Source organism: Anomalospiza imberbis, chromosome 4 (genome assembly GCF_031753505.1).
Source record: "Anomalospiza imberbis isolate Cuckoo-Finch-1a 21T00152 chromosome 4, ASM3175350v1, whole genome shotgun sequence".
NCBI classification, from domain to species: Eukaryota; Metazoa; Chordata; class Aves; order Passeriformes; family Viduidae; genus Anomalospiza; species Anomalospiza imberbis.
Window position 1 is genome coordinate 19,472,212 of NC_089684.1, and position 72,089 is coordinate 19,544,300.

A 72,089-nucleotide genomic window follows, 5' to 3' on the forward strand; every position below is an offset into this window, starting at 1 on the left:
AAGTCACAGTTTATGCTCTCTCCACTAAACTTGTCTTAGTGTGCATACTGATAACCTTCTACTGGAATACTGGTGTGTACAATAATAGATCCAGTTTTATCCTATGGGTTCCAGTCACTAAAGTTAGGGAAAGAACACTGATTGACTGTCAGTGGTGGGAGATAGGAACTGCAGTCTAAAGCACCTAAAAATTTCCTTGCCAGACCTGCCTATACCCAGCTATTACTCCCACCCTTCTTTCAGCCAGCACAAGCTGATGGAGGCCATTTGTCCTTCATTTCCCTGCCTAGTGATCGAGAAAGCAAAGCCAAAACAAAGGCAGTACAGGTTATTGCTGGCTTATTCCACCTGATGGTGGGAATAATTCATCTGTTGGCTGAGCAGAAAGTTTCTGCAAACTCTACAGCTCTGTGTACATGAAACCTGACCTGTGGGCATAAAGGTCCTAAGTTCCTCAAGTCATCCTCCAGTGATAAAAAGTAAATAAGGGATTTGCTGTTCTCTCCAGCAGCATAATTTTTTGTACAAGAGCACATGTCCTCTTTTGTGAAGACAAAACCATGTGCATGTTCTCTATTTTACAAACCCAAAAAATAGCAAGGCAGATTCCTTTAAACATTATCAAGAGCTAAAGATCACTTTCCATTTTATCAGTGTCAAATACTGAACTTAATTAAGCAGAGGGTCTTGTGCCCTGTGAAGATTCAGGAGTTAATTGACACAATGGAATCTGTGGCTTTGCGCATTGCTTGGTTTCAGATATGAGGCTACGTCCAGGACACTTGTCAGGATCATGGCAGGGAGACTTCAGCGTAGAACAGACAGCTCCCCTGCCTGTGAAAGAAAACCTAAGAAAAAATAATAATATTGAATCCTGAGTTTGCTTCACTATGAATCATTATTCCTCCTATGTTCTGTCTTATAGCAGAAAGGTGAAAAAAAACATTTGAGAAAGATGCAGCTCTATATTTTGTGTTTTGTCAGTAGGCAAGGAAAAAGTCTTTAAACCTTAAGAAATTACACTGTATGTGATTCAGATGAAGAAGGAATGTGTTTTCAAGGTCTGGTTAAACCAGGACCCCAACAAACTGATTCTGATGATCCCATGGTCGAGATAGCATATTTAGGAAAAATCAAAGATGTTCTGCTCTCCAGCTATCATTATCCTCCTTCTTTTCTCATGCTGGCTTTACTCTTCTCTGGCAGAAACACACCATTAGCTGACAGAGAGCATCAGAGGTTGATCAATTATCTTACTTGTGTAAAAGAATATTTTATCTTTTCTTCAGTCTGGGTCTCATCTATCAAATAATAATTTTTTATGTGTTGGCCCTGGCACTGAGTCATGGACCTCCAGGCTATGTAACGAGACCATGAGGTATATGGTATTCCAGCTTTTCCCGTTCTTAAAATAAATACATGAAATTGTAAAGAAAAAAAATAATATTTTTTATCTCCTCTACTTGGTTTCATAAACATATAGGACATGCAACCTGGGACTTTCAGGTAAGTTTTCAAGCTACTGTCTGAAGTTTCCAGATGTGACTCAATCATAGGTATAGTCCCTTGATTACACCTTTCCTTATTGTTCTGATTACTTTTAAGTATCTTTATACTAAACACAAACTGCTATTTAATACCTGTTAAAACCAGTCCGCATCTACTGAAAAAAAAAATCACAGTTTTCACAGCATTCATAATATTCACTAGTTATGCAAACACAATAAAATATCCAAATAGTTTTTTGATAATTGACATGGATCAGATATTTATTTATCTAAGAACAGGATAGGTTTTCAGTCCATAATTTTAAAATTATTCACCTCAAAGCAATGAAAAATACTTCTTTTGGATCAGAAATTCTATTTGCTTTCAGATTATTATTTAGAGTCTAAGCCTTAAAACCATGTCAGATTTCTCTTATCTAATAAAGGTCTCTTACATTTTTATTCATACACCATGCATTGACTCATAACCACTAAGTAAACAACTTTTTCCCTTCCCTTTTTTGGCTCAAGATTTTCTGGGCAATGTCGCCTTTCCATTTTTATTGCATTTCCATGGCACACTTGATATCCAAGTGAGATTTCTGGTGATAATATTTTTTAAGGGCTACTTGGCTCTTTAAAAACAGGTAAGGACCTGTAAGGACCTATTCTGGCAAATCAGCTCTCTGATACCTTCCAGGTTATCACAGTTCCTGCACCACAGTCACGGTGGGACCATGCCTGCTGTGCCGAGCAGCCAGCACTCCTGGGAGCCAGGGAGGACCACTGAAAGCCATGTGGTTATTATTAGGAGGGAAAGAAAAAAAATACCAGGATCTGGTCTGGCAAGGCTTCCTGAAAGGCATGATGATTTGATTTTGAAGCAGTTTATTGAGATTTTAAATTTGATAGCATTTAAAATTGCATACAATGTAACAGTATTTTATAGGTATGTTAACATTTTTATATGTGCAAACATTTATGCTGCGAGAGGAAAGCAGAGGATAACTATAGTAACGCAAGGCGGAACACACACCAGCATGTGCTTGGCTTTACACCTATGAATTTTGCAGTTAAGTCACATAAAGGGAAAACAAGCTTTTCTACATCAGTTCTCACTATTAACAAAACAACAACAACAACAACAAAACAAAACAACAGGAAAACAGACCAATCACAAATGTTCAGGTGCAAAGCATGCTAGATAAAAAAAATAAAGCTTCATGCACTTTATAATCTATGTATCAAACATTTACCTTAGATATCCAGCGCAAAGACATCGCAATTTGCACCAATTAAATAACAAAGACTACACAAAAATACCTAAAGGACAAATCTAGTCTTCCTCAAAATAATTCCCTAAATGTATATTTGTTGCTGTCTAGGATTAAAAGACAATACATGGGCAACAAGGGGAAAAAGAATATTACATTTCCTGTGTAAAAGGATGAGTGAAAGTTCTGTCAGCTACTGTTACCTGAAACAATCACTTCACATTTTTTTTCTTCATCTCTGTGTTGGAATGATATGGCATTTACCTACACCAGGAGAGCTCCTGCCCCACTGTTTCCAAAAATAGCTATCTCAATAAGACATTTCTGGTTTAAGCCATTTTCCTTCTCCAGCGGTTTCCCCAAGGCTAAGGAGATAATATCATCAGCCAGTATGTCATGACAGGTTTTTAATTCGTACAGGCAGGTAACAGGCATCCTGCCAGCATGGCTGTACAGCCAATCCTGTCCAAAGAGAAAGTGTGAAAACCCTTGTGTTTAAACAGGGAAATGCAAACCAACGTGTCAGCAGAAGATGCTCAACATTTCGAGGGCCCCCAGAGCAGCAAAGAGCAGCAGACCTGACCCCTGGGCTGCACGTGAAGCAGGACAGGATGGGCACTGTCCTCCCCGGCATGTCCATGGCCTGTGCTTGTTTGGAAATGCCTGTACAGGTTTAGGCAGCACTCTGGCTGGACTTTGCATATTTTGATTCAAGAACTGTGACACATGGAAGATTTTTCTGCTGAGATGTGCTTAAGTATTCTGTGTATGCTGCAGCTATCTGTGGGTGAAATTTTAAATTTGGGTTGAAATCTATAAGTTTTGTTAAGCCAAAAAAATATGTTTGAATAGAAACCCCATTTGGATGATATTAGACATATTAGATATATTTCAATATTCATATTTTAAAATATTTTGTGCTTCTTTTAATTTTAAGCCTCAAGCCTGGAAGTCTTCTGCCTTTAAAAGTGCTTTCTTTCTGCTATGTAATGGCCATCATTGGTGTATTCCCATTAAAAAAGTGAATGCTTCAGTAATAATTTTCTTATAATTTCTCATTGTAAGGTTAAATTAACACTTTAAAATATTGTTTGGTTTTTTTCCTTCTATACACCAAAAATTGAACTATAATTGCAGATTGAATGTGAAGAATTGACGAGCTTATCACATAAAATGAAACATAATTCGGTAGCTAACATTTTTTAACAACATTGTTCCTTTCACCAGAAATACTGTGAACATATTTTTGAAGAAGAAAATTAATACTATTTTTACTTAGAGTAAATAATTACCACTGTAGCTACAAATTGTTAGATAAAAGCTTTCATTTTACTTTGTCTGGAACATACTTTTACAGGAATATACTACAAATCTCTATGCAAATACTAAACCTCCGCAACTGATGCCTGATTTAATGCTTAGAAACACAAATGACAGGATGGACTAAGATCCAGGTAACTCAAGCTATCCCCTGAAAGACACCATTTGTACTTCCAAGGGCCCTCTGCTGGGTACCCCTTGGCTCCTTCCCATTCAGCCTAGGAGTGGGAAAGGAAGTGCTTTCTCCTTTGCCTGCACTTTCAGTGGTGAATAAAAAGCCCCTGAAATAAACTTTACCGATTATTTCTCAGCAAAGAGGTTAAGGCTCAATTAAATCAGAAGTTGTGCTCCAAGATTCCCAAACAGAATAAGGTTAAAAAAAGGAGAAAAAAAAAAAAAAAAAAAAAAAGAGAGAGATCGTGGATTCTTCAAAGTAGTACTTGGTATCACAAAGAAGTTAAGTATCTGTTCAGGCTCATTTTAGGGACTTGGCATTGAGGATCTGCCCTCTACTACTGATTCTACTAGGAATAATCCCAGCACGAAGCTGTGAAGTGTTACATATTGCAGTTGGTTAAATAAATTAATTAACTTTTGCGTTCACAGTACTTTTTAGTTTTCCTCTTTTAAATCATTTTATGTGAGCCTTTCATATGACCCAGAACACTTTATAGTCTTCTTTGCCTCACTTTTTGGAAAGCATTTGTCTCCTTCCTTTTGCCTTCATATTGTGTTATTTCTGACCTCTTGCTCATCTTTTATTACTCTCCAGTTCCTAGCTCTATTATTCAAGCTGATATTACAGCTGTGATTTCTATTTTTTTCTTTGCCCTTTTTGGCTTTGCCAGGCATTTCATTAGTGGACTCATGGGGAGCATTTATACTGTCTCTCTGCCATGATAGAGTTCAGTGGGATTTACTAAAACTGTTTCTTTGGATATATCTGCTTCCAGTTACGATTAGAAACTCCTTTCCACTGAAGCATATCGAGGAGATCAAATTCAGATCTTGTGAAAGCATGTACGAGCACAGGGAGGCACAGAAGCCATCAGCCAAAGTGCAGCTTCTTACACCACATCTTGACTTGAACCATGGTACATCAGTAAAAATTTTCTTCAAATGATTACATTCTAAGTCCAAACGAAGTTTCCGGAAGTCATCCTGCAGGAGAAAGCTCACATGCCTACAGAATAAGTTGTGAGATCAGACCTCAGATATTGCAAACTAGCAGTGGAGTGCCACACTTGGTTCAAATAACTCACAGATGGAGTTTTATTTAGGGCTTTTCAGGTCAATGTATTTATTTTTCCAAAAGAAAGCTAAACATAGAGACATTTCTTTGTTGTAGAAAGACGTGATAGCTAAAATATTGGTACATTCATCCCTTTTTTTGCCTTGTGCCACATAGGTTCCTGGTTCGGTTTTCCCCTCTTGCACCTCTGCTGCTCCCATGTACCTTTATAACTTTCCTTCTGCCCTGGTTTTTTTTTTCTCCTCCAGCCCCTTTGTTGTCTTTTAAGCTTACTGAAAATAATGAACTCTCCTGACCTTCAACCCTTCTAATGTCTCTGCTTATTTCTGTGAGTTAGTTTTGGCTGTTAGGTTATATTATAATGTTCCAGCAGAGATATTCTTTTTGTGATGACAGTAAATAAGATACACACAGACTTTTCTGTTTATTTTTTCAGCTGTTCATTTATAGTAAATTTTAATAAAAACTGTGAAACAATTTTGTTCCGTGGGGGAGGCTTGACACAAAAGGAGAACAATAATGTGCCAAAAATGCGTTGTTATGATCTTTCAGATGGGTACTGTCACTAGGAGGGGTCTGCACTTCAGTCAGTACGAACATGATAAAGTAGGAACAGTACAGCTGCAAACTCCCTTTGGATAATGCTACAAAACATATGGAAAACGTTTCCTGACTTATGAAAAATAATACTGGGCAGAATATAGCAAAGGGACTGGGTCAAAAGGGTGCATAAAGCGTCAGTGCAAACCTTAAGTGCAATCTTGTAGTCATAAATTCCCTACTAATGAAATGTATATGCAATTCTTACAGTCCCTCTGTGTTTGAAAAATCTATAGTGTTAATAAAGTGACATAGTTAGAAATCTATACAGGACCTTATTTATTCATTATTTATTTTAAGAGATGGCTCTGAATCTAAACATTCCCTTTGGGAAAGTTTGGTTTGTGATTTAGGTTCAAAACCATACTTTTCTAGCTGGGACCCACTCCTAATTCTGCTTGGTTTACACACCAATGTGCTACCTTGTTTAATTCATCTTGCACAAAGCTGGACATTGAGCTGGCAGCCCAGCAAGCTGGGCCACCAGCCAGGCCCCTTCTTCCTGTGGAGCAGGGACTGGAGCCATTGCATCCCTGTCTGGAGCTGTCTGAATGGCCAGGAGAGGTCTCTGCCTTCCCAACCTGCGTTAGTGTAGTGCTGGAAAAGGGTTGAGGGTGGTGTGTGGTTCCCTGCGCTCTCTCCCCCTTGGCTCTGATGGGGGTAAAGCCCTTCCTCTGCCTCAGGCTCAGATGGATTTCAGTAGAATGTTGGCTCCTCCACTGCAGCTGCTACTGGCTCTATCCTACAGAGGTGTCTGGGTTTTCCACCCTCTCCAAAGGGGTCAAGTGGAACCAAAGCAGAAAATCACCTTGCTGATACAGAGGAGCACACAAGTGCCTGGACTAGAGGGCATGACTCCCGGACAAAAAATTAAAATAGCAGTCACTGGGAGGAGTTAAGCAGCAGGAGCCCAATCACATGCTTGGTAAGCCCAACGCATTTAACAAATCTCCTGGGTAGCTGCACAGTCCCTACCTGTGCCACTGCCAACAGGATCCATCCCCTCAACACTCACCAGCAAAATGGTGAGAAAACAGGTTTGTGTGAGACATGGTAGGAAATGCTTCTGAGGTAAAAAAGAACCCATTTCAGGCTGCAGAAGGCCTAGCCCTTTTTAATGATTATGGCTGAGTATCTCTTACTTGGGGTAAGTGCCATGAGGCATGGGATTTAAGCGCTTCTCTGTACTCTAAATTGACTCGTCATCTTTCTGTGGTTTTTACTTGTTTTATAATTGCTCACTTGATCCTACAAAAAATAAACTAGCGAAATCAATGAAATAAGTAGACCATGGGAGCAATGAATATCCACATGATTAAGGGTTTTCAAGCTTAGGTCCTAAATAACCATAACTGCCACTCCACTATCTACAGAGTTAGAGAAGAGAGAAAGGTGAAGAGAGTTGTTGTTACTGGCAATTTATGACAAGAAGCTTGTCCTCACACAGGAGCAACTATATTCATCCTTTCAGGTAGCAATAATTAAATTCCAATAACTTAATTAAAACAATAAAATGCTGTTGGGTAAATAATAGAAATTAAGAATACTCTTCATACTAAATGACCACAGAATGAAGATTCACCAAAAAGGTCAACTTTTGCCCAGAGACCACAAGTCTTTGGGACAAATGCTGGAGTAGGAAGGACCCCTCCAAACAGACAACTGAAACGTCCAGTCTTAGACTTCTGCTCTGGACTATCCTCTGTGAACAGCAGAGGTACTAGGATGACTATATTGTTGAGGCTAAATGTTTGTTTTACACACATGACAAGATGTGTCAGGGTCCTGATATGCAGTTGTCTAGGTAAGAGACAATGAGGAATAGTGCATTATATAGATGATGTGCTGCTTAAAAATAGTGCTAAGGGGCCACTTTAAATTGCCCACACCCGCCTCTTGTTACTTATGGGCACATTCTTGCTAGTCTTATTTCAATTTATCAAATTTATCATAACCGCCCTGTGAATGTGTGGAAAAGAAGTATGACAAAGGAAGAAAGGGAGATTGGATATTATCCTCTCAGTCAATTTTTTCAGGGTGATGATTAACAAAAGAAAAGAATGCATTTTCCCTTAAAAGAAAAAATAATATTTTGCCCTTTTTCATAATTCACTGTTAAAAACATTCCTTCTTTACAGCTTTATAAACATGGCCCTTAATTAAGAATACTTTTTACTGAAACTGGAAAAATGCAGTAATGTTAAGTTTTAAGATAAGTTATTAGCAAAATTAACCAAAGCTCCAAGAAGGCTTGTAGCAAAAGGACAATTAAATAAAGTAATTTGCCTGAAAAAGAGTAAGAAACACCACTTTCTTTGCTTATTTAGTGGCCTTTTAATCTGATAGGCTGCCTTGTCTAAAAAGACAAGGAAATTTGGTGAGTTTCACATTAATTTCTAATTTTATATGCTCAGATGCAGAAGCATCTACCTGTCTGTGCCAGCTATGGGGATAGCTCAGCCAACATAGCTCTGGGACAGAAAGTGTCAGGGCCACTCACCTTCCTCCAGAGAGATCACTTCTCCACAGCACTTGAATGACCAGTTAGTTCACAAGCCCATGACAGGAAAAGAAAGAAAAAAAACCTCTCAGAGAGTGAGATGGTAAATGAAAATTTTGTGAGCAAATTTGGCCAACATACCAAGGACAGGCTCGGAATAATTTCTTATTGCTAAAACAGACATGGAGACAAAAAGGGTAAGTTCATTAACATTTTCATTAACACTTCATAGAACCATAGAATGGCTTGGGTTGAAAGGGACTTTAAAGATCAGCTTGTTCCAACCCCCCTGCCATAGGCAGGGACATGTACCAGCAGGTCAGGTTGTTCAAAGCCCCATCCAGCCTGGCCTTGAATACTTCCACGGATGGAGTATTCACAGCTTCTCTGTGCAACGTGTTCCAGTGTCTCACTACCCTCACTGGGAAAAATTTCTTCCTAACATCTAATTTAAATCTCTTATATTTTAGGTTAAAATTCTTCACCCTTGTCCTACCACAACCTTCCCTGGTAAAAATTTATTGTCTGTCTATTTTATAAGAGCCCTTTAAGTACTAAAAGGCCATGTTTGCATGATCCTTGCAGAGAGAAATGCAGCAGAGGAACACATCAGACAATCACACCACTTGTGCATGTGGCTATGGCTGTATGAATGCGATCTGTGACACGCTAAGGGCTCTTGACCATCATGAAATGGAAGGGTCTCTCCAAGAGCAGCTGGTGAAGGACGGAAGCAGAGTGTGTGCATGGAATATGGCCACTCTTATCCACCGAACAGCTGTTTGTCTGTTTTCAACACTGACGTGGCACATGCTGGATGTAATGACAGCCTACTCAGCGATACCTGGGCTCCAGAATATTTGGAAAAGGACCAGCTGCTCACTCCAGCATCCAAGTCCTTTGAGTCAGCTCACTTCTGTTAGGAGAATGGCCCTCACTGCAAGTTATTTGATCTGACTGGCATGAAGGTGCAAGAAGGCCACAATGGCAATTGTTTAGCCATTACTAGGAAATTTTAGGAATCCTAGAAAATCTTCCAGAAGAAACCAGGTGTCTTAAGATACTAGTAGGAAGAATAAATTGCCTTTGTTTCAGCAGGGAAACAAGTGGAGAAGATAATCTTTGTCACTTAAGGGTGGATTTATGAACGTCTTATGTTCATAAACCAGGATGCTGAAATCCTATGCCATATTGATATGAGAAATAAAAAAGGCATCGTGTCTCAATTTTAAATCTGAGAGCTCCATATCACACAGGAGAATCAGACCTCAGGCCTGTCAAAATAAAAGATAAGGAAGTAAAGAGCAGGAAGTAAAGAGAGGGTGCATATTGTACTACTCTAAGAGGGGAATACTCTCTTTGCCATCTCTGCTGGACCACACTAAAATCTGAATGCAACTAAAAAGCCCATGTAGGAACAACATCTATTACGTTAATTTTTTTTTCTACATACTATTTCCAGACTTTCAAAAACCAGGACAGTATGAGGCATCAGGCCCACAGCTATGTTGGCATGCTCTCTGTATGACCTCGACCTGAGGTATAGGCAAAGGACAATAATTGGGAAGCTGATTTTATCAGATACCCTGGGACCAGAACATGGATAACCAAAATCAGGAAATTTCAGCAGCAAAGCTGCAGGTGAAGTGTTGACCACATGTCTCTAAGGGGCAAAGATGCTCCCTGCTGTTCAAGGACTCAGGCCTCTAACACCTTACCTCACTTTCTTTTCCCCCAGAGTTATTTCCAGTCCTTTATTTCTCCAGATGGTGATTTCATGGTTAACATGGAATATATTAATTAGCTCCTTGCAGTCTGTAGTTTAGTTAAGGAAGCAGAGAAAACCAGAGGCAGCAGCTGTTGGAAGTCAAGCTTCTTTTTCTTAATATGATAAGAGCAGACTGGCTCTTACCGGGGCAGTAGCATGGTCTCCTACAGTTACAGAGTGCGCGGGGAGCACCGGAGTTCAAAAGCATTCTGCAAGGTCCTGGTGTTAGGGTGAGGATATTTGAGTCCTTGACTCCAGTCTTTATCCTTTTACAGGACCAAGGATTTAAAATGTAAGCTTCAAATAGCAATTAAAAATAGCAACTAAAAGCATTCTTTAGGTGTTTCATGTTGTCCTTGTTCTTTGTCTGTTATACACCTGCCATGGAAAATTTTGGATATGAAAAGTGCAGCAAGTTTTGACAAATGATTTCTTGTTTGATAAGAGGTATGTATGGCTGACGCACAATATAAGATGGAAGTCAACAGATTGCTCATGGGATGTCCTCAGACTGCTTGTAACTGCCTGCTCTTTGTCTTGCGAGTTCATATCTGAGAGCTCCCAGACTAAAGATCCCAGAACAATAGTTGCATTTCAAATATAGGTGTGTATTCCTCTTAAGGAAGGTGTGTGTTCCTCAATAAGGACATCTGTCCTTATTGTGCTCAATCATGAGTTATTCCTCTTCTATTTAGAAAGACCCCAAGAGCTTATGACAAAAATCACTTTAAAATTGTACAGTAGAAGCTGGATGCATTTTCATTTTCACAAAAAAGTGTTATTATGAGTCATATATAGGTTATACCTTCATTTGCAGATCAGAGTCCTACCCCACTCTTTTTGTACTTGCAGAAATTTTATATATATATAAACACACACATTATATATATTTTTTATAGCTATAAGGCGTGATTTTGTCACCCATACACTCTTCAAAATGCAATGTGGGGAGGGATGCCAGTCTCTTAGTGCTTCTGCATTATGATCTACTGACCCTGAAAATAGGGTCAGAAGGAGGTCTCACTGCTAACTGGAAAACTAATCAATATAATTCTACCAAAGGGCTAGTATACACCAAGTAATATAGTGCCCTCCCCCTCTGCAAAAGTCTGTGCCTCATTGTAGAGAATATAAACATCATGTTTTGATGCTCATGGAAAATAAAAAAAATATCAAGCAAAACCAAAGGCTTATGATTTGTGAGGCTGGGGATACCACCAAGTCATATTGTGGCTCTCAAATTTTAGTTTTGAGCAGTTTGATTGGTTCTGTTTTATAGTTTGGTCTTCATTCATTACTAAGAAATGTAGCATTATGCCTCCTTTTCTTCTACACTTAAAAAGTAGAGAAAAAGAACAACTGATGAGGAAAAAATTATTTTCTTCCTCTGTCTCTTCCCTCTCCCCTGCTGCCCCCCAATATTGCAGTTACACAGTAAGAAAAATAAGCTGATCTTACGTTATGTTAAGAGTCATACTCACAGGGCCTGTGCAGCCTGCAGGGATGTCATCATACAGCAGGGCTGCATTTGATTCTGATCAGGTACTTTTACTGAGAAAGAGAGCAAGACAAAGGGTAAAAGGTCACTGGTGACTAATTTTCTGAAAACCAGCAGCTTGTGTAAGTAATAGAACATTTATTGTATTTCTCTGTCATCCCAGCAATGAGCTAGAAAATCCATAAGAATTCCCAGCACTAGCTTTTATTAAAGTATAGCCCTGGATTAGTTTAATGTCCAATTTAAAGTCACTGCCTGCACCTACTTTACTTACTTTTCTTAAAGAGAGCTATTTTCCCCCAATAATCTCCAAGTGTAAGTTGCCAAGAATATTTTTTCCCTTAATAAGAAGTAATGTTCCATTTATTTTGTGTGTGTATGTGTGTATGTGTATGTTGAGGAAAGAGCACTGGAGTACAGCATTCTTCCTACATTATTTTCCCCACACTGAAATATTAAAGCATAATAAGAACAGGGCAAATACTTCAAAATCCAAGCACAGCCTTCCAAAAAGCAACAGCACAGGAGGTATAAACTCCTTTTACAATGTTTGCACCCTTTCCTTTCGCTCTGCAAACATTCATGCTGTTTCAAAATATTATTTTCCTGAAAGGATGTTCACAAAGCTCACGTCTGTTGCAGATGAGACAGAAATTGTTAACCTAAGTTCCTTACGTCCATACCCAAGCTACAGGGTCTAAGACTAATCAGCTTGATAAGAAAGAAAAAATGCCCCTCTCCAACAGGAATCTGAAAAGTGCTTGTGATCACTGCACTCCTTGTCTGTAATGATTTGACTGGAGAGCCTGAGTGGCTTGATAGAGCTGGAGATGGCAGTCAGTGTTTTCAGTCCATATACTTGAGAGGTACAAATATTGTTATTGGACCTCCAGTGAGATTCTTGATATATTAGCATTACAAAATGTACCCTAGACTAGAACAATGAAACATAGATGCTGTTCTGTGTCGAGTGAGTGCTCACCTTAAAGGATTTTGCTCTGATTGCACTACATATATCACTAGATGACCTTACTGATGCATCACCTGAATCACATGTACCCTGCAGAGTGTGCTCTTCTAGCATGGTATCCAGGTGAGCAACACCTGAGCAGGTGTTGCCTGTTCAGTACTGGCCACCCAAACCCTTGGAAACAAGCTCATATCCCTCTTGTGCCTCTAGCAGTGACTGCTCTGTGAGCAATCCTCAGCTGCTTGGTGAGAGCTCCTGCACTGAGAAAAGCCTCTCCCATATCAAACCTACTGTGAGTCTGGAAATGCCTCTCCTTCCACTGGCAAAACTGCCAGTTTTGATTTGCTTGTGTGCTCAGGAGCCTTGAAGGGAAGTGGAAGGCAAGAGCCTACCTGAGTACTCCTGGCTCTCCAGGCTCCACTCCTGTTTTAGGCTTAGGCAGCTTTCTTCATCCAAGGCCAAACTCTGTTTTTTGGTCTTTTCTGCTATGTAGAGGCCAGTCCATAGCAGATTTCCTGTACCTGGTTGCACTTCCCACTCCTGTCTGAGCTGCCAGATATCATGGGGCATATTCTACTGGGGGAATTAAAAAAAAAAAAGAGAAAAAAAAAAAGAGAAAATTTTCTTCAGATAATTTAAATTCCTGATCTAAATTCCCTGGCATGACCAGCTCATGGTTCATGCTTATGACATCACAGCCAGTTATCACAGCAGAAGACAAGACTCTAATATTAAAGTTTTACCATATGAACAAAATAAATTAGATAGTATTAATGTTTTACATTTATTAGCTATAATTAACATACACTTTGAATTATATAAGAAGCATTATATTCTAAGTTCACAGATTCTGAATTCAATGATTTCTTTTTTTAGGCAGCAAGCCTCTGAAATTGCCCTTCCATACTAGCCAGTTACATGATGGATATACGACTGCATATGCTTTAAATCAACATGGGCAATACTTTTAAAAATAAAATTCACAGTTCTTTAACTACTAATTTCTGACATTTGTTTACTTGTAGGGAAAAATGCTGTTGAACCTTATAGTTAATTCTAAAAAAAGCACAAGAGATATAACATACAGATAGGCATACAACTGCATAGTCAATATGATGCCAACAATACTGGTGTGCCTAGAGTTATTCTCAACTAAGCAAAAGATGTAGGAACAGCAGAAATTTGTAAATTAGAGTAAATTATCAATTTTCAGAAGTGCCACAGCATGGATACAACTTTTATTTTTACCAGAGGAAATCCCACCAGGGAACACACAATTAAATAGACAACCACTCTAGCACCAGCAGAATCCAATTGTTTGTTTGGGGCAAGACTTAGAGAAACGAAAACTTCCAATGTGGTGATTTCACAAAGCAAGAAAATTTTGTTCCTGCCTGTGTCTGACACTGTATACAGATCACAAAGTACAATTGCTTTGCACATAATTTTTATCATGGACACTTCCAGTTCAAGAGACAGTGCAGTAGTTCCTTTCTGTCCTACCCCCTTCAAATCTGTGCTATTCAGAGAGCAGGCAAGGTGGAGAATGTGTCCAGGTGCTAAATGGAAGTAAAATTTACAGAGGCCAAATCCCAGGAGACCTTACCAGCTGGTTACAATTACTAGGGTTCAAAATCTGAGTTAAAAGAAATAAAATGGTAGATAGAACTGCACAGGAGGCAAGAATAAACTAATATGGTTTTGAAAGGAGACAGAAAACTAAGTAGAAATGGGAGTATTCAAGTGCTGGATATAATCTGGGGCATATTAAGTGGAAGAAATAAATCAAGCAATAGCTCTGAGCACATGGTATAGAGCTGTGTTTTCCTTTAAAATTTGTGAAATGATAGCAATTTTTTGACAGAGTTTTTAAGAATCAGCTGGACACATATTGGAGATGAAGAGGTAAATCTGCAAACCCACACCACCGAAAATCTGGAAAGCCTGACAACAGCATAAGGGCTGAGTTTAAGCAACTTCAGACTGACACAATACATCTAGAGATTACTAAGGCATTAGGTATGACAGTTCCAGTTAAATGTTAAATGGAAGCAAACAATACTTTTTCATGGAAAATGTGTTGGTGAAAAATGACAAATAATATTTAAAAAATTAAATAGATAGGAAAATAGGATCTGCAAAAAATCATATTTTAAATATGTCCGAGTTTGAACAGTGTGTGGAGTACCAGTTGAGTTTATATGATATTAGAGAAAAAAACAACCACACAATTAAAACTAAGAAGGAAAAACACCCTTTAGTACATCATAGCATTGTGATGGACAATGGCTTTAGTCACAGAGCCTGTACTTCATTTTTATGTTTCCAGCCAAGTGAAGCAACTTGCATGATCTTAAAAAATAAAACTGAAATCCTGAGCTTACTAAACTACTAACACAGCAAAACAATGATGTCATGGGATGGGGAAGACTGGAAAAAAGGTGCATTTTTCAATGTAAACATTTTGCATTTGAAAGTGTTGAAACCTTTTTCTAATCATGTAAAGAGAGTTCTTTATTAAATTTTTGATCAAAGCATGTAGAAGAAACAGCTAATAACCCAAGAGCTAGGGCATGACTTTTGGGAAGGTATTAACCCAAATTTCTTTACACTGGCGAAGAACAGTGGATAAATAATTTTTTTACTAGAAAAGATAGACTGATCATATAATCTAGTGATTTGGGCACTTATCTGGAATGGGACAAAGAAGACTTGATCCCATATCTCATACAACCCATTTATCTCCAAGGAGTTCTTTAGCCACTAAATTATTGATTTTACTGAATTAACCTGCACATATTGAATTAACCTTACACGTATATTCATTTGCTGTCTTAAGTCCCTGCCATCATACTCACAAACAGGATATTTTTTAAAGTTTCCAGTTTTGTTGTGAGGAAAAAAAAATAAACAATTTGGTCCAAAATATCATAAAAACTTTTAAATGAAAGTAGAAACATTACGGGAATAGCCAGGAGTTATTATGCATGGATTTTTTTCTCAAGTTTTTATAGAAGCAAGAGGTCACCAAGAAGATCATGAGGCCCCTTATGGCTGATGACAAGACTAATTTGTTGACAGAAGATTTAGCATTACTTAAGAATTATATGAATTCTTTTTATCAAAGGAAAAAATGGCTGATAGATACCAGAAACAGATTTATTTCCCTAAGGAGGAAGAAGAAATACTAAAGGAAATCAATATCAGATCAGAACAGGTGATTGAGAAATTTGAATGTTCAAGTTGCAGGGAAAAAAAAGACGTTTTCAGTGGTGCTTTTTTTTCTTTCAAAAAGGCTATGAATGTGGTATAAACATTTATCATTTGAAAAATGGAGAATCAAGACCAAAGAAAGTCAGAAAGAGTTAAACTAATTGGTTTACATCACAAGGTTTTCCAGATAAATGATTTTTCAAAACTGTTTGTTAAGACAAACTTGATGGGAGAGTACATTTTTCACTTTTTTATCCAGTTTATCCTGTTTTAAAGAAAATAAACCAGGATGTGAAGGCGGGAGGTTTTCACAGTAAAGGAGTTCTTGGCCTTGGCTTGTGATCTACCAAATGCCAGACATTGTCAGCTGAGCAAGAAGCAGGAAAGCAAGCTGGTGGCGGAGGCATTCTTGTCCTCAGAGCTGATTTGTGGGGTTTTGCTGCATTTGGAAATCAAGCTCATATATTGTAAGTATTTTCCTGCTTGAGTTCCTTCCTTTCAATAATCTCTTTCAAAGTAATCACAGGCTTTGTGTACATAGAGCAGGGAGGAGGCAGATATTTTTGCAAAAAACACAGGAGAAAAATAAGCTTCTTAAACTTCTTCTGAAGCACCCACTAAGGTTAAGTGTATTTGTCCTCCAAAAAGGTGGAGCATGATTGGTAGTATCTGATTACAGCAGGACAGGTCTGCCTGAAACAGAGCCAAGCTTTCCAAAACCACCACTGTTTAATGTGCCTCTTCTTATGAGTATTCAGTATAAGATAACTTGATCACAAGTTTTGAGCACTCACATCCTACAATCCTACAATAATTCCTCAGAGCTCAATATTGTTTACAGAGAGCCACCAGGAGCTGGCCTTTAAAAAGACCAAGTTTTGATATGGTTTTTGACAAGGAAGCTGGACCCAAGATGGATGCAAGATGGACGACCAGTCAATGAGTTTTCACACTTTTATAAGTTTTGGTCCATTTACATATTGGGGTCAATTGTCCAATTACAGTTTCAGGTTATGAAGTCCCATTGCCCTGGTTTGCTCTCTTCAATTCGCTGCTGTTTATACTTTTCGGGCCTGAAGCTGCTATGATGTCCTTAGATCTCAGGCTGGAAAAGGATTGTTTTGTCTAACTAAGCTGTGAAGAGAACTTGCTGACACTTTATATGAGGTTCAGAGTTACACACTAAGGCAGTACAAAATCTGAAAAATATGAAAGCTAAAATTTAAGGCATGATTATCATAACCTAGGAAATACCCACAGACTTGAATAAAGAGACACTTGAGCACTTTGGTTGTTCCTGGGCTGCAGACAACCCTTTTGTGATAGTGTTGCTCCAGTTACCTGCACTGAGGGATCAGCTGGAACATGGAATGGCTCTTTTCCTCTCCACCTATTCACTTGTGTTTCCTTCCCATGGAAACAAGGGAGGGATAGTCATCTGAGCCTTGTCCAAGCAGGGAGGTGGAGGCTGGTCAGGGGGCACATCTGGAATGAGACGTCCCTCAGAGGTCCCAGGGTACAGCCAGGCAGTGTCAAAGAGGAAACGCCAGAGCACATCGATCAGACAAAGTGCAGCTTTGTTTCCCGATGCATGCTGCTTTGTAGATTTATAACTTCACAAACAATCCTAATAAAAACAGGAATTATTTCTACACTGAGCAGCTCCCCAGCACGAAAAAGAAAACGGGAGTCAAGATTAGTTACCTAATACCAGCTGGTGTTTCTTCAGTCATTTGGGGAAAACTGAAGAAGAAATATGTAGCCTTCAAGTACAACTACAATAATCTATGGTCTCATTATAATGAGCTGTCAGAGAAAGATGGAGAGTATCAAGGTGAACTTCTTTAAATGCTTCAAATAAATTTGGCTTTACTGAGCACTGAGCCCTATCTTAAGATTAAGAAAATGAACTAAGGAGTAATAATTGTGGAATATTATAGAAATAGCAATTCACTGAGAGATTAATATATAGCATATAAAGACACAATTTACCATTTGAAATTTTTGTAGGAGGACAGCAAAAGAGATGATGAAGATTTCAATAAAGCTACAATGAGGTTGACTTCTTCGATTTGAGCTCAGAAGGGTTTGAATGCAGAGAGAAACACCAAGCCTGCTGAATCAGAGATACCTGAGAACCAAAGGCACAGGACTGCATATTTAAAGGCAGTTGTGCTTGCAGGTTGCAGTGGAAATGGTGTCAGGCAGCCACTCTTCCATCACAACACAAATAGTCTTTCCAAGATGCAAAAATTATTTAAGGCAGCAGATGAGGCCTCACAGACCTGTCAGCAGGCCTGTACCTATCACACACACACAGATAACATCTCTATTCATTTCAAGTATGTACTGATACTTAAAAAGAAACCTTCCTCTGACTCCAGCTGCTCCTACTAATTTGAGATTGCATGTTTCTTTGTACTTTTTATGCAGTAACTAAATAACAGCCACATATGCAAATCCTGGGTAAAGGCTCTCTCACATCAACTTACTAATTAACAATCAGTGTGTAAGATTTTCCTTAGCTCATGATTCATCTTTGATTCCAAGTTGATTGAAACCCCACAAATATTTTGAGTCTTCATCTTTTTTGTCTGTAGACATTTTTGAAGATGGCTGCAAGCAAATGACCAGCACTCACTATTTATTGTCTACTTCAAACTCTGTAATATTAATATAACAACTATTTGGGCTTTCCTTAAAATTGAGAAAAAAAAAGGAAAAATTAAACATCTTCTGGGAAAATCTTGCCTGTGAAATAAAATATCAAACCTTCACATACTAAGAGTATCTACTCCTTGCAGAGGATCCAAGGACAACAGAAGAAGGATGCTTCTCCCCTTCTAATCCATGGAAAACTAAGAATAACCTGGCTCTCGGATGTTGTGATGAACATAGATGAACTTCCTGATTTGTCTTGAGAGGACTCCTTATCCCCTGTATATAAACACCAGAATGAGACAAGTGTGCCAAGATAGGAAAATGACTTAAAATCTGTTGCTTCATTTGTTCATTTGCTCTGCAGTTTATAGCTTGCAATAAAGTTGCTCCATCATAATCCCATTTTATACTTTGCTTCCTTCCTTCAAAATTCCTAAGTATTCCTGAATGGCTAAGAGCCACCACTGACAAGCGAGTCTTTCCTACAGTTTTAATGCTAACATAAAAGTTAATATTGATGGAAACTGGTAGTGGAAGCTCTTGAATCAATGTCCATGTGGAATTTTCTAACCAGAAAGCCATTATTAGCATTTTAATCTGCATTTCTGCTTATTGTCTAAACTGAATTTACCATGCGTCAGGCTGGAGTTCAACCTGGGCTCAGGTTTCAAATTTGAAAAAATAACCTGAAGTATTGCTAGGCTCCTGGATGATGGTGGTTCATTGGAGTGGATCAGAGTGAGTGGATGCCTCACTCTAGTAATCTCTTAGATAATTTTCATTTTTTGTTTTCTTAATACACCAAAAATTTCAATGTTGTCATCATTCCTGTCACAGCTTTGTGCTACAATCCCAGCATGTCCTTGTGACACCTCCTTGCTTGGCTGTCACAGGTGGGCGCAGTGATAGATAACCAGTGCAGATAAAGCAGAAACCTGAAACTGGACATAAGGAAGGAGCTCCGAGAGAGCCGCCAGCAGCAGGAGAGGATGTCCGTCCATCCTTCCCATAGCTATGTGCCTGCAGCTGCATTCACCAGTTGGAATTATGGTGTGCTCTATCTCACACTTCTAACAGCCTGCATATATCTGTGGTGAATTATAAAAAGAAAAAGAAAAAAAAGATAAATGCTTGAGTATGAAGACAGTTAACCATTTAATAATCTTACCAGGACCATAAATCATACCTAGTTTTGCTTCTGGAATATTGTTTTGAATGTGACCTTCAGTCTGTCTGAGTACAACACTTTGTTTTCTTCTACTGCTAACCCAAGTTGGCCCTGTACTTCTGGGTCAGGGAACTAAAATCATGGAGTGCAGATATTCCTGGCAACTCTTTCCAGCAGGACACCTTTAGAGAGTCCAGACAGTGGAGAACATTTACCAAAGACATGCAATGGGCCTACTTGAGGTTCAGTGTACTGCCAGCTGCTGAGCCTGGGAAAGAGTTGGTGCAGCAGGAGTGGGGTTTCCCCTCATGGGAGAGACATTTGAAAGACACTTTCACACAAACACAGCTGTTCCTTTCAAGCAGCTCAAATCCAAAAACTCCATCCTTCACCTTCAAGTGATACCTTGTCCACTTGTCCAAAATGATGAATGGGGCTGTGGATAATACACCCAGTTCTCTCCAGTTTCTGGCACCATCACAAAAGACACAGGATCGCTTTTGTTAGTTAACTCTTTTTCATGACGCTCACTTCCTCAAGGTGCCGCTCAGCTGTTAACATTGTGTACAGCTACATTTTGTGGCAGGAGAGCCTTCTAGTTTTCAATGTTCCATATATACCTTTGGGAAATAACAGTAAAGAAGGTATTTTCCAGGTATGTGTCTCATGACAGCTTTCAGAAAACGCACCACTGAATTCATGCCTTGCTATGCTTTGCCATGCTCAGAATAAAGAGCTGAAGAGGCTCATTACAACAGAAAGGTTTGCAGGCTTTTAGGGCAGCCATTCTTCCTCTCCCCTCCCGTAAGATGACGGTCACACCTGGCTGTCCTGTTTTGTAAGACTTTTTGAGAGAAAAAGGTTAGGGAGGCAGTGGGGAAAGAGGTATGTTTTCATTTTAAGTGGCACACTATGAATAAGTCCAGTGCTTGAGCAAGCAGGAGAAGGAGTTGGGTTTATTTCCCTTCCTTCTCCTCCTCACTGCTGCCAACTGAAACAAAAGCAAGAGAAGGGGGAAGGTTAAATGCTGAGAAAGAGTTTGCACACACCCAATTTTGGAAAGCATCCATTCCTTGCCACTTCAGCATCACACCCTCAGGATAAACCCTCTTGGCTGGGTATAAACAAGGTGCCCTCTGGAAACTCAGGGTGTGGCTCTGGTGCAGGGATGGCTACAGCCCTGTGGGAGGCACCAGGAGCCAAGTGCTGTGTGTGAAAACTGGCTCCTGTGACATGAAAGCAAACACCTGCTATTCATATGCTTGACATCAAACATCGATTTCTCAACCTCTCTGCCACCCAAGAAACTGATGAGTCCAAACACTCTCTTTCCTACACAGAAATAAAACAGTGGTGGAAATCATGGGGTGCAAAGTGTTGTGTAAAGACTGAAGACCTGTCTTGCCCTTAAGTCATTTTTTGGAGATGAAGCAAAGACTTCCTGCTCATCTCCTGCCTTACTAGCAGTATTTTTCCCAGCACAGAAAACTGTGAGGCACTGTGAAGAGCTGTTTTATTTAATCTTTCTTCAACTTAATGCTCTGTTTACTTTTTATTGGTAGCGGGGCTTTTTGTTGTATGTGCTCAGGCCAGAAGAGCATGGCTGCTGAACATGCAATTCCCCCTATACACTAAGGGAGATCAGTAGCAGCACTCTCACTATTAGACCCTCGAGCTTAGTGAGAAGATTTTATTTACAGGGGCACCTTATCCTATGCACTAGAAGAGCAGTGGGGAAACTGCCAGTCCCAAATCCTGTCAGCATGTTTGGTGAAGAGGGGGAGCATTCAAACAGCAGTGTGACTCATTTTTCTGGACAGCACAAGCCACATACACTAAACTTGCTCTGTGTTTGTTCTTGCCACAGTCCACAGGCATCACACCCTCTGTTCCCCAGGAGCTTGGTGGGTGCAGTGTTTTCACTACTTTGAAAAATGTGTATACTAGGGACAAGGAGAAAACTACAGCCAGTGGGAGTATAAGGAAGCTGGGATGGAGAGCCCCATCACCTTCTGGACATATGGATGTTACTATGAATTTCTTCATAACCCTGGGTATCTTCTGGATTTGGCTCAGTCCCTGAGTGAGAGGAAGATTTGGGATGTTGTCCTCTGAAAGGACATGTTTATCCCCAGCTGAAATGCATAAATTACTTTATGGGTACAAAACCCTCAAGGTTGCATCTCAGATTCATATGATTTTTTTCATCTGCTTCTCAGATTTGCAATAGCTGATAGATGTGTAAAATCCCAAGAAGATAGAAACTCCCTCGTGAATCCCAATGTGCAGATGCCACAAAGCAAAAATTATCTCTGCTAATATAACCATTAACTCATACTTAGAATTTCCCTCTGCAGATTTATCTTTTTCTTCTCCCTCACCCCCTGCTCCCCTGGCTCCCATATGTTTGTGGAGATTACACCTACTTTTAATTAATTCAGGACAGTTTTGATAACTCTCCTCACAAGCATGTGGAGGATGTGAAGTGCCACGCTTTCTGAAAAATTGACGCATAACAGCAGCTTCTTAATCCAAAGGCCCTGAAAGAGAAAAATAAAACCAAAATTGAAGTGGTCTGTGAGGCTGATAGAAAGAAATTGCCTCGTCTAAATTTTATTTCCTTCTGCAAAAATATTCTAAATCTAAATGAACATTTATGCAGAAATAGACTTAGAATAAATTAATTCAAAATTATGAAAATTATGTTCCACTACTTCAGTCAGGAAAATGTAAATAACAAAGCTGAACTCCTTCCACTACAAATAAAAAGACCTATCTTTTACTGGTCTCATTGTGGCTGATGGGTTCAGATAGATAAACGCATCTTAATGAGCTGGCAGGTACTAATATAGACCTTTGAAACATTTTCCTTGATTGTTAAGCCAAAGAGGAACATCTTGACATTATAGCCCAACTATTTTGAAATGTACCCTGTTGGTGGGCCAGCCCCTGGGTAAGGAGGGGCATTTTGAAATGGCACTTGGTAGCTGTTTCTTCAGCCCTTCTCTCATGTCACCATGTCTTCCCCCCTACGCATGCACCCAGCCCTGCTCCCCAGCACAGGGGCAGCCCTGTGAACTCCTGGCCATGGGAGCCAACTCCATCACAAAGGGACTCTCCTGAAGATGTGTTTTCACAGCATGGAACCCATTTCACACTGCCCCTCTCCTTCAGGTTTCCATCCCCTTGGGCCTAAGTAGCACTACTGCGGCACTGACTTCAATAAGTAACTTTTTATTGTGTCTAATCATGTGCAAATGTGTTAAAATTGGTAGTTTTTAGCAAACAGTTATGGAACATATTACCGTAAGGCATTTGTTCATGGCGTGACAATGATTGGCTCCATGCCACTTAAATGTTTTATTTAATAATGTGGGAATTTCAGTGTGTTTTCCTTTCATTATTTTTAACTTGAAAACAGAAACAGAAAGCCCCTTCTTTAAAGTTAAAACTTTACCGCCTAGAGTCTGTCAAAAGCAATATAAGCATCTGGATTTTAAAAAGGGAGCTTTTGCAGGATGTTAATTTAATATACTGGCATATTTCATGCATACTTTTTATGTTTTGTATGCTTGGAGCTATCTCTAGAGTGACCACCCAGGAACAACAGACTTTTCAAAATTCAAAACTTACGAGCAAAAGATGATGTTCATGTAACGGTGCACATTTCAGGTAATATCTGCCAATCCTGGAAAACAAGTGCTATGCATAACATTTCAGCTGTTTCATGTAATACATTTATATAAGCCATCATGTAAAATAAAAGGGTTTACATTACAAACAATCTAACCTTTAGCTCCCAGAGGGTTACACTTCCAAAACAATTCCACTGTTAATAAGGTATGCTATGAATAGGAACATCTCCAATCTCACATGAGTAACAACTTTTCAAGGTAATATCTCAAGCCCACACTTTCTTGGCAAAGATACCACATTACATTGTATGTCATGTGAGAGGAATTAATAACCAAGTATGGACCACTGTTCTAAATTGGGAATGCTATTGGAATAAGGAAAAACATACATAGGTCCTTCTCTAGTTTCCTGAAGAACTTCTGTTGAGGTATTTTGCAGCACCTCCTCAACCAGAATAAAGAGCTCTCCATTGCTTAATGTGAGTACTGTTTGCTGGCTTGCTTATGCACTTCAGGAATAAGCACACTGTTTGAGAAACATAGTCTAAAAATACAGTGTGCTCAACACAAAGCATTTCTGTTTGTGCAAGCCATTTGCTACCATATTTTCATGAATCAAGTTTGGAACCAAAAAAGAAAAAAGTTTTCTTCAGTGGAACTGTTTCACTGTTTCATTTCAGAACTTGATTTTTCAATCTTTTACATATATACACACACACACACACACATATATATATACACACACACACACACACACACAAATGTATATATATAATTTTACCTTTATTTTTTGACAATTTCCCTGTCTTCAACTGTTCTGTGAGCTTTCTTTGGGTAACTGTGCTGAAGCTCCCATATCATATCATTAAACAATTCTTCTCTTGACTGTGCTGTAAGAGACAGTTAAAGAGAAAAACAAGAATATGTTGACAATTTAGGATCAACACCAGTGATAAATACACAAGACTGTCCCAACACACAAATTACAAGAACAGGACAGATGGAAAAATCAAACAGCAGAAAAAGTGGCATATTTAGCAGATGCAGACAGACATAGAGTAAGATATGAAGGGTTACATTTCACTGATCATCACTGACACAGCATTTTTTCTTAATCTTTTTTTGAACCCTACTGTAATGGTCTTACTGTAGTTATCCAAGAATTCAATGTCCTCTGTTCACTATATCACATTTTATTTTGTTTTCTTCTACAATCATCTTGACCTTTTTCTTCCAAAATGACAAGCTTCGATTCAAAACCCCCTATTATTGAAAGAGAAGATGAAAAAGCAGCATTAGAAAGAAAGACCTGGGGCTGCTGCCTAGTCTACAAGTTTACCAGTTCTTTTACCTGAAAACTAGAAGTTATGCCAGCTCCACTACGACAGTTTCTGGAATGAAATAAAGTAACTTTCAAAGACCTTTCCGTTTCAGCCATAAAAACATTAGCTGGAGAAACTGGGAGTATTTTGGAAGCTGAAGAATCAGGAAGTGGAAGGGTTACTTGATTTTTACATTTTTGTTTTATGTTTTAAACCAAATTTGAACTCAGGCACTGAGATTCATCCCACTTGAAATAACACAGTTGAAATAATTGCGCTTACTCAGAGCTGCTACAGGCACTGATAGACACAATTTAAACTACCTGATGACTGTGGTGGGCAGATTACCAGGGAGAGGACCACTCACTCTACTGGTGCCAGAGTGACTCTCTGACCTTTTCTGTAGCACCTGAACAGCCTTGGTTATGTCCTGCTCAATCTGCCTGTAACAGTTGATGAATAGAATAGAATAGAATAATTTTAAATTAGTTACAATCACCACCTATACATTTATGTATTGGAAAAAATTACAGAAAGAAAAAAACTCCTGCAATTTCTCAATGTTTTAGAGTTGGCTGTCATACCCTAAAGACAATTTTCTTCGATATATTGCTTTAAAAAAAATTATGTTATAAAATAAATATTGGCAGCAAAATGCTGAAGTTTAGGCATCCAGAGTCTCTCTAAGCAAATGCTGCATTAACAAGCTGCCAGGAGCCCAACAGCTGCATTTGATTTTCATAAAAGGGAGCAGATTGCTTCAGCTGCCCCCCGCAGGAAGGTGAGGCCCAGGGTGTATCCTGGCAGGCACAGCTCCTGCTGTCCCAGCCATCCCACGCACAAGACAGAGCAATCTTACATAATGTCCTACAGTCTACCAAGCTCCTCTCACGTGGAGTGGGAATTTCTCATTTCCCACACATCCGACTAAGTAGGGAGTGAGGCTGACACAAATAAGGGCACTTAGCCACTTCCTAATCCATCTATACTCCATGGATACAATTAGATAGGATGGAATGTAATAATTGACTAACAACAGCCTATTTTTATGCACTCTGAGAAGAAAGATTTCCCTAGACATTAATAGCTCACCTAGGTATCACTTTCAAAAGTCTACTCAGGCTGCTGAGGAGGGCAAAATTTCAGGCAAGAAGTGCAGTGCACATCTATAAGAGGATTTCTTTTTCACCCAAGTCTACAAAATATTATTTATGATTCCATGAACACTACCAGTTGCTGATGATATCACACTTGGCTTTTTTTACATATTTTCTGCCACCTGATTTCCAGCTCCAAGAAATCCCACACTGCAGCAAAAGGCAGGAAGATGTCAGAAAGCATGTGCTATGACTTATCATACTCCAAACCTGCTGAGAACACAGACACTATGTAATGCCTGATAGAGTGCTTTTGCATTGGGAAATCAACAGCTTTTCCTTTGTCAGTAGTGCTAAATGAATTGGAAGATCACTGTGCTACAGCTTCTCAGTCAGGAGAGCTGTCAGCAGCTCTGCAATGGCCATCTGGGGAAAACAAACGCTTGGCCCAAAGCGAGATGACGTAACAGATGAGGAACACTGGCAGGGACATGGTGGATTATATTAAAACCTATCTTATTTGTTAGCTAGCTGTAGATGACAGCATTGGAGTGCACAATAAAATGCATTTATGATGCTGTGTAAATCCCTCGGGTTCACCACACTTGTCTACATTGTGAGCTCATTTATTGGCCAGGAATGAAACAGAAGTCAGTTGTGTTTCATTCAAGATTAAAATTGTTAGTTATCTATATCTCAAATAGTAGCTGCTGCATAGTGCAGAAGTCTGTCAACTGTATTTTGCCTTTTTTTGGCATGCACATTTTCACATAAATTTCCATGCACTTTTTTTGTAAGAGAACATAAATATTTTCCTGATTGCACCGTAAGATAATGTTCAATATGTATTATTTTAGTTCTTCACAGAAAAAGAGAAAACCCAAACAGCAATGGAAAAAGCCAAAACTCATGTGTCTGCTACTTCAGTTTTATGAAGAACAGAACATTATTTGTGTTTGGCAAGATTTAATCACGTTAATAGCAAATTAATCTTATTAAAAATAATATAATCATGCCTACAGAATGATGATCAGTTCATGGCTATTTCACAAGCATGCAAAGGTTATCAGGTTGCTTTTCTTTTGCATACACTGTTAGGTCTTCTCTAACCCATAGCAATAGAATGCATGAGATATGGATCCCACTTGGTGGCTAAAGAAGAATGACTCTTTAGTTCAGCAACCTGACTTACATCAGATTAATGGAGATCCTGAGCTGTCAAAAAAAAAAAAAAAATCAGTTTTGCCCAAACATGTATTGGGCAAACAATATTGATTAGGATGAAGCGAATCAGCAGACCAAAGTGACTGCATCCCTTTTTCAACATGACACTGAGAAGTCTACATGGTCTTGGCCCAACAAGAGCCTCTTCTAACTGCAGAGATGGAAAAGGAAAAGGAGACAAATTCAGGATTCTACTTGTATCTTCACTATTTTGAAAACACTCAAAAATGTACAAGTACTACAGAGAGTCTTTACTGTATTCAGTGTTGGCCCATGCTTTGTGATGTGAAAGTCTGCACTGAACAACCTCAGCCAATACACTTTTGTCCTGGCACTTTATAATACATGTGCCATGTAATGAAATCTTAAAAGTTGAAATGCAGCAAGATAGAAGGTATAATCTGCATTAGTGATCAAGCTTACATGTACTCATAGAAAGAAGAAGGAAAGTATTTTAAATAGATTTCAGAGGATCATCTCTGTCAACCAGAACTGCAATAGAAACACATTTAATTTACAGCTTTCTCAGTTGAGAGTTGAACAGCATAACATATTCTGAAAATTAAATGTCAGTGATTAAAGACATTTATTTATTATGCATGAGCTTGTTTCCTGACTTGATTTTTTTGGGGTGGTGGGAGCTATTGAAAAACACACATTTGCATAGTTCTGTTTTTTTGGTCTATTTGTTCAAAGTTACCATAGTTTTCAAGCACCTTCCTTTACAGAATTGCAAAACCCAGGTAAAAATTAGGAACTGTGTTACATACAATGTTTCCATAGCTCCCAGTAGTAAATAATTCCTCTCCCCCTACAAAATAGGCAATTTTCTGTGATTTCAGAGAATGCAGGAGAGTTTAATGCTCTGGTTTGGAACCCAGATTGGCAGGGTTTTGCTGCCAGTTCAAAACTGAACTTAAACCAATAATTTCTTCCTTTCCCTTTACAGGCCCATTCTCTTCCCTTTGCTTGTAACTTCTTGACCATTTATGGTGCTTTACTCATTCATGAACAGCTGTCAGTTTGCCTGCATTCCTTCCCTTCCATCATTGGGATCAGTTGAGGTTTTGTTCCTAATCGCAACCTAATTGGCTCTTTAAAATGCATAATCCTCTGCAGAAGATTACTGTAGCAGAGGCTTCCAGGAAATGCTCTTGCAGTATTGAAGGTCTTTGAGATGAAAGCTTGGGGCTTTCTACCCAATTGCTCCCACCATATCAAGAGAGACATTTGGAAGAAAGCACAGGCAGCTTCCAAAAGTCTTGTACAGCATGACATTTCCTCTGGAAAGCAGTGGTGACCTAAGGCTGAGGTATAGGTTTGCACTGATGCTTTGGAGGAGGTGCCGTAATATTACAACAAACTGGATTAATAGTCATAATAAATTATTGAACTTCATTCTAAACTATTCACAATATGCATAGTTTAAATAACTTTATCAAAAATACAAATAAAGTATTTACAAGAAACTGCATGTCTACAATCAGTGCTTTTTCTTACCCAAAGACTGAAAGATATGATACCAAAATCTACTGAAGTTCTTAATCAATGAAGAGGAAGAGAAAAGGTGAGGAGAAAAGAGAGAATGAGAATTACAAAAGAATTAACATTCCTAACCTGCTAAAGACCCAATAGCCACTGTTGGAAAAGGGATATCTTCTATAATAACCACATTTATTATGCATTACTAGTGAAATCCTGACAGGTTTATCAAGTCATTATACAGAAACCCTACCACTAGTGCATGCTCACATACCAAAAGCTCACAATCTAAAATTACATGTTTGGGCATTCATTGGATAAGAATATTCCAGGGGGGAAGATGGGTGAAAAAAGAGAAGAGGTAAAAAGAAGGAATCTCCTAATAACATAAGAAGAGTCAGGCATATCTGCAATTCTTGACAACTGCATTATTTCCATCATCATTATCTCGACTTTACTGTATAAGCTCCCTGAAAATACCTTGGAAAAAGAATACCTCAGAATCCCCTGATCTTAGGAAATGATGAGTTTTAATTGCCTAAACCAACATTCTCTTCCACAATTTCTCTCTTTACAAAAAATCCTAACAGACTTGAAATGCTCAGGACAGAAACAGGAGAACATTAAGGAACACAGCAAATTTAAACAGAAATTAGTTTAAAATTTAACTGAAATATTGCAAATTTTTGAACTGACTTCTGTGGAGCTGGGTGTTCTGATGGACCAGAAACAGCATGGGCGGAAAATGAGGGTGTGTTTTCAGAGGAAAGGTTATGATGACACTTAAGAGTGACATCTGGTTTACCCAAGAATAAGTGCCAATAAACACCTTCAGATGGAGAATTGATCACAGGCCTCAGCAATCATGCTGGAGACATGTGAAATTTATTGTAGGCCTCCCTGTTATTTACCTCACTAGAAGAAGCACAGTGCTAAAAAGGAAGAACAAACAAACAAACCAGCCCACCAGCTCATGAGGATGTCAAAAAAACTGAAGCAGGAGATGAAGGCGGCAAGACCTCATTCAGTGTGGTGCCACAGCTGGCGTGGTGGAGACATTGGTCTGGGCTCACAGCTCACATCTCTGACTCTATGTGTCTGAGTCAGTGGAGGCCTGGGAACATTATCTCCCATCTTTTGATACTTATTTATTCGATTTGTACTGGAACAGCAAAGAACAAAGGCAAGGCAAACCAGGTCTCTTGCAAAGTTTACTAATCAAGTGTGGTTGGATGGCATTTCCAGGACTCAGAATTCAGCTTAGATGGGTTGTTAATTAATTTCCTTGCTGAATTTGGCCAAAGCTTTCCTTGGTGGTGTGCTCATCAGCAGGAGCCCATACTGCAGCTACAAGTAAGAAGTTGCACAGATGTGTTCTAAAAATGAAGTTCCTAATGGAGAAGTTGAATAAACTGACCCGAAACATAGTCATCAGTGCTTCTGAAGGAGTGTTTAAGCAGTGGCAAAAGCAAGGATATTTTTTCATGTTGGCTCTATTATAAGCAAAGGAAAAGTTTTAGAACAGTAAAAAAAGTGGACAAGTATCCTGGTTTCAGCTGGGATAGAATTAATTTTCTCCCTAGCATCTGGTACACTACTGTGGCTTGTATTTAGGACAAGAATAATGTCGATAACACACTGATGTTTTAGTTGTTGCTGAGCAGTGGTTAAACTAAATCAAGAACTTTTCAGCTTCTCATACATCCCTGCCAGTTGGGGGTGCATAAGAATTTGGGAGGGGATACAGCCAAGACAGCTGACCCAAGGGACATTCCATACCATACGGCACCATGCTGAACAATAAAACTGTGGGGAGTTAGCTGAGATGTGCCAATTGCTGCTCGGGGACAGACTGGCAATCAGTCAGCAGGTGGTGACCAATTGCATTGTGAATCACTTGTCTTGGATATTCTTTAAACATTATTATAATTTTCCCTTCCTTTTCCACCCCATTAAGCTGTTTTTTATGTCAATCCATGAGTTTTATTTCCAAAATGGAAGTATCAGACACGTCACTCAAAAATTCCCAACTTTTCTGTGCTTCAAAAAAGAAGTTTGCACTGCAGCATGTCTATTTTTTCTGGAGTTAGAACAAATCAATGGTTTATCATGACACTCTTCATTCATCTTAGCAATGCCACCTGAACGAGCATGGCCAGAGAGCTCATTAAACAGGCTATCCTGGAAGCATTTTCCTAAAGAAATCTGGACAGGTGGAAAAGAAATTTAATGCACCAAAGTTTTTTAAAAAGCAAAGCATTTGCTGCATGCTAGGACAGAGATTTTTGATTTGATTTTTGATTGAAATATTATCCACAAGGAGGGTTCAGACATTGAGCCTTGATAGATAGTCACAATAACTCTAATAAAGCAGTGGGTGTTGACACTACCAAAGTTTACATATCAATTTATGACAGTGTGATGTTTCAGTATAGTATTGCTTAGTAGCAATTAGTTTTATTTGGAGTGATTAGGTGTACAGTTACTTACAGAGGCCCAGGGTGTTAGCAACCATTCAGAGTTTGCTTGCAAATTTCTGCTTTGAAAAGCCTTTGAGTAATACAGATGTTTCTTGCAATCCAAAATATAGAGGACAAAAAAATCATGGAAGCAATGCTTGCAATAAAAATTGTCAGACAGACTAGAATTAATGAGATAAGGCCAAGTTATCAAAAAACAAATTACCTAAATGTCAGTGCTCTGTCAATTTAGCAAAGAGGAATTAGTTTCAGCCAGAGCTACAGCACTGACACACCTCCCCCTGAAAAGCATTTCTGGGTCACATGCAGAGAGAAGGTCAGCTACAGATAGACAAACATAAGGTTTCTCCTCCTTCTTCTCCTATGCATAGAATCCTTCTATCCTGACATCCTGATCTGTTGGGAGAAAAATCACATGCCCATCCAGATATGGCTCTGTTTGTGCAAACAGACCAAAGCTCTGAGCTCACAGGGACTGCACAAATCCAACGGAGTCTCTGCTAATGCAGTGGATCCTGATCACCACTCCAGACTGGATCCTATCCAAAAACCCCTCAGCATAACAGCAGCAGCATTACAATAATGTTGTCAGTTGTACAAAGAGGGCTGCACATTCTCCTGTGGAGAACACTAAATCTCATATAAAACCCAGTTCCCGAAGACAGGAGGTGTTTTAACCATCCCATTAATAAAATCTTAAGTATCAATTTGCTCAGGTGCCAGTGATGCTGAAAGTAATGTGAATATAAACTGTCAAAATTTTAACATCCCATATGACTATGAGATACTTTACCAGTTACAAAGTGCATTTTGATGGATGTGCATCTGCTTCCGGAGGAGAGACACTTCTCTTAGTTAAACAAGGCATGAATTAATAAGATTAACATGGTGCTACTCCAGTAATATTTGCCCTTGTATACCACTCATGGATAGTATACAGCATGTGATATACTCTAGTTCTCTGCATGTTAATTCCAGGTCACAGTTTAATTAGTCCATACATAACATATTTGAGAGATGTCTATTTCTGATGTATTTGCTTTTGTGTTGGGGTTTTAATTCATGAATCATTTCCCACATCTCTGTTCTGGGCATGAGAAAACTGTTTTGGCCCTAGCAAAGGCACAACAGCCTTCAGAAATCCCTTGCCTGTGATGAGAAGCAAGAGTGCCATGGTCTGCTGCCTTACATTCCCTTCTCCTCAAATCATTCTTTGAAGTTTCAGTCAGTCTGTGTTGTGTGACTACACATAGACACTGATGCCTAGTGATTTTGGCTATTTCTTTTCCTCATTTTCAAGTCAAAATTGTTTCCAACACAATCTTTGTACCACAGCTGAAGAGTGGCTGATGAATTTCCTGTGAAAATAAGACCTAGTGTGTTATACAGAAAATTGTAAGCAGTGACACTGAAGCTTTAAAATGTTTTACAGAGAATATTTTCAAGGAGCAATCTGCAAGGTCCTCAGAATGAGCCACAAAATACTCACAGATATAAAAAATAGTATCGTACTGATCTCCCTTCTATAATTTATATAATTTTTCTTGTAGAAGACATGATCTCCTGACTCTGTAGTAATTAGGATTAATATTTTTAATTATTCAAATTACTATTATTTGTTCTTAGAAACAAAACTTATTTAAAGTAATAATATTTTAATTACTTACTCATAAACAGATCTGTAATACTGTGAAATATTTGTATCAATGCTTCTAATAATTAAGGAATTTCTGACTAAATTAAAGTTACCAAAACCGAATCCATTAAGTACAATCAAAGACACCAAGAAAACAAAAATCTGAAGAGTCTGAGAGCATGACATCAAAAAGAGATGTATATCCATATAATTATTCAACACCGAATGTTAATCCAATTAATAAAAGCACTAAGTGTTTAAAGTAATCTGGCTAGCACAAAAAAATCACTTTGCTACGATAATCACACGCTCAGACTAATTGTGCACCTGATTCTACAATAAACTCACAGCTTAAAACATTAAGCAGAGGGTTAAGACACTGATACTGAAGGTGATAGGACACAATTATATGTTCACTGTGTTTTAGACAGGTTTTTGTGAAACATCAATGCTAACTGGATCTACAGCAATCCAAGAGTCAGACTGACCATGCTCATTGGATACACACTCTTTTTTTCTCTTAATACTACAATTTGCATACACATTGTACTTGATGGGGCTATAGGGGAAAAAAGAAACAGAACAAATAATTGATGAAATATATACATACCTTGGGCTCATTTAGTTTCTTTAATATTAAGTTAGTCAATCACTACTTTTCTGCATTTTTGTGGTCACTGGTGCTGTTTCTCAGACTGACAGTGTTGTTTTTAACACAACCTGTGCCTTGAAAAGGTCTGTGGAAAAAAACAAGCCATCTAGATTTCTGGAGATGTTCTATCCCTCCTCACGATAATAAGTTGCCTCTGAGGACACCCTGTAAATCACGTATCTCTAATTATAAACCCTAGCTTTGCTGTTTCCAGATCCTTCCATATTGCCTTTGTTCCAAACAAGTGCCACCTGTTTCCAATAGCAAAATACCTTATTAGTCAATTGCTATCAATTAACCTTCAGAAACCACACACTGCATTACAAAAGGATTATGAATGTAGATCAGATCACAGTCCATCACAGGGAGGGAATTAGGTGTATACATAATCAAAGTCCATTACACCATATACTGTGTGTAAATTACCACAGCAGGGCAGCATCAATGTTTCCACTATATCTCAAAAACCCTTGGTGCATACTAATACTCGGAGCTTCTCTTGCAATGAAGGGACCTAGAAGTAGTTAGCAGTCTGACTAAGACCCCTGATATTAGAATCTTACAGAATTTTATTCTCCTGTCTTTTATCCACACTTCATATCAGAACAAATGTGTTTCTTGTGCCCAAAGAGAAATATCCTTCCCCACACACAAAACTAATCTGTTAATGAAAAGTATTTACATTAACACAAAATATTATGAACCTGAGATCACAGACCTATTTTGCTACACAAATTAACCCAAATTTGCGTTGCATACCAAGCATGAAGAATCCTTAGCTTTCTCCTTAGTTCCTATGTTTTCCTTATTTTCAGATGCTACATATTCTTTTTGTTCTTGTGTCTGGTAAATCAACATACAGGCCTGAGTTGATTGTCCATTCTAATTCCAGTGTCATAACACTGCTTTTTCAGCAGCAGTGACGTCAGCTGACAATTAAAAACATAACAACTTACTGTTGAGAACTGGCAAGGGATGTACTCTGTGATCTGACACTCCTTCATTTCTAAAATGCTGCCTCGGCTCTTAAGCTTCATGATCCCTGTTAACACCAATACAAATTGAGAAGCTGAACTCAGATGTAATGATTGCAAGCTCTTAGAGATCACAGCCCTGCTACCAGACACCAAACTGAATGGACTGCAGAAACAAGTCATAGCAAAAATGTTATTAACTGTTCCCAGTAGTCACTGCTTTGAGATACAGATTAACCCAAATACGTTCTCTCTATCTGAACCCTTGTGATAAAACAACATGCATGTGAAAAATCATCCTTTTTCTGCAGCTCAAGATTTTTGTGTCACCCATTGTATTTCTTGCTCCTGACATTGCCATGTTTCCTCAGCTATTTGCAGTGTTGGTTGATCTAAAGAAAAGTGAAAATCAAATGTGGTACCCTAAGATAATTTTAAAGTAATAGGTTTTCTGTACTGTAACAGGGCTGGTTTTTTTGGTTTTTTCTTTTTTTTTTTAATTAACAGGTTTTCTGTACCAATGAAATTTCTGTTTAAAGACTATCCCAGACACCTGGAAGCCAGGGACACAGGGCACTGAAGCCAGTGTGGCCTAGGTCTGTCCTACTTTCAAGAACCCTTACAAGTGTTTTGAGGCAATACCAGCTGCTTATATGAGAATTGGTCTTGTAAAGAGCCATGACCTAGGGTACTTATCTAAGATGAACGAACCTCAGGATTATGAGTTGGGCATCTTAGAGTGGAAATGTGGCTACTTTCTCACATGTAGTTTCATCTCTTCATCTTCAAAAGCAAAACCAAACTGCATCATTGGACCTGATCCTGACAGAATTAAGGCTAACACATTTTTCCATCCCACCACACACATGTGGCTTCTACAGTTGTAATTTATGTGTAAGTGTACAAGTGTATGGAGAAAAATGAACCTCATTATCACAGTTACCATGCTGACTAAAACCCACATGAACATGAGCCTGCAGAAGGAAAAAGTCAGCAAGAGGAAAACATTATTTCTTAAGGTTCAGTTTCATTTAATTGAAGCATTTTTTGTTTCTGAAGAGAGAAGCAAAAATGAAGTTTGAAGACCTAATATATGAATGCCTTTTGTAAGATTAAGTGGAGATAATACAGTGTTCTCTATTTAATCTTAATTCTTGCTGTCTTTCTGGTATAGCACAAATGAGAAATTGAAATTTTTGTGAAATAGCCACGTGCTGAAATTGTAGCACTGTTTAACTGATAGAAGAGTTGCGAGTTGCATAATTTTCCGCTCGCTCTTCCTACAAGGTTTTTCATGTCTCTTCCTAACAGGAGCTGGACAAATAAGATTAAAGACATGCAGTGACCACTCAGACTATGGATTTTGGCTCATACTTTCAAACCATTCAGTAGAGGGAAAACACCCCAAAACATATTTTTCAACTCTCTGGTGTTTTTCAGCTTTGTTTTTTCACCCTGGGCACCTCCATCTCTATTCTGGTCCTTCCCATGAGTGGCTGAATGGAGGCTGGTGCTTGCACAGCTCCTGACACGCTACATCCCAGTTGCAGAGTTTTCTCATGGCAGTGCTGAACACACTTGTGTCAGTAAATGTGCTGCAGAGGTGCATGACTGGAAACGAAACTATGGGTGTGGAGAACAGAACACACATTGTGGAGGCTGCTGTTCAGCAGAGTTATTTCCCATGCCCCAGCTGATGTCCCTGTGATATGTAAACAATGCCCACCAAGAAGCAGCAGAGAGATATCCTTGCTGTTGAAGTCAGAGATAAAATTCCCCCCCATACTGGGGATGGGAATCACTTCCAGACTAGGAATCCAGGTGTACTTAATTAGACTGTCATTTGCCATTGCCAGCTGGCTAAACCGTTTTCCCAGATCTTCATTTGCAATTCTCAGCACTGTAAATGATGGAAGAGCTCTGTACTCAGCCACTTGATTAAAAGCTAGCCATAGCAGACCTACAGGAATAGATGACTAATAATGAAGCAAGTGACGTACGTAAAACTAACTCAAATGTCAGGTAGTGATGCGTGTTATGCAATGTATACACAGCTAGCCTTCGGCCTGCAAAGATATCGTACAGAAAACCTTTCTTCCAAAATCCCAGGATTTGATGCACTTCCCATTGTCTTCACACATGAGTACTTTGGCATTTACATCCCAAAAGTGTGAGTGACAACAGAACATATACTGGGGCCTGTCCAATAATCCTGATAGAAGCTCTGAAAATAAATCTCCAAATATGCAATGCTCTAGCACATTGTTCAGTCATACAGACATTAGAACTTTATTCCAGTATTAAAGCTGTTAACTTACTTTGGACATACCCTTTTCTATAACCAGTCCCTGTTAAATTATTTCACTAGTCCCTTGCTCAAAGCATTCATGTGTCTATTACTCATAATTATTTAAATGTGCTCCCTTTTTGCCCTTTTCTTTCCACTAAGACAGCTATAATTATGAAGCTGTTTCTTGCCCTGCACATCCTTGCATCAGCAAGAGCAGTGGACCTCCATCAGGCTATGCTGTTAATCTTACCCATAATGACAGAACTTGTAATATTATGAAATCAAATCTATTTTACAGCTTCAGGGTTAGTTGTAACAGTGACAGCTCCTGTGAGATGAGATTAATAGATCTTTTACAAAACATGTAGAGCATTTGATCTGATAAGATTTTCTGGTAGTTTTAATGTTCTCCACATCTTGATTTTTTTTTTGTAACTACTATATTCCAGACAGAGGTGCAAAAAATGTTAGTTTTTATACTGATGCCTGGAAAAAAAAATTCCCTGCACTATCTTTTTAAAATTTTTTGTCTATTTTTTTTTAACTACACAGAGGCTTCAAGAGTCATTATGAAGGTTTCTGTTTTAATTCTTTTTAAGTCTGGTCTACAACATTAAATGCCTTTTATAGATTTCCTGACAGCTTAATGACTTGGACTTGTAAAATTTTTTTTTCTTTATTAGCAATGCTGAAAAAACCTCAACAGCACCGCTTCTAACAGAGCAACAAACAAAAAAGCCCACCCCACCTAAATGGGATTGGACATAAGGAATTTTGTAAATCAGAATTTAATATGCTTGTTTTCAGTGGCAGGCAGCTTTAAGAACTAATTACACGTAACTTAAGTACATTGAAATTGCCACTGTGACTTAGGTTTATGGGGTGTGATACAAATAAAAGACCAGCCTGGATTTTGAGCAGAATCATTCTAGGCAGCAGATCTGAATCTCTGAACTCTGGGGGATTTAGATGTAGGCTGACATTTGTGGCTTTGGTACCTCTCCACAAGATTTCATAAACCCTGAATATCAAACCAAATTTCCTCAGAAACTGGAGTTGCTCTGATCTACTTCATGGAGGCAGTAAGCGAGTTATGTTCAACAAGTGGTTTACTGAAGTTCAGTGAAGGATTTTAAAATTAGAAAAGATCACCCTAGATGTTAAAAAAAAAAAAAAAAGTTTATGATTGCACAAGCAAGAAAGCCTGTGGTTTATAGAGGGCAAAGTTGCATGCAAGCATTACAAGCTGGTGTGAGAAAACTAATTTTAGATATCATGCACTTTCTTTTACTGAAATCCTTCAGTGAGACTTTTAGTATTTCATAATCTGAACTAACAATATCCAGAGACTCTTAGCTTTACCAGAACTTTTCATAGCTGTTGTATTTGAAAACATGACTGTTAGTGCACTGATGCAAGCAATCCTTTTGATTCTGTTTCCTAGGACTATTCTCTTAATCAGCATAATAATATTATCAGATTGGTTATTATTCATCCCATGAAAATCCTATTGATTTCACTGGGGTAGTGTAAGACTTTGAACATTTACAGATGCTGGATTATACTCCTGGCAGCTTCTTATGGATCTCTTGTATCCTCCTCTAGTTTCCACCCTCCAGGGAGCTTTCCTCAGTAGACCCACATCCTCCATAATGGTTTCACCCAGTGGTCTTTGCTCTACCCATTAGAGCCCAGGGATCCTTTGGGATAGGCATGAGGCCAAAAAGCAATCAAAGGTCGTTCTAACATCTATTACTGGAAATTGTGCCTTGTTATGTTGAAGAGTCAATTAGCTGTCAGATATGCAATTAAAGCAACCTGTGTTGTGTCTCATTAAATCAGATATGAAACAAAGAATAACTTTTTTTTTTTTTTTAAGACAAAGATTATCCTGGTCTCAGTAACACCTGAGCAGCTTCCATGAATAAAATTTATCCTGAAGCTATTTAGGATAATATTTCCAAACTATTATGTGTCCTTTGACTCATTAACTTAAATAAGCGCTGAGTGGCTGAATCCTTGCGTACTGCTTAGAAATTTGGGATAACAGGAAACAAATATCTCTATGAAAATATAGCATTGCATGTATTTTAATTGCTCTATTAGCACTTTTTCATCAAGACAGTCCTAGAACACAGGAATAAAATAGGTAATCCCTGAGAGGAGTGAAGGACAACGTCTTGTACGAGTGCAGCACAAGCAGTCAGCAGAAACAGTCAAAGCTGTTCAGCCATCAGTGCATCTGACTAACGGTTTGAAGATGGAAACAGATATGGGAATAAAACATATATGAAATTCTGAATTTTTACAAATTTCATAGGACCTTGAACAAAATATCTGAATCCTTCTTGAAGACAATTCTCTACTTCTGGAATACTACTTATTTGAAACAGCTTGTTTCCACTGACTACAGTCTCCAGCAGATGTAAGACCTAGTAAAGAAGCAGGTATGAAGAACTGGGAATACTGTCAGAGGATGTGGAAGAAACATAATACGACAAATTATGATTTAAGTTAAAAAAAAAAAAATATTGTAAATATGGATCTGCACTATGATTCCCTCTGTCTTTTAGTTATAAAAAATTGGTAGTGGGAAGACACCTAGAAGTCTCTTGAGCCTCCCAGATACTTCAGGCAGTATCTGGTTATTGGCTTGACATGCCCCAGATAGCTGATAAGGACTGAAAACAAACAACACAGTAACAGCAAGTAATTAAACATGGCTAACTGCACTTGTTTAGTCCCTTTTTTTATTGTGGATGTCTATTTTAAAGCCTTTTCACCATATTAGTTGTAAATGTTCACATATTCTAGAGCCAAGAAATCTGCCAGGGCTGAAAGGGTCCAAGCAGTCACAGAAGTGTCAATGAGACAGTACATTTTCAAGTCTTCTTTTGACCCATATATATTTCAGTATTACCTGGATTTGGGCATTAATGAAAATCTGTCATAAAAGGCAGCTTATCAAGAAGAAAACATAAACCAAAGCCATGGATCTGGGAGTGAGCCATAGTTTATGGAGTATGGCTACATGAGGTTTGAGCACCACATCCCTCTTCTATGCCTCAAGGATTAATTTAGACTAATTTAGCTCCTGCTGTGCTCAGAGGGGCACAAGGTTGCTCCTGATGTGCTCATTTAATGCTATGAATTAGGATTTATCTTGCGTGTACCTTGCAGCTCCTCGTTGCTTCCAGGGAAGATGCAGCAGTAGGATGCAAGACCTGTTGCTATCTTCCCACCAGAGGATATACAAAAGACACCTGGGATAGTCTCACCCATTGGAAGACACAGAAATGCAACTTTCGGAGGTCTTTTGCTGCACTGACAGGAATCCTCAATCTGACAGTCACATTAAGAGAGCTGTAAATACATGATATAATAATCTGGCTTTTCTATGGGTAACTCAAGTCTCACTACTGTTACAATTGACTTTGTTACCTGCTGATGGTTTACACTGCAAGTGCCATGTAAAACAATGCTCAGGTCACTTGGATCAACACTTTTCTCTATTTTTAGCTTTAGCCACCCTATTGAGCAAAATGTTTATGACAGGCCCCTGGGCAAGTAAAATGTATCAGTTTATGGTAAATCTGCATAGAATCACACCAAAGATGAACACAGTGCTTTGGTGACCTTTTAACAGGATTGGCTAAGTCAAATACGTGGGTCATCTGTGGACAGGGATCAATGACAGGGCTTTCTAACATGCCCAGTGCATGGGGCCACAGCAGTTTCCTGGGATCCCTGTTTTGAGGAGCAAGACAGGACATTTTAGGTCTTGAAATGAATGCAGCAAAATAAGAAAAATGGTGTGTGGGGGGGAGGTATTATTCCAAGCCATTGCAGGACTTGTTTGTTAAGTACTGTGCTGACAATCTCATGGGCAGAGATTTGGGCTGTGAAGCTGCTCAAGAGCAGTGTATTATCTAGGGGATTGGGAAACATGGTGTTACACAAGTGTTCCCAAACCCCAGGTGCAATTCAGATTGATTTCTTTATTTTAAATAATAAGCATAGTTAACTTTTTACATTGTGGGACTTTGGTTACTACTGTTCTTGGAGGTAAACACTGGAATTTCATTAAAGACAATTACAGGACAAAACTCTTCCTCCCAAGCTGAATAGGACCGGTAAAGAGTGAAAATATTAATCTTGCATTTCCACTCTTGCTTGTGAACAGTGGAAGCTGCTTTTGCCCCTCCAGCCCAAATGTACAGCTACCCATCTACACTGAGGTTTTGTGAGAGTCATAGAAGGATTAAAACTGTGTGAAACCCCTCAGCATACCCCTTGTATCCTTTCCAAAATGTGTTTCACTTCTGTATGTTTCCAGTCATACTGAAATCAAACAACTCTTTAGCTCCCTTAGAAGGACAAATTCAGTGAGAAATCCAGCTCAGTTTTAAGGCTGAAGATTTAGTCAGACATTCAGATGAGCTTAATTCAATTTATACTGCATGTAATTTAGCTATAATATTTCTTCTTCTTTTTATCTCAATCTTATATGATGTCAAGAAAAATGTACAAGACACCTAGGCAGACTCTAATGATGTGTTCCTCTTGCCTGCGACCTCTGCTAGTATGGAGTCTCTCACAAGTTATTACTTTGTTTAACAGGTGAATGAGTTTCTTGTGTACCCTTGGTACGTCATTACGTTATTTACAACCTTGTACAACTTGGGTTTCTTAAATCGAAATATCTTAGTAAACTGTGCAGCTGTCTCCGTATAACCTCAGCATAATCTTCAGATTAGGAGAGAAATGAAAAATCAGGAAGCAAACTGTCCTTCATTTGCTAAAAGTGGGCCTTTCACTACTAAGATTGTAACTTTTAATTAGGCGAGAAATAAATATATAAGAGTTGGACAGACTATAAAACTGTGATTACCTTTTTAAATTACTGCTAACAAGCAAATTAGCTGCAGCACAGAATAGCAGCAGATCAATAGGAACAGTAAAACTGAAAAGATTTTGCTGATCGCGTATGTCTTTGGATGCAAACTGTAAAAGAGGTCCCTGCAGGCTTCCCAATGATAACCTACAGACGAATGAGACACAAAGGGTATTGAGCTCAAAGATGCTTCAATTTCCCTAGGTAGTGAGCGCTCGTCCTATCAAACCACCTATTAGTCACAAACTCATACAGCCAAGAACTCTCAGGCCTCTTGAGATCTCCTGTCATCTTGAAAAAGGTAATACCAATGAGAGGCACTAGTTCCTCTTGAAGCATGTTCAGTTTATTGTTTTTCAATGGCTCAAGCAATTTATGATGGTGATGCTGCCAAGATGTATAAATAAGTTTGCACAGCCACTCTTTAGCAAGGATCTGGAAGTTCATTGCAAATTAGTTAATTCAGAGAATCAAAACAATAAGTGGGCAGAAATATTTTAAAATCACAATATTTTGCCACAAAACAAAAAATCCTCTTCTTTCATTTTTCTGCTATAAAAGTTATTGGCTGATTTACCATAGCAATGGCTTATTTATAAATGTTAAGCAAGATTGTTTCAAAAATAATTATAATTTTGCTGCATCCAACTTTGCTACAGCACACTTTTAGTTCTTTCTGAAAATGCTGTGTAATGTAGCTATGTTTTCTAAATATGTCCATTCCTCAATATTTAATACCAAGGTTTGTATTTGAGAAGTGGAAAATGTTGCTTTGAGATACCTGAAAATAGGTTTTTTATTTTTTTTTTACTCACAGTACACTGTACCCAAAATAATGCCAACAGAGAAAATACTTGTTTAGCTATCCAATGCAGTTAATATTTTTTCAAGAGGTATGTTTGCATCTTTGCATATGTATACAATTTAGGCTTTATACAAACCACAACAACAGGTTTATCTTTGAGTAAGTTAAGTACACACAACACAAAATACCCTCTGTCAATATGTTTGCTTATCAGGAAAGTAATAAACAGGCTTAGGAAATCTTTCAGATAGGATATTAACTGCAATTAAGACTGAATTAGTTATATGGTTTACTGTCAGAAACTGCACAAACAGCGTCATCATTTTAGAGTGTTGTACTGGCCTTGTTTTGCAGCCTTCGTGTTATTCTCTACAGGCTGAAAGGAAGGAATAAGGCAGATATTAATTTTAAAAAATAATATTTCTACTACTCTAATTAATCTCATTTATTTTTTAATTTACAACCCTCCTGCTTATTATTAGGCTATGAATTAGTCAGAATATGTTTTAAGTGGCTTTTCTATCAGTTGTCTTTCCTTGTACAATGTACAAGGAAGATATGAACATATCATCAATTAAAAGCCCAATCAGCACTTACAACTCCTTTTGATTACCTTATTTGAGTTGTCTGTTGTGTTCCAGGATGTGAAAAAGACTAAATGCTTTCAGGTTCACCATATACATTCAAATATAGGTGATTTCCTGTATACAGCTTTTAGACAATTCATCATTCCAGTATTGGAACCTGGGCAGATGGGAATGCTATAGGAAAAAAAAAAAGTACTGCATGGTCATATATTTAAAGATACAATACTTCTGGTAGCACAACAGTAAAACTTAATTCTGCCATTTGTTACATATTGACCACTTGCTTTTGCAAACAAAACAGAGCTTATATGTATTTGCATGTTTCTGTGGTTTAAAACCACTGACGCTACGGTAGGGCAGCTGCAGGAAGGAGACAGTAATTTTTAAAAAAAAGATACCCTGTCTTTAAGCTGCCCATTTGGACAAATCAAGAAATTACTTGAGTCGATTGAGCCCCTCTTTTACTCTGGGTAAGGTTCCTATCCTGTGCAGAGCTGATGTGGACAAGATGGGGCTGTTCCTGATGGGATCAACTCTGCCGCCACGCTACCAGCCAGGTGGTGGTGGAGCAGCATTCCCAGCAAGAGATGCTGCAGGGCCAGCCGACACAGCAGGCAGGCTGTGGAGTTAAACTCAAGACACTGCTCTGGGGGTAACTCCCCAAGTGTCCACAGACCCCATGGACCAGAGGAGTGCCCTTAAAGTGTGGTCAGACTTCACAGAGCCTGTTAAAATTCACAGTGAAGGGAGAGGTGGATGAAATAGAAGAGTGTAAAATGTCCTGCAGATATGAAAAATGCTGACTAGGTCTCAGTCAGTGGGGCAAATAATAATTGTGATTCAGAGGTTGGTATTGCCTCCATGGCAATATTCAAGGTATGCTTCAATTCATTTTTAATATAAATATCTGTGTTACGCTGTGAGCTTGTGGTTTCATATTCCCAAGAGTGAGACTGGGGAAGAAATACCTGTAAAGGTGACTACAGGGCTTAATTTTTAAGTCCCTAAAGCCTGGGAGCTTTAGGCATGGGCTTGAGCCATATGTTTTATTTATTTTAGGAAGGGTCCTCTAGACATATTATTGAACCAGCCTTGGTTACTGTTATTGATATCTGACATAAGGTTATACTTAATCATCAACATTTAGTACCACTGCTATGAGGAATCTGAAAAATTCAGTCTGACCAGCCTATCTACCATTACGGGAAATCCTTTCCAGACCCCAACAGCCAACTGCATAAATAAAGCACACAGCAAAATATCAAAGAAATGAATAAGCTGTCATATAAACAAGCTAGCAAAAAAACCACTAGCATGTAAAGTAGGAGAAACCAGATCTATGGCATGAGAATGAGACATGTGAATCAGGACAGCAAATGCTCTTTCTTACAAGAAATCTGACAATGGAGGGGCAGGCAGAGCATGTGAATTGGAGGCTCTGACTACCTCTTTGTAGTCACACAGTAGAAACAATAAGCAGTACCTTTTTAAAAACAATAAAGAAGCAAATATGTGGTTGTAGTATAGGACTTGGAATTGTGTGGAAGAATAGTCCATAAGTCCTTTTCTTGTCCATAATTTTGTGGAGGGAGTTTTTGGCTATTTCTGTCTTAGACCCATGCATTGACCATTCAGCAAGCAGATTTTTGTTTTTCAAAGCTATTTAGGTGCAGATTTCAAGAGCAAATACTGCCATGGACTTAAATGTTCTGACCTATACTTTCCAGTGAGGGAGATGTCATGGAAAACCCTCATGCTCTGTAGCCAGCTGAATATTGTATTCTGCTTTTTCATCCCTTCAGGGGTGGCAACTACACACATCTTTTTAAACATGAACAGACCAGTTCACCAGTTCACAACTCTACACCACTTGTGACAATTATTCTTTTTTTCTGTTATACTGGATTCACATTTCCAATGTCAAGGAATTTTACATTGCTGGAGAGCAAGTTATCCTCATCTCAGGTCAGCAGTTGAAAGAGAGTTACCTAAAAGTGTGAAACTGAGTTGTGTCCACGCTGTTTACTTCAGAAAAGCACTTTGTCCAGTGAGCTCAGGCCAGCCTGGTATGTACTCACCTCAAACATATGGGTCCCAAAGTAGCCCTTTTCCCATATCTGTATTAAATACCACTACTCTTACGGCTTCAGTGTTGCTTAATCTGCTTTCCAGTTGAGACTCAAAGGACATTTCAGATTTTCTGAGGGTATGAGAGAAATAGAAATTATGAAGATCATGTACACCACAGTCACACACACAAAAAAATAAATTATCAGACCATTAACAGAGGTTTTAACCAGAGTGTAATCATCAAATTTTCCCACAAGCCAAGTCTTTACTATGTATTTTCATGAGCCTTGTATCTTAGGCATGTAGCTGTAAAGACAGGAGGTTTTTGTCTTAGTTTTTCACCACTAATATTGATACATTTTTATTATTACAGTAAAAAAAGAATCCACAAAATGTCTAAAGAAATCCACATTGAAGTGTTTTCTAAGAAATTAGTGGGAAAATCTGTCAATGTAAAGTTATGGTGCCACTGAATGTGGTTTTAAAAATAAAAGAATCTACCAGATTTATGTTATTGCTTATGTGTACTTTACTTTTCTTCCAAAAGGAAATTAACTCTTTCAAGGAATAAGTTTCACAAAAGTAATTTCTTTTCTTCTCACACAGAAAAATGTTTGATTTGGGAATAAAAAATGAGTTATTTGACCTGGTGCGATAGATCGCATCTGACTCACCATACCACATACATTACAATTAAACTCGAATCTCTGCAAAAAGGGGGAAATACCTGTTTAATCATGCTCCTGCATGATGACCTCCTTATTTTATTTCCAGGAGGAGCCAGTGGCAAGAGCTACATGGCATTGCAAAGAGATTGAGAACAAAAGTTGTTTCCTTCATTCTTCCATCAAGTTTTATGTTCTACTTCACTTTGTTCTACTTCACTAAGTTTTATGTTCTACTTCAAACCTCTAATTCAAATTCCCAAATACCAATCTGATTTCCTAATGATAGTGAAGAGCCTAAATAAGCTTCAAAAGCACATTCTGAGTATTTGATTTTCATTCTTACCTCATCTGAAATTTCTAAACTCAGTTCAAGACCATTATGTGCAAAGATAGGGTGCAAACAGGTTGATGAAGTTGTTGATGAGTCAGTTATGGAGAAGAGGGATTCAGGTGGAAATTAATATAGGTTGTACAGACAGAAATGAAAAGGCAAAAATGTGGGGACAATAACAAGTATTGATAAAATAATAACTTTTTGAAGGATTGAATTATTTTGTTATTATTTTCTATTTCAACACTGAGATAAAATAGGGAAGAGAATACTCTCTCTACCCTTTTCAGGATCAGTTCTTATGGCTGTGGTAGACTACAACTACCTATATCTGTTGACCTGTTTAACCATCCCAGTTGGAAGCCATGGAATATCACAATTTACAGAAACAAACTGAGAACATCACAGAAATTACTAAGTTTGATTTGAACCACTTAGCACGGGCCCCTGCACTATGTACCTCAGCCACCCACAAGAGTCATAAGAGCAAGGACTTCAGTATCACCTGCTCACACAACCTGCCTGCTTTGCAATAGATTAATATCCTTGCAGAGTCATAAACAGGGTCAGGTAAGTGATTTTCTACACATGTTGTAAAACCTGTGCATTGCAACTGTACTCAGCAAGATGTCACCAATTGTGCAGCTTTCGATCCAGTTGATCCTGAGCAATTCGCCTGACCTTCTAGATTTGTGGCTCCTCTGCACCTGGTTCTTTTTTTATCACTTCATTTTTTTATTTTGGTTGTCCTCTTTGGCAGGAGCCTTTTCATCCCTTTTCTCAGCTTTCTGTGGAGAGCCTGGACAGGGCAATCCTTGAATTTCCTCTATTTTGCACTTTTACTTGGGTGTTGGAAACACATGACTGTAAGGACTTGCCTTTTGATCTGTGTACAGCAATTAGTCAGACAAGTTCCTGACCCATAAGTTCTCTCTGATTCATGATGGCAGTGAAAAGAAACAACAAGAAACAGAAATAATAACAGGAACAACAATAATAGAAGAACCTAAGTAGGCTTTAGGTATTTAATACCAAGCACACTTCATTGGAGTTTTCTGGGATATGATATAAAAAAATCACTAGCCATGCCAAGAAAGTGGTGTGTGGGTGTGTGTGTGTGTGTGGTGGAAACAAAGCCAAATGAAATAAAAAATAGTGTCTTAAGATGATATTTTATACCTTCTTTTTAGAATAATTCTGGTCACAAAACAAAAAAAAGCCTCAAATACCCCCACATTCCCCCTGCTCCCGAGTCCCAACAAACAAGCAAGAACTAAAAGCAGGGAGCAAAAGAAACAGTCATAGGAAATGAGAGGGAGAAACACAGATGACACACAGCATGTCAGACAGAACAATAATACAAAGCCAGGAAACTGTTGTCCTCTAGTGATGACTTTGGCCCACAGTCATGCTTATCCCATCTTCCAACATAATTTGGATGGTTAACTGTGATGCATGCTATAGTGTTACTTTTTATATTTATCTTTCTTCATTTTTATATGATTTCCACTTTGCAGAGCTTTAGGAAAACACATTTTTCCAGCAATTGCTTCGTTAAGGTGGATGCTCCTCAGTGAAGAGCTAGCTCACTTTTATTGCCTTTCACCTCCTCATCTCTGACATCAATGAGAAATAACCATCTGTGTAACTACCAAATACATCTGTGAGAAAATAAAATCTATGCCTGAAAATAATATTACACCCCTAAGCAACATCCCCTTAAGCAAGGAAGTTGGTGATGCAGACATCTCTCTGTATCTCTTCTCTGCGCCCACACAAGAGAGACAGAGACAGATGAGAACCTGGCTTTGAATGCTTAGCTTGTATAAGGCTCTTTTGGCTTTTGCTGGCACCTTTATCCCTGGTGCTTACCTTGTAGCTTTTTTTTGTCCCTTGCATCTGTCCATTGGAGCAGATGATAAGAGATTTTTCATGATCAAGTCTTGTGGAATTTGTACTCATATCTGAATGCATGCATTTTGAAGCTCAGGCAATTTTTTCCTCTGTTGAGTTTTTGGGAATCTTGTCTGTAATTTAAAAGGAAAAAAAAAAAAAAAAGAGAAAGAGAAAAAGCAAGCTGGGAAAAGATTAAAATAATAAATAACAAAAAAATTCAGGCTCACTACCAAATTTCTGGAATGACTTCTTGGCTTTAGGTAGCATTAATATGGCATACAAAAGCAAACCCAAACAATTCAAAGGACATTAATACTTGAGGCACATACACATATTTAAGGAACAGCAGGAATTTTGTACTAAATAAGAGCAGAAATAAGGAGAGACAGCTGGGAGAGGCAAACAGGAAGGACTGAAATTTTGTGCCAACAAATGATAAAGTACAGTTTTATAAGTCTACTTACTTTATTCTCTATTCAAATAAAAGAAGCATTTTGCTACTGTCAGTAATGTTTATGCACTGACTAAAGCTAAAAACACACCGGCTGTGTGAAGTTTAGTTTTTTATTCAGCAAAGCCTGTCTAAAATATATGTGAAAAAACCTATTGTACCATGTTCAAAGTTAAGTTTCTTTTTAAAAATAAAAATAAGAGGCTGATCTTGCAACCTTTTTACACATGAGTAGTCACTTCACGTCAGTAACAACCATCCAGGTATTTCAAAGCACTGCACATACATTCATTTATAAATGGGACCATTTACATAAGTCCAGCAAAAAAGGGTTTACAGGATCAGGTCCTAATTTTTATCTGTCATATTGAAATGGATTTAAAACTAAATACCTTCAAAAGCCTGAGGTAAAATACTGTACATATACTTATGAGTTAATCAGGCTGTAGAAAGGACAGAAGTCAAACCAAAGAAACCAACAGTAATTTCAGTTTCTGTTTATAAGCTTGGAGTTTAGCATCCACATGTTTTACAACTGTTCAACCTTTTCCAGCTTTCCCTTGCTTCTAAATACACTTTAAAATAAAATACACAGCTGTACATATACAAATACATGTGTGTAAGTCATGCATAAAAAAAGAGAGTATTTCTATACAAGGTAAAGAAATTGATGTAATTTCATTGATATCACAAGCCACAGATTAGAGCATAACAACACCATAAAGTTAAACATACAATGTACGTAGAGACACATTTTTAAAATAGGGCCACAGACAATGATGACAGCCTTTCTTAGAGCTCTTCTTTACTAAGGAAAGTGTATATCTTCCTTTATGGTTTCTTGTGCCAACAGTTTTTGAGCAGAAGTTAAAATCAGTGATTCACTCTGCCTAAGAAGATTGGTGGCTTTTGTCTTACATTCTACAGAGGAGTCCAAGACACACACATCGAACTGCATCTAAAAGCCATCATAGTAGCCCAGAATTGTTCCATAACTATATTTCCGTGAATTACACCCCTCCTTTGTTGCAGTTCCCAATAGTCCAGTTCTTTTAGAAAACCATTCCTCTTTTGCAATGAAGTAACACACAAAAAGAAACTTTTTTCATGGACCAAGTATGTATATTTGTAAGCTTTATTACAAGCACCATGAATCTTGGGAACTTTGGCTAAAGCACTAGGAAAGGTAACTTTGTGCTAGTGAAAAAAAATCCCTAAAGCCCTTCATGATCCCAAGGCTGAGGCAGTATGTGTCATGGAGCCAAGCTGGCAAACAAACAAATGGAGATGGATCTAACTTGTGGCTGTCAACACAGTAGCAAGAAGAATATTCCAATTGTAAAATTAAATCATATTGAAGCTGTATTGCAAATGGCATTTTAAAAGCACCAAGGAGAAGAAAAACAGTCACTGTTGGTGCTAGATGGCAAACAGCACCATTAATGACAAGCATTTCCCTAAAAATGTGGTCTATATTTAGAACAGGATTTTCTTATACTTGCACTTTAAATCAATGCTCACAAATGAACATGAGCAATATTAGCCCTGCTTTTGTCCCAGCTATTAAACAGAACCAGTACAGACTACAACAAATTTGTCATGTTGGGAATGAATGCTGCTTTCCAAAAAGCATTCTGATGTGCAGCTACAGCCCCACAATAATCAATCATCAATTGGTCATAGAAAGAGCTTATTCTTAAAAGAATATTCTATTCTTATACAAAGATCTTCATTTAATATATGTGCACTGTTCTCAAGAGATAAGAGATGAAGGTTTCTTCCAATGAATAAAGCAATAGTTTCCATGGAATCAACACATTTAAATCCAGGAAAATACAAAACAGGAAAATACAAGGCAAGAGAAAAATACCAAAATATGTAGATTGAAGCAGCACTGGTAGGATTCCTATTCTTCTATTTCTTACTTCATTTAAAAATGCGGCATCCTAACTTTTCTAATTTAGGAAAGGGAAATGGATATTTTAATCCATACCAAAATATTCTTGAAGAATTTAGAACTTAATATTCCCTTCCAAAATGACAGGAAATATGGTATTGATCCAAATTTTGTCAGTGGAAACTTATCCAATGAAATGTGTACCCTCTCAGAGTAAGCAGAGGGCTATTTTAAGCCATGGAAAAAAAAAAACTGAATTATATTAGATGGTTGATACTAATCTAATTTAAGGTAAAGGTTAAGTATCTAAATAAAATACATAAATTCAAAATCAAAGTACAAAGCTGGTTTGAATCTGAAAATTTTTTATATTCAAATTCATAACTCCTCAGCTCCCTGATAATAATGTTAAATCCCCTGGAAAAGGAAGGGGATGTAAGGAGAAAAAACCCCAACATTTCTGCTGTTTATTTTTGAAACATAGGCATTTTCTTTCTCTTAAGTGAGCTTACAACCACCCTGGCACCTATTCTGCACCACTAAATAACAACTGGATGCTCATGCTTGCGGAAAGCTGGGTGAGGGAAGCAATTTAAAATTTATTTTCATAGTGGAAAATAGGTTTTGCCAAAATAGTTTCAGTTTATGAAAGGACAGAACAGCTGTATTTGGTTTATAATAAATCTTTCACAAATCAGTAAAAGCAAATAGACAGCACAACTGTAACCCATAAAAGTGGAAAATATTAGACAACAGACAGTGAAATTGTTAAACTTTCCCACAGATGCTGTTGGTAAAAGGCCTCTGCAGAATTTGTACATGAAATGTGCATGAAAATCAAACCTGAAGGCAAGAGGCATTGGAATGAGGCAGAATTACTTATTAGAGGAATATCCTATTAAGGTGGCTATTCTGGGTATTGAGGAAGGTGTCTCCAGCAGCTTCCTGCTCCTATTACTGAATGTTAGTGCAGAATAATTACTTGCTTGCCAAAAATGAGAGGACATTGACCCTGCAGACTTATTGAATTCGTGCTGCTTGCCTTCGGGCCATGTCGGGGGTTATTCAATTTTGCCTGAGGAGGACAATCTATTATGAGAGATGAGTCAAGAAGGCCCCTTCCCTGATTGCCCCCCAAAACCATTATCGCAGTGTGGAGGGGGCACGAGCAGCGAGTGGACGGACAAGGCAGCGCTGATCCCGATTACCGGGGGACCAGATACAATTTGCATTGTGAGCAGCACTGCAGCTCTGGGCAATCAGCCAGGCCCGGGCCAGCAGTCGCACGAGCGCCGCACCGCTAATTGCTTGTGCCTGGCGTGGCAGCCTTCACCCTCACGAGGAGGAGGCTCAGTGGCTTCGTCTGCACTGGGGTGAATATTTTTATATTGACAAAGAAACACAAGTTGTCCCCAAAGGGAAAACCCAGTATTTAAAGTGCAGTGCATTTTTACACCTCTGATGCTACCTCTTTTTACTGTGTTAATTGTTTGGTTTTGATGTTTTCCAGCAACTTTATGAGACAGAGTCAAGTCACAACTTCATTTAAAATGACCGGACCTATAAAACCAACAAAAAGGTTTTATATGTGCAATTAAAAACCAAAACAACCAATACAAATGAAACCCCAGTGGATTCATTTTTGTTGGAAGAGAAATATGTGATCATTTGCAGCAATCTTGCCTCAATATCAGTGGGAATCTTTCCAGTGAATTTTAATCACTTTCAATCAGGCCACTTTTTCACATGAAGGTCCTGTTCCTAAAGATTTTACAGGTTCCTCAGCTTTGAAAGGAGGAGTGCTGTATTACATACCTGAACACAGTTGCTAAATTTATGAAACTATTGGACATGCAAAATAAATCAATGTTTTCCTGTTCTCAAAGAATATACTCTTCCCAATGTTGCCTGCTGCAGGTTAAATTGATCTGAATCCTGACTCAAAGCCAAATGAAGCCACCGAAAGTGTTCTTTGACTCATTTAAATGTGTTTGGTTTAATTTGAACCACATTAAAATATTTGCTTGTGAGAAAATAGAAATTTAGCAGAGAAATACATGTAAAATATAGGTGTCAGCACAGAAAAATAAAGTTGTTTTCTCAGTTCTGTTAATAAAGTGGGGAATTACCCTTCTGTCCTTACACCCTGTTTTCCAATATTTTGTGTAGTTTGGAATTTTCCTAACATCTATGAAAGCCTCAAATATCTTTCTCTAGGTTTGAAAGTTAGTTAAAAGCTATGGCTGGTAAGCTTACAAGATTAAAGTGAAATATGCCTTTTAGCATACCCTAGTAACCATAAAAAAATCTCATTTTCTAATGTTATGCTGTCCATGTTAGCATCAATGATCTCATTTATAATGAGAACAAAAAATTCTACTGTTGTCTATCAATGGACCACCAAACGAAAGAGCAAGGCAAAGTGAGTACAAATATAAGCTAATTTATTCTGGCATGGTGACTGGTCTGTCACTGGTCTGCAGGGATGGTTTGATGGGTACAGTGTGTATCTACATACAAGTTACCAAATTTATTCCTCTTGAAACCTCAGCTTGGATTACATAAGGGCAAACAAAAGAAGATGAAGTCATTGTGTCAATCCTGTTTGCAGTGAATAAGAGCAGTCCATATTTAAGGGCTTGGTTTAAGACCTCTAGGTGTATTCAGACTGATAAAGTGTGTCCTCTCCTCATGAAAACTCAATCCTATAATTATCTGCTCTCCTTAAATTAAAAAAATAATAAAAAATAAACAATTCATGGTAATTTTCCATTCACGTATTCCTTTCCTGAAGCAAAACAGCCGTTATCAGAGTACACTATGAGATATTGAGTGTCACTTGGGCAACCTGGAGTATCCCTTTCACCCAATTATTGCAGAAGGGCTCCAACCTCCAATCCATCGTGAGTCATCTGTACCAGCCTCACACTGATTGCTCCGGTTGGGATATCTAGGATGACACAAGGTCACTCTGTTTGGCCACTTGATTTGCATCATACCGAAATGTTAGAGAAATACAGAAATAATAGAACTGTAATAAAGCATTATATAATATTAAGAAAACACTGAAAAGTATTGAAAACTTGTTCTGAAAAAAAGTTTTCTCAATTTACTCCCCATCTTTTCTCTAGTGAACATTTGTCTAACACCAGTCAGCTTCAAAGCACTGGGACAATTTCTGCCTGAACTGAACTGAGGCACTTCTGGCCAACATTCTCCTTGTCACATTTTCCATGTGTCCCAAAATGGAATATATCCCACACAATGCATGATGAAAAGTTCCTGAGCACCATATTACTGTAATGAGATAACGATTATAATAACATTTTGCATTCTCAATTGCTTATTCAGTTGAAAGTTAAATCCCAAGTTACATGCATGAAAGAACTGCATTATTAAAAAAGACTCCATTTTAATATTTACTAACATCTTAGTGCATGACTTGGCAACCACCATAGCATTTTTTCTACTGAAAAGGTCTTTCAGGGCTTTGTGCTCTTTGAGCAGGATTGGGGAAAGCTCTGAATGGATTTCCTTTTTTTAATTTTCAGGCATGCTAATGAAAGAAATTTCTCTGTGGAGCATCATACAGACATCCAAAGGCTTCTTCTGCCATTTTTAGGCTGTTTGGGGTACCTTGTTCACACAGGAAGATACATACAGCTAAGGGCAGGGAAGAGACAATTATTTTACCCCAAATCACAAGCAGAAAAGAAAGAAGCAACTGGCTATTGCACTTTGCAGATAATTGCCAACATCAGTGGAACCATGACAGCTGACACTCTTCCTTGTCAGCAGGGGAGAGCTGCACAAAAAAGTAACTTTCCTGACATTCTGGTCTTCCATGTTTGACCTCTTTTGGTCTGCTGGGACAGCAGGACATATTACCTGAGAAGAGGCATGGTGCTAAAATGGCTCTGCATTTTTCCAGCATAAAGATTACCTTTCTAGCATATTTAGCATGACCTACCAGTGTTAAATAGTAAAACCCAAGTCTTTTGTGTAGTCTCTACACACACACACACACACACACACACACCATCTATCCATCCTTTTCACAGAGAACACAACTATACACATCTCCAGGCTGGGTTGGCATCACTCTGATCTTTGTATGATGATACCAGAAGGTTTTTTCTCCAGATAAAATACATTTCTAATGATTCATTCTCCATTCAGCCCTGCTCCACCCACTCTAGAGAGATCAAAAAGCTTCAGCAAAACCTCAGTTTTCTTCCATTACTAAATATACAGCTTTTCTTGTAAAAGTGCTAACAGATAGGTAGCGTAGCAGAACATTTCCGTGGCCTCAGTAACTTCACTGTAGATGCCAGTATTTTTCAGATGAGAGTCACAGTCCATGGCCACGGGGGAATGTACTCTAGTCCAAGATGGATGTGCACAACCTGTAGAAAAGAAAAAACTTCAGGATGATCACATACCTTTAGAAGGGCTGTTTACCAGCAGTATATAGCCGTTTATGGCCAGAAAAACAAAGCTTTAATGAATCAGGAAGTGTTCCCACTTCTTAAATCTCTGACATGGATATTTTAGAAGTAAATGCACCAGACAGATTTCTGTTCTTTTCCTGGCATATTTTCCTTTCTTTCCTACTAGGTGAACAGCCTTGGCAACATCCCCAACACCTCTTCTCAAAAATTAGTATTTTGTAATAATTCCTTTGTGAGAGAGGCAGATAAACCAGAAATTATAGGATGGAAAACAGAGACACATGACTTAACTATGCCTTTTAGTCAAAAGTTTCTCAGGAAATTTTTGTATGACTAAAGACAGTAGGATTTGGCTGAGGAGGTGATGATGCTGAGCTCTGTCCCATAATGCAAACACTCAGCCCTCCACATTCTCCTGTGGCAAAAATGGCTCTTTAAGCATTTTACATAAGATAAAGTTACTCTTCTGAGGAGATTGGCTCTGTACTTTCAAAAGCAACCCCTTTCCTACCATTACAAGTGACTGGAACTCAATCAGTACCTCATCTGGAAGGATTGACTTGAGACATTGATTCTTGAGATGCTGGATTAAGGCAGCAAGAGCAAGGCAGATTGATCCCATTTGTAGCTTTTTCTCTCAGCTTTTACACTATAGAAATAATTTTTACGTTTTTGAACTCCTTTTCTCTGTCTACCTTTTAAGAAAGAAAATGCTTTTCCAGAGATCATTTTAGATTTGCTGATATAAAAACGTATCTTAGAGCATTTCAAGGAGCTGACCAACTTAAAATGGAGTAGAATTTGATAATTCAGTGAATTCACTAATTGCACCTAATGCTTCAGTTTTATTTGTGTTTTCATAGTATAAAAGGATTTTTTAAAAGCATGTTTTGGAAATAAGCTCTCTTAGACCATCAATATGCTCTGTAAAGTAAATTACTGTTTAGAAACTCTTGTTTAGAGCATTGCTTATCTAATGCAGTGCAACAAGTCCAAATGAACTGTTATATTTTGCTACAGAAATAGTTGCCATACTTTACTCTTTTAAAGAGCATGTTAAAGCTCTAAAAAGGAACTTTTCTCTCTGACTCCAAGTTATAAAGATAGCTGTTTGTACCAGTTCACAATAGCAAATTAACAGAAAGGCAATGGGCCCTGTAAATGAAAAATACCTGGGAGCAATGATGAGCAGCACAGAACCAGCAAAGCATCGTTCTTCACTGTTCCTATGCTAGGGGGAATTTGGCAAAAATAAAGGAGAGATTTTCTTCCCAGCAATCCCTGCGTGCCAGTGCAATCCTTGGGAGTCATCATCAGCCATATGTTCAAGTAAAGCATAAATATGTTAAACCTGTCTCTGTAATGAGTAAGGTCTTCTGGCACTGCATATGTCACTTCTGGTCATGGACCATAATTCTGAGCTCAGCAGTGTTCACATACCTCCATTTGGGACAGCAGCAGTAAAAACAGAAAGGTGTCTGGTTTCCACATGATATTTTCTGGCATAGATGAATTTTGTTCTGCATTGGAGGATTAGGATTAGAGTACAGACATAATAAAATTTCAGGGCTTCTTTTTCAGCATGGGTTCTTCTTATTAGAATCACATGGGGACATAAACGGATCATTAAAATAGTAAATCTGTTATTATTTCAGTTATATTTATTATTCATACACAGGCTATATTGTGAGAAGAATTAAATCTGGACATGTATCAGCAAAGTGATATTAATAAATAAATCACTCTTCACTTGGTTTCCCAGATATGAGAAATCCTTAAGTAAATAACAAACTTGAAAAAATCAGCTTTTGACTACTTGCAGTATTCCAAATAGCACATCAAAACATGTGGTAAGATGAAGTCCTTTCTAGGGCAGGACTGCTAAGGTTTGGACACATAGAAGACAGAGACATGTAGCTAGAAAGAAGGCCATCAAACTACCAGATTGAAAAGAAAACTTAAAGAAAAGTTAATCTATGCCAGTAGGTGAATGAGGATAGGAAAGACCTGAGCTTATCAGGAAGAACATTGTCTCCTAGGTTTAGACATAGCTTGGATGAGAGGACCTTGGCTGGTCAGAGATGGGTGGGGTGAATAGAATTGATTGACAGGCTGCTGTTGGAAAGTTAGACCTGACTTGCTAATAACAACTGAAACAGGAAGCAGTGGCAAGAGGAAATACAAGTCATAAATCTTTGAATGAGAGTTGAAGACAAAACATGTAAGAGGAAATGGCAAAAAGACTGGCCAAGGTACCAGCTTGAATAGCAGAAAACAGATCCAGGGTAATGAAGTAGAGGTGACAGCTTACTTAAATAAAATTGTCACTCAAAAGACAGAAATAAAGACAAGAATAAGGTCCTCTGAGTGTGAATATGCACTTCTGGCCTGACTGCAACCACAAATATTGTGATAGAAAAATCAGCTCAGCACTTGAGATTTGAAACAGAATAACCAACTTCAGTACATCAGGGAGCAAACATTTTGAGCTCTTTTCCTCTCCTTAATTAGCTTCTTTTACAGTATTTTCCCTCTGTTCATATTGATTCTCTGATGTTTTCTCTCAGAAGTTTTCTCTGGGCTCTTGCACCACCACTGAAATGCATAAAATAACTGGAAATCCAAATCATATTCCAGAATTAGCTGTCCAGCCTCGATTCCCCAAGGAAATATCAATTTCTAGCACATTGCTCACTTGGCAGGTTAGGACCTTGCACTCAGGTAACTACAACCCAGTGAATCTCTGGAGGACACAATTGACTTTTCTTGCTTAGAAATGTAAAAGAAAATAAGAATGTCACTTTTTTGCTGTTTACAAGATAAAACCTGAAGACATTCTTATGTGGATTCCCACATGAGGCATCTGAAAGCACAAAGTAATCTGGTGAAATGTCAAGCTGTGCACACTGACTGCTGTGTTCAGACTTTTCATGTTTTGATCAAGTCTGAAACAAGTGTCACCACTCCCAGTAGCCTCCAATTACTGGACAGCCACAGATGAACTTGCAAGAACAAGCACTAATCCTAGGACAAAGAGAGACCTGATATAACTCTTCCTAGGGAATGTGAACTGTGCACAGAAAGCATTGCTCAGAGTGGTGAGCAGAAATAAGGAAGGCCAAGTATTTTAAATGTGCTTTAAACCAGGACCTAGCAGGACAGTGGCTCACAACCTACAGATCAACAGTGGGAAAATGTGATGTGGCAGGTGGATCATCTCTGTTATCTGTGTCATTTGCAGATGCTGTAACACTTGCAGGCTGCTACTTTCAAAATAACTGTGTAAATGGGGGCAGGAATGATATCCAGTCTAGCAAATGCTTTCTCCTACATCCTCCCCCAAGCCCAACACCTCTAAGAACAAGGAAGAGGGTTCACCTCCCTTTTCTGCCACCAGGAATTCTTGGGGGTTCATGCTGCATGTTGGGTTGCAGTCCCCCCACAGCCCCTACATCAGCCCCACCCCAGCCCTGGGAGCCTGGACCAGAGGAAAGTTCTTAACAGCACTACCACTGCCAAAGCAGCCACTAAAGCAGGAGACAGGTCCTAGCTCACATTCTTCTCCCAGAGCCTAATACATTTTTCATTTTGTATTTACTTGCAAGAAGCTTTCAACTTTGTGCTACTGTACAGACACCAAATACAATTGCCATATCTGACTATGAGCTTTGAATGGAGTCAAATTATTCTACAGAGTTATTTTCTGTTTCTCTCACCTTTGTCAAGAGGCTGTATGAATTCTCACCATCAGAAACATTCTTCTGTTCAGGTTCAACATTCTTCTGACCGGTCCTCAAAGAACCTCTTAGAGAAAAAATAAATAAATTTAACATTCTGTATTGTGATCTAGCAGCTATTTTTCCTTCTTATTATGGGAACACTAGCCCCCTTGCTCAGTTGTTTTTTGCCTAATATTCATATAAGTGTATGTGTGAGTGTGCTGGCTTATAAAGCATCAGGCTAACATTTGGCATTGGAAGAGTGTAGCAGAAATTAATAGCTCCAGCTTGCAGATAACGTTTGTATTGACCACTGATCTATTGAACTGTTATATTTAGAAGGATCATTTAAAGGAAAATCTCATAGGCTATCGAATTTGAAGCTGTTCCAGCTACTCTGCGGGGCTTTTTTTCCCTTCCTTTTCTCTTCCCTGCAGTGAATTCTCCAAGGCAAATGGTGTAAAATATTTTGCTGGAGGGGATACTTTACTTTCAAGATTTATTCCTTTGCACCACAAATATATCAAGGAAAAAAAAATCAAAGACAATAGCAAAAATGTTGAAAGAACTGGAAAGTTTATTTTCAATCTCATTGTGAGGGTTTGACAGTCAAGCAGGGATTGTTTGTTTTGACATGGAGGGAAGTTTTATGATAGACAGCTATTATCAAACTGAAATAACTCTCAGTATTTTATTTTAATATTAGTTGTTTCTCCTTTGATGCAATGTCAAGGGAAGAACTGTCCTTCCTACTTGGACATGGGCTACAAAGGAACTGTCTGTTAATTATCTTGACAGGCACAACCTGCAAGTTTATTTTAATGAGCAGTGATCGATAAAATATAAAATTTATCAAAGTATTATGTGTACAAGCCTCCTTGGCATGCTAATAGCATGTATTTGGAGATGCTTGGTCTCTGCTTTTCTCCTATCAATAGTTTGTATGTTGAGCTAACACTTGGCTCTTATTTGCAATATGATGGTCAGATCATCATGCACACACCCTATTACCATCTGCCTTTCTTTGAGGTGAGAAATATGAATTAGACTACTTAATAGCCTGTGATATCCAAACCTGAGGGAATGTTTTATTGGTAATTTCACCTTGAGCATTCTCTTCCTTTTTGCTCCCTTCCTAAAGCATCTTTTGTGACTATTTAGCCTTATCAAGTGTTGATAGTGAAAACAACAAAAAAAAATACATCTTATTATTAGAGAGATTCTTGCCAGAAGGTAAAAGAAATATGTGTTTGTATGAGATTTGCTTACATATTCTGTGGATTGTAGGTAGTATAGCTTTACATTTATTGAAATTGTCTTTTCCCCCTGAGTTCTAAGAAAATATGCCTAAAGCTATTATCGCATCTATCGACTCTGTGGGATTTAATGGACGTGGCTCCTGCTCCCAAGTGGTTGGAAAATGACCTCTATGAAGCAAAGTTCAAGCAGAGTGAAAGCTCTGAGGCTGAGATTAGAGACCTGTCAGTTTCCTGGTAGGATAAAAGTGTAAAATTATATGTGACGCTCAGTTCAGTCACATCAAACAGCTCAGAAATGTTTACTGAATGAACTACACAGTTGCTAATTACACTTTCCCCTTAAGTATTCACATTGTCATGGGCAACAAACACCCAGAGAATCTGGAAAGGGAAAGCTGCTAATAAGTATGCAACAATTACACCAGGCATGGTTTTGCACCTTAATTTTCCTACAGTGATTATTTACAGTGAAGAGGCAAATTTGGCCAGTCATTACATACAGTATCTCTGGTTTTGATCTTATGGGGAAAAAAAAAAAAGAAGAGAAATTTTAGATCAAAATATAGTGAAAGAAGCACAACTATGAGCAATAAAATAAACATAGCTTCCTCAAAACATGGTACAAAACATTGCTTTAACCCAGTGACCCTTAGTGACCAGGCTATTCAGGGTGGTCACATATATAATGTCAAATGATTACAGCAGCAACTAAAACCTGATGAATCAAAGTGCGTTGAAATTACTCTTCCACTTCTTTCTGGAGGAAATGCATTAACCTTGCAAACTGTGAGGTTTTTTTCAATTATTGCAACTTCCTTATATTAAAAATTGCCTTTCTCTTGATACTCGCTAATTCAAAATTTTGTAACAGTGAAGAAGACTACAGTGAAAGGCTCTCCTTCCATAATTAAGGACCCTGCACTACACTTTAGCTATCACCCACAAAGACTTCTGATCATGAATGGGACCCAGAAAGCGAAAGCACGAAGGCCCAGGGATGTCTAAGCTGAGCTTTGTAGGGCAGATGTTGTAGGCTGGCCTGAGACACTTCAGGTGAGAAGGGAAGACAAGGCCAGGGCAGGCTTTGCTGCTAGTGTTCACATGCGAGAAGAAAAGTGCCACCTCATCCACTTACAAGCCATTGGAAGCCCATTGAAACACCAAGGTCATTAGTAAATCCAAAGAGCTAGAATCCCGGGATATTCCATTTCCAGGGGCAGACAGTAAATGAAGGAGTCAAGCACGGGGCTGTAAGAAAGAAAGGGAAGTGCTCAAGCTCCTGCTATCTGTGTGCTCTCAGTGGCCAATTTATGGGTCCTGTTGGGTTTTTTTCCTTCTTTCTTTCTACAAAAATGCATTTTACACATTAGAAACACCATTTTTTTTCTTCTCAGTAATTTTTTGTAGCCATATTCTATAGTTAGGAAAGGAAGAATTGATTTGTTTGAAGGAATAACTACAGCAAATAGAAAAATATACACAATAAAACTCAGATTTATGGTAAAGTGCTGAGTCATTCTAGAATATTTTGCTGTCTGAATATTTTGCTGTCTACTCAAGGTACAGTTTAGTTAAACTATATTACATTAGTAAGTTTAGACAACAAATTATTTCACATAAAGATATTTGCTGTAACAGTTATCATAGAGTAAATGTAGTTTTATCTATGTATTTGAATTTAATATATATACTTTTTTACTCTGATTAATTTTCAGATAACAATTAGCTTTTTCCTGATCTTTTTTAATTCCAAATTCTTTAACATAATAAAAAAGACTAATTAACAAATTCAGAAAAATAATCTTCTACAATATATTCAATAACTCTCTACTAAAAATAAAGTATTTTTTTCTTTCTACTTTTATATGATCTCTAAAACATGTGCTTAATTAAAATTGATCTCTCTTACTTGAAATCTTTACAGAGTGACTTAGTGAAACATGGCCTCAAACACAGTTATTTGAAATTACATTAGCAGGAGATCTAAGCAATAATGTGTAATTGCTGTTACATAGTGTCACTTACACTTACTGTTACTGTCTCAAGTATTTTAATCATGAAGAAGTATACATGGTTTTCAGCTCATTTTTACAGACTTCTAGATTAAACCATGTACTTGGCCCAATGATCAGAAGGCGGGACAATTTAGTTACATTTTTAAAGGAGCAGGATGTTATTTCTCAATATGGATATTCTGGAGTGATGGGAGTCTGGTGCCAAGTTCTGGAGTCCAGCTCCCCCCCTTAGAGGTCACAAGGGACACAACCCACAGTATTTTCCCTATTAGCTGAATTAGCCACACAGTGAACTCTGAAGAATTAACCTAAAATGGCAGGATATTCTGCTTTTTAGTATGTATGTTTAAGGCTCTGTAATAATTCTCGAGTGAAACACATGAAAAAAAAAATTCCTTAATTTCTTCCTGTGTCTGGCTCTAAATAGGCAGTAGTATCACTGATTCATTATCTTTCCTAATCTCTTCTGGAATGCCTATTTTATGCTTGGTCAACTACCAAACTTTTCAGATTTCTCTGTTTCATTGACAGAGGTGTTATTTCTATCAAGAAAATACAGGAATACATGCCAGAGAAATTAAAACTCTACTGCTGCCAAAACACGTTAAGAACATAAGAACATTTTCAAAGACATTTGAAGTAGCTCAGAAAATCTGGCTTATGTAGAGAAACAAATGCAAATATGTGGAAATAAAAGGACCACCTCTTCTGCAGAGCTTTGCCAGAAGGAGGAAGTCCCACATCACTGCCCTTCTCCAATTGATTGGCTGCACTCTCTCCAGGTATTTTGAAGGTAGATGCCTGAAAGACAGTTTGACATGAGAAATGCAGGTCAGATCATTTAGTAGCCATCCACAAGAGCAGAGACAAATACACACTCTGGACTGGCTGATGCATGAAAAATACCCCAGGTATCTCACATATTCACTCTCCTTAGAAATGGTTTCATTTTAACACTAAACCTGATCAAATTTTGAATGAGTGGGATCAAAATAGACTGGACAATTGGTTTGGTAAAAAGTCTTGTAAATCTTGATGAAAGAAAGCGCTTTTTAGAAACTGTGCACATATTCCATGGCTAGAATTTAAAATCTGTAAGGAAAGAAGACCTTTTGGAGAAGGAGATTCCATTCAAACTTTGCCCTTTGTGGACAATTTGCACAGCTGTCCCTGGGCAGAGTTTAGAGAGTCCTGAATCTCTTTACAGCTCTCCTATTTTTCATAGCAAAGAAAATAATAATTCCCCATAGTCTATTATTTGGAAATTATTATCCAAATCTTTACCTCCAGTCTCCTTCTTTTCTCCCTTTCCACTATTCTGAGGATATTATATAAGTGGTGAAGAACAGCTCCAAAGGGTCCTGCTAATGTCAGGGCAATGGCAAGTGGATGGGATGCCAAGGGAGTTCCACAGTGATGGATCCCTAAGTGAGCAGTGACTAGAAATTCTTGTTTGGTGCATATTTTCTGTGGCAGGGATGCTGTTGTATCAGACAACATGACCTGAGGCAGATATAGTAAGGACTGGATTCCAAAAACACAAGTCTACCTTTTGGTTCTTGGAACTTTTCCTACTTGACTGATAATTCCTGTCCTCTGCAATAACTGTTATAAAAAAGACATTCTCAAACAAAGGGGAGATAATTTTAGAAGATGGAAAGTGGTTCTAGATGTTTCAAACTTTAGTTTGTTTTTTGTAGAAATGGTCTTAAAAAAAAAAAAAAGTGAATAATATTCCCTGAGCTTAACCTCCTGTGGACAAGAATAAGGTGAGCTATGTCTTTGCTTCATAGAAAGGTGATCTTTCCTCTCTACCAGTGCTATAAGCATCTGCAGGTCTGTATCCACAGGGAACAATTAATTTATTGCCAAGTTTGCTCATTAAAGTATCTGACTATAACTTTATTTATTTCCAAAAGAAGTTGCCCTCTTTTTGTAGCAGATATTGAAATTGAAAATAAGTTCCTAACACATATGCTATAAGAGTTGGGGAATATCAAGTGTAGACTGCCTCCCGTTTGTGCTGGAATGAAGCACAGGCTCTATCCCTGGTTCTCACTGGGAAGCTGTGACTGGCTAATTGACAACCTGAGAAGGGACAGAATGAATCTTCCAAAATATTTCCTTCATATGGAACATAGTGTCAAATATCACATGACAAAAACAAAGAGATAAAAAAGCATTCCCCTTGCAGATGCTCAGTCTCAACTCTCCCCTCCCAGTAGCACCATATCCCCCCACTTGCTGGCCCAGACAGAGCCTTGATGGCCAAAGAAAACTGATTTGCAATGCCCTCTCCTGCCTCCTCCATCTCTTTTTTTTTCTTAAAAAAATAATATCTGATATTCTTTCCCATTTTGCAAAATATTTTTTTTTCTTTGAAATTCACCTTTAATATAATTCTCATCTTTTTCCTCTTCCTATACGTCTGGATGAACCTGTGGATTGCTTGCACTGTCAGAAGAGAGGGCACAGCAACCTCACTGCTTTCCTCACCATGACTGGTTTGAGAGAGTCCTCCAGGCAATTTAAGGCTTCCTCCCTGCCACAATAAACCACTTTATAGTGGTCTTATCCGATCCCAGTTGAACAGCAGGATACATTTCAGTAGCAGCTTAATTCACTTTCTCCCTTCCCTCAAGCTGAAAACAGAAGGACATTAGTTGCTGTATAATGTGACGTCCATGTCTTGTTTCTCCTATTATCTAGACTAAGTAAATCATAACAACAGCAATATAGTTGCACGCTGATTTAAATGAAGAAATATGGTTTGATGTTAAAATAATTCCTCTAATTTATATATAGCAAAGCCGTCCACAAAGTCTTTTGTCAATGACATCCCAAATCAAAATGTGCAGTCTTGAGAAATGGTTTGATTAACTTCTGCCTTGTAAAACATCTTCTTGTGGCAAGTGCTTAAGCCTCTAAGAGCTGCCAAGTTCAAGCCAGTGTGGCTCATGCTATAAGTCTTCCTGCAGCCCTTTGGGCCACTCTGTAACGAGAGCTACCATTTTGCTGTCACTGTCACTTCACATATCCACTCTCTAAAGCTCTGTTTGTTGTTTCATTCTGTTCTATGTCTCCCTTAGGAACTTCTTCATTTTAATATAAATAGAGCGCTTCATCATGCAGTGCCAAAGACTTGTGGAAGGTGTAACTCTCAATATTACTGAAAATGATGCATACAGATGAATTTGGCCAGCAGATCGCAAACAAAGAGCCTTAAGGAAAAGGGAAAAACTTCCTAATTCAACAGTATGGAGGGTAAAAGGTTGAAAATAATAAAGGAAAGGGGAAATGAACTCCTCACTCTGCTAACCATTGGTTTGAATACAATTCACAAACATCACTGGAAGCAGATAGTTAAAGATTTTTGCCATATGGCACAAATGCATCATGCAGTATGTATGTTTTTAATGTTAATTCTAATCAAGATTCTAATTGGAATTTTTGTTAAACATGGAAATTAGTTTTCCTTCTGAATCAGGAGGATTCTAAAAACTCAAACCATAATTATAAATAAAAAAATCTTACTTGTTTTAGAAAACCGTGTTTTACAAAAACATTAGTTTTGGAAATTTTAATAGTTTGGGTTTAATGTTTTACATTTTATATTCTTTTCAATTTTTCCTTTTTCTAATCCACACTTTTTATATGATATGATCAAGGATTTACTAATAAGATATGACCTAGTAGTATTAAAATGGAAAAATTAGGATAGGATAGTAGGATTAAGAATGCCCAGGCAGATTGATACATGAACCTTGATGTATTATATGTTGAGAAAACACTAAATGAAAAGGCAAATTCTAACACTTTCATAGTAACAGCATAATAACCATAACAACAACAACAACAACAACAACAACAACAATAATAATAATAATAATAATAATAATAATAATCTATACTGTCATTTATATTATCTGATAGCTGAAATATGTTACATTCTGGTCGTCTAATACTTGTAACATTTGCAATATTTCAGAAGAGATGAATGAAATCAGGGATCAATGTAGTTCTGCAAATTCTACCTCTCATATATTGGTATATATACCCAGTACCACTGGCAGATTGGATCTAATCCCATTCTGTAGAAAGCAACATGAGGGGATCAAATAACGGTTGGGTTTTGCCCATGCGATCATTTCTAATGACTACATTACATTTTAACCACCTTGCCCACAACCCTTTGGCTTTAGCCTCTTGGACAATATAACTGATTCTATTATAACCATATGGAAATGCTTTGTGGATCATATCAGCTCATGCTTGCATATTTCACATGGTTGTTCCAGTTTAATAGCTAACTGCACAACAGTTCTTAGCATTTCTGTTCCCTTTTGTGCCCTCTACAGTGAACACTCAGGTTCTCTCTTATTTTTACTGTACTTTTTCAAGGGCTACGTGTGCAGAAACATCCCAGTCATTTGGAATTGCTAATATCCAGTTACAAATTCACAAGTGGCAAATATGCAACCATGAAATTCAGTAGTTACAAAGCAGAACATTTGTACATTGTAAATTCCTGTGCATTTCTTAAGTTGCATGATGGGGAGCAGCAGGTGACATTATCCAGTTTTATGTGCACTTTACCTTTCTCTAACACCCTTCTCTCTCCCTTCCCTCCTGCCGATGCTGCTGAAGTATAGAGTTTCATTCATTCACTTTAATGCTGAAACCCATCACACTAAAAAAAACCTTCCCAGAGACTGGAATAGGACCAAAACTGATCCAGATTCTTATCTGAATAGGTATATTTGTGTGGTTATATATGTCCTCATGTCCTTTGTCAGTCTTGGCACAGGCTGCCCAGAGAGGTGGTGGAGTCACCATCCATGGAGATATTTGGAAGATATGTAAGTACAGCACTTGGGAGGATGGTTTAGTGGTGGTCTTGGCACTGCTGGGCTAATGGCTGGGATCAGCAACCATAAAGGTCTTTCCAAACTAAATGATTCTATGATTCTGTATAGTTAGGTAGACAAGGATGAGCACAGAGGCAGGATGGAGAACACATTACAGTGTTTAATGGGTGTGTGGTACTTACTCTTTCTACCCTTTCTCCCCCTCACCACAGAACAAAGAACCTCAAAGGTATTGGGATATGTAAACTCTGGACACTTCAGTGGGGCAAAGAACTATTATTATACCTTTTTTAGAAATCAAAAATTCAGTCTGGAGCCACCCGCTCAGTTTAGCATCTCCCACTTTGCTGCCCAGTAACAGAATGCTGGGCAGGATTCATTTTTGCAGCTTCTCCTGTCACATAGGAACATTTATCAAAACTTTCAAACTAAACACTAGGGTTAAGGCCACTCAATTCCCTGGTTGTGGTGGTAAGGAGAGGTTTTCATGCCCCGATGTCAACCCAATGAGTATTTCAGTTACTTTGTGTTGAGGAGTGAAATGTGGAAGCCTTCCTACCTACAAATCTACCTTAACACTGAGGCTGCAGGATTGTGATCTGTCCCTCTCTTGCTCAAAAAAGCTGCTCAGACCAGGACCAGCCCCCTGAGCCTCTAAAGTAGCATATGGATGACAGAGGCCCATGGCCAGGCACCTCCCTCCCAGGGGAACACATCTTCAACAAAGATAATTTTCTTTTGCAGAACTCAGCATTGGCAAACAACCCATGGAAATCTGTGGAGCAGGATGGACCCATATGAAAGTTATTTCTATGCATTGTGAAACTGCTGTTAGACATGTGTGAGGACTTTTACTATAGAAGTAACTCATCTGGTATATTAGCCTTATGTTCTTTTCATGTAGTTGCAAATTCCACCTTATATTTTAAAATAAAAAAATAATTAAATGTTAGAGAAGATGTATTATAGGGGTGCTTATCAGGGAAATGACAAATCTTGCAAAACAGACTTGCAGAGAAAGGAAGAATGAGATGACTATCTAATGTCTCTTTATACATTTTTTTTAACATAATGATCTGCTCCCAAGTCGCATTTAAAAATCTGTGTAGTCTATATACATCTCTAACAGCTATCATAGAAAATATTGCTTGGTATCTGTAAGATGCCCTTTCACCAGACCAAAACATAGAGCTATGTAAATATTATTTTCAAATATACAATATTCTGCTTCATAAGTGACCCAGCATATCTTCAGCAACACCACTTGCAAAAATACTGCTTGGTGAATAAAGAGAGATAGAGTTTCTCTCACGTTTATGAAAGACAGTGGAACATAAGCAAATATTGGTTTTCAATCATCTTCTACCATAATACATATTTTTCAATGAGGGAGAGCAGCAGACACAAGCATATTTACTCAGAAGGCAAGTAAACTAGTAGAAATTTTTAAATTATTGTTGTCAAATTCTGCTGTCACAGTGCAAATTAATTGGTGGCCAAACTTTGTTTCAGGTGTCTGAATAAAAGTCTCTTCTCATTACATTTTTGGTGTATAAATAATACATGTTATTTTTGTGAGGAAACAGTTATATCACTCACACTACCACTCTATTTGTGCCTGGAAGTCTTTGCCTCACCTGTGTCAAAACATCATAATCTTACAGCTGGTAATTGCAGCAGAGTGGCGCCTTGAGTTATTTTTGTGGTCAGCATGAGATGGCATGTGACATTTTATGTTATAGTAACCCTCAAAGAGGCCTTTCTATCCTAAAGATTTTAATGCAGAAAGAGGAGAGAGTGGAATCTCCCAACATCTCTTTGAGTTTTAATGTTCTTGATCACCGTGTAAAATTAAGGTGATTTGTTTATTTGTCAAATTCATTACTTCAGTGCTAATACACAGTGGTGTAACTCATTATCTAGCTAATACTTTTAAGGCAGCTTGTCAAAATAAGTGCATATTACTTCAGTTCCAACTATGCTGGATTTTTGCCCAAGCAGAAAATGAGCAAATAAGAGCAAGATTTTAACATGATGAGTCACCAGTCCCATTAAAACCTTACCTTTTAGGGAACACATTAGGTGATATCCAGGATCTCATATTTAGCAACCCTCTCATGGACACTGGCAAAAATTTTGCTGTGTAGGAGCTACGTAGGGACTCTGGGGTTTGGTTTGCTCTGTTTTTAAAATGCCAACAGATCAGATGTGATTTGAAAAACACAAACAACTGTATTTTTTAAATGAGCATTTTTTAATCTCTACCAATTTCTTAGTAGTCTACAAATAAGCTTATGCTGTTTCAGCTGAGAATATATATCAGGTTTCCTGGAAACCATCCCGCTAGGGCATGACTATAGCTCCAATATAAGCAGTGAAGCACTTAAAAGGGGGCTAATTAGCTATTTGCTGTACTTGACAGATAAAAGATGTATGCAAGCACAGAGAAAAGACTGCAAATATAGATATCCCTGATTATGTTATTGTCCAACATTTTAATTAATTTCTTAGACCACCTTTGTGTAATGTAAAAAGGTTTTGAAAGATGTCACAGTAACAAGGCTGTGGTGTTTCTTTAACTAATCACCATCACTGCAGGGTGCTGGAAATTTTAAATCAGGTTTTATATGCTCAGCTCAGTGAAAAATTACTTTTAGTTCTACTGGCCTTAATTTTTGCTTTATTTGCAGAGCAGCAATGAGAAAGGTGTGATTTGATTCAACTATTGTGCTGCTTAGAAGCCATTTTGGCATGTAAATCATCTGCACAGGAGACAGTCTGGCTGGTAGCTACAAATAGGGGCAGATGATAAGACCTATGGTGTCCATCAACAGCTCTTTCACTGGGTGAGGAAGTAATGCAGCTTCTCTGAGACTTATTTTAGCTACCCGTGAAATTAGGAAATCATATTTATCTGTCACTTGTGAGCATTGTGTAGTTTTCCACCCCAACAGCTCTCAAGTTCTTGGAAAGCCTGAAATGGAATTTCCTCACAATATACTTTTGCTTCTAATTTTAGCCTAAACCAAATGCAAAGTAGCCTACAGTGTAAGGCTAGGCAGGCAAATAAATGCATTAAACAAACATTCTGAAACAAAAACATTTTGGCCCAGGGTTTAGATTCCAGCAGGAGTTAGTGCTCCTTCCTGGTTTACTGATACAGTTTCTCAGGTTCACAATGATACAGTATATCACAATGATACACTTACAGCCACCTTGGCCATAAGTCATTCAGGTGTGCTGCCATCTATGTCATAGGAAGGAAGGTTTTGGCCCATGCCACATAAATATAGGGGTGTATGTGGGCAAGCAGATAGGCACCAACAGAGTAAATAGCAGTTCAGAAACCAGCAGCATTTTAAGCTTTGTTAATAGCAAGGAGCCAGGTACATTAAAGTAGCTGACAATTTGTTTGATAAGCAATTGATATTTGACAGGCCAGTGACAGCCATGTTGTCAGGAGATCACAGCTCCTGCCCCAGTATGTGACTTTAAAAACTTCACTAGGGGAAAAATTACAGTCAGGCAAGCAGCAGCAAGGCATAGCCTAAGGCAGTATCTGCCAATAACTAAGTCCTAGGGAAAACTGATTTGTGGCTTCTGATCACATGAACCTATAGCCTTCACTATTGACTAATTGTGGTTCATCTGGATGTAGATCTATCTTGGCTAACAAGAAAGCACTAGAGGTCTTCATTTAGCCATTGAGCTGAGTCTCTGGAGACGTGTGTGCAGCTGTCTTTACCTTCTTACCAATCAACACATCAAAAGCTGCAGAATATATTTCCACTTTCAGAAATGCAAACTGCAAGTGAGATAAAGTTGCCAAACTAGACTTGAAAAAGAGTGACTGATTATGACTCTCCCCCAAATACAAAAGATAAATCATTTATGACCGTGCAGAACTTTGCTATCTATATAAATTCAGAACAGATACAATGGAATCAATTTATCAGCTGGACAGCCACATCATTTTAATGTAACTGTAAAGGATTAAAACAATTTTAGGCATCTTTTTTTTTTTTTCCTACAAAGCATCATCCTAGGGAGAACACAAGGAGACAAGGTGAATGCACATTCCTTGCAGAAAGTGGCCATTGACTGATGCTGTTTTGATTTATCTTAGTGAAAATAGTGTCATAAAGAATAACCTACTTGGTGCCATGAAAATCAGCTGTTAATTACTATGCAAAGCATTCTACCTAGTCCAAACATTATGCTAAAATTGGAAAAAAAAATTACAAAAAATACTATGGATGTATTTGAAGGTAAAGCTACAGAAGAGATAGGATGAACATTTTTGACTTGAATCACTTTCTTGGCTTCTGTTCTAGTTAACAATTCATTCAATTACAGGTTATATTGGCAAGACACAGATCACCACCCCTCAAGGGGCTGAGCTCCTTCATACTCCATCAGTGCTCTCAGAGTTTAAAAGTCCAAGCAATTTTAGGGCTCAAATATAGTTTGACTTTAAGTTCAGATTCAAGTCACATTTTATTTAATAGGAAAACAATTTGCTTCAGGTCCAAATGACCAGGATTTTGTGGTGTCTGTTTAATCACGGCAGGACCAGCCAGTGTGGATCTAACTCTGTCTTGTGCTGCTTTTTCTTTTTTGTACTGTCTCAGTAAGTTGGGAGACAAGTTTTTCTTGTGATATTTGTGTTTTCTCCCAGTCCAGATGAATGGGAGAAAAAAAAGTAACAAAAACCTTTGCAGGATTTCAGTAATGTCCAGGTGCCATGTTGACTTCAACAGGGAAATGAATATTTTTGCCATACCACATTCAGCACAATTAAATTGGGATTTGCAATCTGGCAGAGAAGAGCCAAATTCATCACATAGAATTATAACAAATATAAAGATCCCCCTAGAATGTCCATTCTTAGGGTAACTTTGCTCATTTTTAGTTATAGTAGTGAATACACGTTACCGGACTACCTATATTGGCCAAGTTGAAAGAGGATAATAAAACTAGATGAGCAGTCTGGTACTAGGAATTACTAGGAATTTAGAGCAAGAAACAATTTAAATTTAAGACCTGCTCTTCAGGGCAGATGGTGTATGTGGGTAAAGCACAGGAAGCTTATGAGTGTGTTTTCAAAGTTCTTCACATTTAACATAACAAATTTCTGCATCTGTCAAGGTGTATCTATTGCTGGTTGTTATTATTACTACTAATTTTGACTTAGTATATAGATCCACTTTTTTCTAGTTAAATATTTATATCTGTATATCACATTTCTTTTTGTTGGACTTCCACTGTGAAGCTTTTGCCCAATAGACTTATGATAAATGACAAAAATCTCTTAAAGGGAGGGCAAGCAGTTCAGCCTGTTCCCAAAACTGCCACATCCTTGTTGTTATAAAACCCTTTTTACACGTTGCTCATAATTTTGCAAAATTAACTCCCAAGGATAACATTTTCCACACCGACATAGTTACTCTGGAAAATATCTCTACATCTTGCCTCTTGTTTTTGAAAGACAGAAATGCCTCTATACTCCAAGCAGGGATGGCTTGTTACCACTTACTCAAAAATGCCTTCAGTTGGCCAAATGGGAAAACTTCGTGAGGAGGAAAAAAAAATATCATTACTTCAACTACTTCAGAACAGTCTTAATAAAAATAGCTTCCACTTTTAAGAATTCTTTTTTAGCATGAACACTCTGA

At 38.1% G+C, this 72,089-nt stretch overlaps 3 long non-coding RNA genes across 3 annotated transcripts; all 3 read right to left on the reverse strand.

The window, feature by feature from the left end:
• Nucleotides 1–11,663: 11,663 nt before the first annotated feature.
• On the reverse strand, nucleotides 11,664–17,731 carry LOC137472353 (uncharacterized). Its single transcript, XR_010998128.1, has 3 exons — nucleotides 17,224–17,731; nucleotides 13,062–13,245; nucleotides 11,664–11,752 (listed from the first exon to the last, which is right to left on the reverse strand). It is a non-coding gene; the product is annotated as an uncharacterized lncRNA (long non-coding RNA).
• A 2,205-nt stretch (nucleotides 17,732–19,936) lies between these two features.
• Nucleotides 19,937–23,960, reverse strand: LOC137473366 (uncharacterized). Its single transcript, XR_010998728.1, has 3 exons — nucleotides 23,345–23,960; nucleotides 22,138–22,251; nucleotides 19,937–20,555 (listed from the first exon to the last, which is right to left on the reverse strand). It is a non-coding gene; the product is annotated as an uncharacterized lncRNA (long non-coding RNA).
• A 9,281-nt stretch (nucleotides 23,961–33,241) lies between these two features.
• Nucleotides 33,242–45,035, reverse strand: LOC137473367 (uncharacterized). Its single transcript, XR_010998729.1, has 5 exons — nucleotides 44,868–45,035; nucleotides 42,816–42,963; nucleotides 41,395–41,544; nucleotides 34,196–34,281; nucleotides 33,242–33,490 (listed from the first exon to the last, which is right to left on the reverse strand). It is a non-coding gene; the product is annotated as an uncharacterized lncRNA (long non-coding RNA).
• Nucleotides 45,036–72,089: the final 27,054 nt, after the last annotated feature.